Source organism: Triticum aestivum, chromosome 7A (assembly GCF_018294505.1).
Source record: "Triticum aestivum cultivar Chinese Spring chromosome 7A, IWGSC CS RefSeq v2.1, whole genome shotgun sequence".
Taxonomy (NCBI): domain Eukaryota; kingdom Viridiplantae; phylum Streptophyta; class Magnoliopsida; order Poales; family Poaceae; genus Triticum; species Triticum aestivum.
The window spans coordinates 441,238,627-441,310,715 of record NC_057812.1 but is presented as its reverse complement, the minus strand read 5'-3'; the positions used below and the strand labels follow the sequence as shown (position 1 = coordinate 441,310,715).

At 46.2% G+C, this 72,089-nt stretch overlaps 3 protein-coding genes across 3 annotated transcripts; 2 read left to right on the top strand and 1 right to left on the bottom strand.

The window, feature by feature from the left end:
* The first annotated feature begins 39,893 nt into the window (after positions 1-39,893).
* Positions 39,894-42,495, top strand: LOC123150935 (E3 ubiquitin-protein ligase RGLG4). Its single transcript, XM_044570733.1, has 9 exons — positions 39,894-40,467; positions 40,568-40,793; positions 40,879-40,992; positions 41,160-41,257; positions 41,331-41,410; positions 41,483-41,588; positions 41,714-41,962; positions 42,082-42,138; positions 42,254-42,495. The coding sequence occupies exons 1-9, from the start codon at positions 40,279-40,281 to the stop codon at positions 42,338-42,340; spliced, it is 1,206 nt and encodes a 401-aa protein (XP_044426668.1). The 5' UTR covers positions 39,894-40,278; the 3' UTR covers positions 42,341-42,495.
* A 6,507-nt stretch (positions 42,496-49,002) lies between these two features.
* On the top strand, positions 49,003-50,131 carry LOC123147443 (major pollen allergen Ole e 10). The gene is made up of 4 exons (XM_044566692.1): positions 49,003-49,246; positions 49,415-49,446; positions 49,542-49,791; positions 49,885-50,131. Exons 1-4 carry the CDS (start codon positions 49,171-49,173, stop codon positions 49,908-49,910), a joined length of 384 nt encoding a protein of 127 aa, XP_044422627.1. The 5' UTR covers positions 49,003-49,170; the 3' UTR covers positions 49,911-50,131.
* LOC123147442 (mediator of RNA polymerase II transcription subunit 21) lies at positions 50,132-52,812 on the bottom strand. Its single transcript, XM_044566691.1, has 5 exons — positions 52,405-52,812; positions 51,491-51,562; positions 50,739-50,790; positions 50,570-50,659; positions 50,132-50,420 (listed from the first exon to the last, which is right to left on the bottom strand). Exons 1-4 carry the CDS (start codon positions 52,711-52,713, stop codon positions 50,583-50,585), a joined length of 510 nt encoding a protein of 169 aa, XP_044422626.1. The 5' UTR covers positions 52,714-52,812; the 3' UTR covers positions 50,132-50,420; positions 50,570-50,582.
* Positions 52,813-72,089: the final 19,277 nt, after the last annotated feature.

The following is a 72,089-nucleotide window of genomic DNA, read 5'->3' as shown; positions in this document are numbered from 1 at the left end:
GAGGGGGTGGCTTATATAGAGTTCGCCGGCCCCCTCCTACCCTCAGTAATGCAGGGTTTAAGGTACATTTAAGATTGGGCGTTACTGGTAACGCCTCTAATAAAGTGCTATAATGACCATGAAGACTACTTAACAGCTGACCGTTTGCCTACGGAGTGACTGTAGGTCTCCTGGCAGTCGAGTGATTAGCTTCATGGTCGAGTGGTAGCTTCTTGGTCGAGTGCCTTGAACCTGTCGAGTGGGGTACCTTCAAGTTGATTGATAGGTGATTTCTTCTAGGGATGTCCTTGGGTAGGGCTCTTTGGATGGGTCCGTGCCCCTACCCTAGGTACATAGCTTCATCATTAGCCCCCGAATGGATCGAGGTTAGAGTGGGGAAAGAGTTGGGGATCCTTTCCGACTGGTTCTTTGGGGCCGTATGAGTGCCTCGTTTAGGGTCAATTGTCACGGATGACGCCATCAACCTCTTTCAGTCGCCTTGATCCATTCCAGGCCTTTCGTCGAGTGAATATCTTTGCTTGTGACATGCCGAGTGTTGGTGCGAGCGGGATACTCTGTTTTTGGCAAGTGGTTCTGCGGCCCGCGGATCTCACGGGATTCAGATTTTGGGAAGCGCGCGGGACGGGAGCAGCCGCAGTAATCGGAAGTGATAAAGCGGAAACTCCTCGATCCTCGCGTCGCCTTTTTCGCCACGTACTGCGCGCGCGTCTGCTGCGGGATTTGACTGGACTGCCTGGGCCTACCAGTCAGCCACTCGAGAGTGGCCCCTTATAAGTTGCCGGTTCGGGGTTTCCAAGCCGCGCGCTTCTCTTCTTCTTCCTTCTTCCTCTATCCCTTCGCCAGCCCTCCCGTGACCTTCGGCCATACCCTAGCGCCGTTAGCCCATGTGAGACCTCGCCGACGACGATGGTGAAGGGCAAGACCACTGCTTTGGAGTGCGCGAAGAAGGTGGCGGCGGCAGGGAAATGAAAGAGGTCTGCACGGGGCGGATCTTCCTCCCGGACCGCCCTTCCCAAGGGTTGGATTCAGGGCGACTGGATGCCGTCGGTGCTCCGGCAGGAAGATCTCGACAACATGGTTGAGGGAGGAGCCATTCCTCACGAGGCTGCGCGTCTCCCGGGGGGGGGAGATCGAACCTCGACCCCACGACGGTGAGTGCGTGCTCCTCGCCACCCACATCGACCGAGGGTTTTCTCTGCCTCCCCATCCATTCTTCCGGAGCTTCTTGAATTTCTTTGGAGCGCAGCTCCATCACTTTATCCCCAACTCCATAGTCTATCTTACCGCGTTCATTTCCATGTGCGAGGCCTTCCTGGGTTGCCGTCCGCATTGGGGGCTTTTCAAGCATATTTTTACTTGCCGCTCTCAGTCGGTGAAAAAGGCCAAGTCGAGTGATGAGAAGACGCAAGTGATCCAGCTGTGCGGGGGCCTGGCGATCCAGACGAGGGGGAAGAGTTGTTTCCCCTCTATCACCTTCCCGGAGTCGGTCCGCGGCTGGCAGTCGACCTGGTTCTACTGCCAGGACCAGGCGACCCTCGGACAGTCGACTGGTCTTCCTCCTTTTTCCCTCGACCGAGCCGAGAAGCCTGTCTCTCTAAAAGTCACGCTAGAGGAAAGGGCCCAAGTCAAGGTATTGGCGGGTCGAGTGGTTGAGCTTGTCCGTGAGGGGGTGACTGGGATGGACCTGTTAGAGGTCTTTCTCCAGAGGCGCATCCAACCGCTCCAGGCGCGAGACCACCCGATGTGGCTGTATTCTGGGCTTGACGACACCACTCGGGTCCACCCGGAGGAGGTCACCGACGAGATGCTGGAGGGGTGGCTGTCAAGCATCACGGGGAACAAAGACAACCCCCGAGGAGCCAGAAGGTAATTCCACTCGACAACTCATATGAAGTGGACCAGGTATGTCTTTGTGTCGGATATCTGGCCTTCTGTATTGGTCTTCTTTGGGTAAGTCGATTGACTTTCGTCCTGTCTGTTGTCTTCCAGGCGACCACTGAGATGTACTCGACACCCAACGGGGCACAAGGGTCGACTGAGGAAGGTGAGGGGAGCGGAGGCGAGAGCGGGGACGACCAGGGCGAGTGGGAGTCCGACGGTGAGGGAGAGGAAGGCGACGACATCTTCTCCAGCGAAGAGGAGGAGGAGGCTGAACCCTCCCGCCCGGAGGGGCGATCCAAGCTCACCCATGATCCAGCGCAGGAACGTGGCAGGGCGACTGCTCCTGTTGGGCAGTCGTCGAAACGTCCTCGGACTTCTTCTCCTCCGCCGACCGGGAAGGCTCCCAAGCACCCACGAGCGACGCCATCCAAGCCGCCCAAGGCCTTGCCCAAGATGAAGATAGCTGTTCCCACCATTTCCGGGTAACAATAACACTTGCTCTCCTTTGTCGACTGTGGACGGATCCTTGGTCGATTCACTGGGCCAACTGACTAGCTTTCGAGATTTGCAGTGGTGCAACTTCTGAGGTCTCCGCCAGGAACGACGACCAAGAGATGGAGGACGTTGTCACTGTTGGAAATATGCCCTAGAGGCAATAATAAAAGTATTATTATTATATTTCCTTGTTCATGATAATTGTCTTTTATTCATGCTATAACTGTATTATCCGGAAATCGTAATACACGTGTGAATACATAGACCACAATATGTCCCTAGTGAGCCTCTAGTTGACTAGCTCGTTGTGATCAACAGATAGTCATGGTTTCCTGGCTATGGACATTGGATGTCGTTGATAACGGGATCACATCATTAGGAGAATGATGTGATGGACAAGACCCAATCCTAAGACTAGCACAAAAGATCGTGTAGTTCGTTTGCTAGAGCTTTGCCAATGTCAAGTATCTCTTCCTTTGACCATGAGATCGTGTAACTCCTGGATACCGTAGGAGTGCTTTGGGTGTATCAAACGTCACAACGTAACTGGGTGACTATAAAGGTGCACTACAGGTATCTCCGAAAGTATCTATTGTTTTATGCGGATCGAGACTGGGATTTGTCACTCCGTGTAAACGGAGAGGTATCTCTGGGCCCACTCGGTAGGACATCATCATATGCGCAATGTGACCAAGGAGTTGATCACGGGATGATGTGTTACGGAACGAGTAAAGTGACTTGCCGGTAACGAGATTGAACAAGGTATCGGTATACCGACGATCGAATCTCGGGCAAGTAAAATACCGCTAGACAAAGGGAATTGAATACGGGATTGATTAAGTCCTTGACATCGTGGTTCATCCGATGAGATCATCGTGGAACATGTGGGAGCCAACATGGGTATCCAGATCCCGCTGTTGGTTATTGACCGGAGAACGTCTCGATCATGTCTGCATGTCTCCCGAACCCGTAGGGTCTACACACTTAAGGTTCGATGACACTAGGGTTATAAAGGAAGCTTGTATGTGGTTACCGAATGTTGTTCGGAGTCCCGGATGAGATCCCGGACGTCACGAGGAGTTCCGGAATGGTCCGGAGGTAAAGATTTATATATAGGAAGTCCTGTTTCGGCCATCGGGACAAGTTTCGGGGTCATCGGTATTGTACCGGGACCACCGGAAGGGTCCTGGGGGCCCACCGGGTGGGGCCACCTGCCCCGGGGGGCCACATGGGCTGTAGGGGGTGCGCCTTGGCCTACATGGGCCAAGGGCACCAGCCCCTAGAGGCCCATGCGCCAAGATAAAGGAAAAAGGGGAGAGTCCTAAAGGGGGAAGGCACCTCCGAGGTGCCTTGGGGAGGATGGACTCCTCCCCCCCTCCTTAGCCGCACCCCTTTCTTGGAGTAGGGGGCAAGGCTGCGCCTCCCCCTTCTCCCTTGACCCTATATATAGTGGAGGGGAGGGAGGGCATCCATACCTGAGCCCTTGGCGCCTCCCTCCCTCCCGTGACACCTCCTCCTCTCCCGTAGGTGCTTGGCGAAGCCCTGCAGGATTGCCACGCTCCTCCATCACCACCACGCCGTTGTGCTGCTGCTGGATGGAGTCTTCCTCAACCTCTCCCTCTCTCCTTGCTGGATCAAGGCGTGGGAGACGTCACCGGGCTGTACGTGTGTTGAACGCGGAGGTGCCGTCCGTTCGGCACTTGATCATCGGTGATCTGAATCACGACGAGTACGACTCCATCAACCCCGTTCACTTGAACGCTTCCGCTTAGCGATCTACAAGGGTATGTAGATGCAAACTCTCCTCTCCTTTCTACTCGTTGCTGGTCTCTCCATAGATAGATCTTGGTGTTACGTAGGAAATTTTTTGAATTTCTGCTACGTTCCCCAACAGTCACCTCCAACCCTGGTACGATCACTGACGTCCTGCTTTCGAGTCGACTGAAACTTTATTGCGACTCTGGTCGATTGAATGTTTTCCTTGCAGCTCCTCCTCATTTTATTGACCTCCCGGACGATGATGACAACGAACCACTGAGGGTGAAGAGGAAGAAGAAGGTGTTGGCTGGCAAGACTCCGCAATCCACTCCGGTGCCTGAGGCCGTAGTTCGGGACGATGGCGAACCCACTCGGGCTTCCGTGACTTTCGCTATTCCTCTGACGAGTGTGCGGCCTTCAGCGTCGACTGCGGATCCGTCTTCGCTTTTTGCTGCGTACCCTGTCCTTGAGGACCAAGCGGCTGCTGCGAAGGAAGCTGTACGCCAGGCTGGAATCATGATGGAACAGGTGAAAGTGGCTCGGGAGGCTTGCCAGGCGGCTTATGACGCAAGCTCGGCTCTTCAGAGCAATGTCCAGGTCAGTCGGCTTCAACACTTGGTATGTTTCGATATGTCCTTTGAAGAATCTCTTTTCCGAAGATCTTTAAGTTTGTACACCCAGTGGGTGTGTTTTCCAATTCTTGGACGAGTGGGGGCACGCTAAGTGCACCCACTGGGTGTAGTCCCCGAGACTACGGTGGACTGCTGGCAGTCGACTGTAGTCTTTAAATTGAGTCGTTGTAGTTGAGTTCCTTCGCTCTGTCTGATCGGGTCATGTCGAATGGAACGGTATCCTGTCGACTGCGGGCAGTTGACGTCTTTCTCTTTCTTTCTTTTTTACTATGGGGGCACGCTGAGTGCACCCACTGGGTGTAGTCCCCGAGGCTACTGTCGAATGTTTCGCTTCGGCTGTAGTCTTAGAAACTCCATTATTGTCTCTTAGCTTCTTGGAAGCAACTTGTCTTGGACTCGACTTCAGGGGTCGGTCGGGTGGGATAGGAACCGGTGGGGGCACGCTAAGTGCACCCACTGGGTGTAGTCCCTGAGACTATGGTGGACTGCTGGCAGTCGACCGTAGTCTTAGTATTTATTGCCTTTGTTGCTTCTTTTTTTTACTGAAATTGTAACTCCTCCCCTTTGACTTCAGAGATCTTGTGATCTTGGAACCCGCTTGGCTGACTTGGAGAAGCAGCAAATTCAAATGAAGCTTGATCTGGAGCTGGCCAGGACAGAGCTGCAGAAGGTCAGAGACGGCGCCGCAGGTAAGACGCCTTTATCGACTGGTTAGTTTTTAGGCTTGAGTATCTTTTCGCTTTCTCCGACTCAATCATCATTTTTTTTGCAGAAAAACTGAAAGAAGCTCTGGCGAAGAAGGATCAGGACTTGGCTGCTGCCCGTAAGGAGGCTGATGACAAGACTGCTCTGGCCACACAGAAGCTGGCTTCAGTCGACCAATTGGAAAAAGAGAATACCAGGATGTAGACCACTCTGAATGAAGCCAATAGGTTGACTGCAAATTGGAAGAAGCAGAACCTCCTCTTGGGCGAGAAGATGGAAGGCATCGCTCGTAGGAGGGACGACCTGGAGGGCTACTTGAGGAGTTTTGCCAAGAAGTTGTACATCAAGCTCGAAGGTGCACATTTAGTTCCGACTGTTTTTTTTTGTGTCGGCTCAGTTTTACGAAACTTGACTTATCCTTGGGTCGTGTATGCAGAACTTTGCCAGAACTTTGAAGAGGAGACTGGGCGGATCGAAATAGGTTTGGATCCAATCAACTCTTCGGTGAAAGATGAAGCTGCCATGAACCTGCTCCGACTGGAATCTCGTGTTGACGGCGTCGTGGATTACTTGGCTCGACTGAAGGTTGCCATGACGCGGATCAACCCGACGCTTTGGCCAGAGTCTACGCTCCAGAATGATCTCGAGTCTGATGACTCGACTCAACGGAATCCCTGACCGAGTGCAGGAGTGGAAGAAGTCTTCAGCTCGGTGTGGCGCTGACGTGGCTCTGTCTCTGGTCCGCGTCCATTGCAAGGAGGTGCGGGAGGAGAAGCTGGCCGCCATCCAAGTCGCCAATACGAGGAAGCACAACTTCCAGGACTTCATGGAGACATTTATTGCTGCTGCTACCCGTATCGCAGACGGGATCGACTTGGATGAGTTTGTCGCCCCTGCCAGTCCTCCTCCTCCTGAGGAATGAAAAAACTTGCCTCGGAATGCCGAGTGTATTTTGTAATCCGTTAAACTCTGCCTTAAATTTGCCTCGGAATGCCGAGTGGACTTGTAATAGTTGAACTTTGCCGAGCCACGGGCTCGAGTACTTTGAGGTCTGGGACCTTTTAGGCTTTATCCGAAATCGATTTCTCGTTGGGCATCTTCATGATTTGATTCATCGAGTGAAACTTGATCTTCACTCAGAATGAACTTAGGCGAGTGCTGGACTGCAGCTAAGCCCCCGAGTGGGAGGCTTGCTCTCCACTCGGTAGGATTTTTAAACACTTAGGCGAGCACTGGGCTGCAGCTAAGCCCCTGAGTGGGAGGTTTGCTCTTCACTCGGTAGGGTTTTTTCAAACTTAGGCGATTGCCGGACCGCAGCTAAGTCTCTAAGTGAGAGAACTTAGGCGAGTGCTGGACTACAGCTAAGCCCCCAAGTGGGAGGATCGCTCTCCACTCGGTAGGATTTTTAAACACTTAGGCGAGCACTGGGCTGCAGCTAAGCCCCCGAGTGGGAGGTTTGCTCTTCACTCGGTAGGATTTTTTCAAACTTAGGCGAGTGCCGGACCGCAGCTAAGTTTCTAAGTGAGAGAACTTAGGCGAGTGCTGGACTGCAGCTAAGCCCCCGAGTGGGAGGATCGCCCTCCACTCGGTAGGATTTTTCCAAACTTAGGCGAGTGCCGGACTGCAGCTAAGTCTCTAAGTGAGAGAACTTAGGCGAGTGCTGGACTGCAGCTAAGCCCCCGAGTGGGAGGATCGCTCTCCACTCGGTAGGATTTTTTCAAACTTAGGCGAGCGCCGGACTGTAGCTAAGTCTCTAAGTAAGAGGACTTAGGCGAGTGCTGGACTGCAGCTAAGCCTCCGAGTGGGAGGATCGCTCTCCATTCGGTAGGATTTTTTCAAACTTAGGCGAGTGCCGGACTGCAGCTAAGTCCCCGAGTGGGAGAACTTAGGCGAGTGCTGGACTGCAGCTAAGCCCCCGAGTGGGAGGATCGCTCTCCACTCGGTAGGATTTTTTCAAACTTAGGCGAGCACTGGGCTGCAGCTAAGCCCCCGAGTGGGAGGTTTGCTCTTCACTCGGTAGGATTTTTTCAAACTTAGGTGAAACGGATTCGCAGCTAAGTCACCCACTGGGGGATTTTGTATGTAAACAATAGTGACAACAATTAATGGAACACTCTTGCCTTTGATAAAAACGAACTGCAGGAACTTTTCTTATTACAACTCGTCCAAGGGAGAGCTCAAGTGTAAAAGGGGTGGAGTAGTTCCGCATTCCAAGCTCGAGGCTTGTCGATCTGGCGATCAACATTGTAGAGGTGATACGCTCCATTGTGGAGGACTCTAGTGATGATGAAGGGGCCTTCCCAAGTAGGAGCAAGCTTGTGTGGTTTCTGTTGATCCGCTCGGAGGACCAAATCTCCTTCTTGGAAGGCTCGACTCTTCACATTCCGGGCGTGGAATCGACGCAAGTCTTGCTGATAAATGGTCGATCTGATCATGGCCGTCTCCCTCTCTTCTTCTAGGAGGTCGACTGTGTCTTGCTGGGCCTGTTCTGCTTCATCTTCGGTGTAAAGCTCGACTCGGGGCGCGTTGTGAAGAAGATCACTTGGCAGAACCGCTTCGGCTCCATAAACCAGAAAGAATGGAGTTCTTCCAGTCGACCGGTTAGGGGTGGTCCTCAATCCCCATAGAACTGACGGAAGCTCGTCGACCCAAGCACCTGCCGCGTGCTTGAGATCACGCATCAACTGAGGCTTCAATCCTTTGAGAATCAAACCATTTGCTCTTTCAGCTTGTCCATTCGACTGAGGATGCGCGACCGACGCGTAGTCGACTCGTGTGCCTTGAGAGGCGCAAAAAGCTCTGAACTGGTCCGAATCGAAGTTTGACCCATTGTCAGTGATGATGCTATGAGGGACTCCATATCTGAATGTTAGTCCTCTGACGAAACTGACATCAGTGCCAGCGTCGAGGTTCTTGATAGGCTTGGCTTCAATCCATTTGGAATCTGCTCCTGCCTGCTCTCAGTGGACCAACCATGTCTAGTCCCCAGACAGCAAAGGGCCAGACGAGTGGAATGGTCTTCAGGGTTGATGCAGGCTTGTGTGACATGTTGGAGTAGAACTGGCAGCCTCCACACTTGTCGACTATTTCTTTCGCCATCTCATTTGCTCTAGGCCAGTAAAATCCCGCTCGGTATGCTTTAGCCATAATGGTCCGAGAGGACGCATGGTGGCCACAGGTCCCCGAGTGGATATCATCAAGGATCGTCCGACCTTCTTCTGGTGTTATGCATTTCTGACCGATTCCAGTCGCGCTTTCTCTATACAACTGCCCCTTTATGACTGTGAAGGCCTTGGATCGGCGGACGATCTGTCGAGCCTCTTCTTCGTCCTCTGGGAGCTCTTTCCTTAGGATATACGCGATGTACGGTATCGTCCAGTCGAGAGTGATTGCCAAGACTTCCATGATCAGGTCGACCACAGCAGGAACTTCGACTTCAGTCGGATCTGTAGCACTTTTCGGTTGTGGGGCTTCTTCTGTGAAAGGATCCTCCTGGACTGACGGTGAGCGGATGTGCTCCAGAAACACATTGCTGGGAATGGCTTCTCTCTTGGAGCCTATCTTTGCCAGATCATCAGCTGCTTGATTTTTCAGTCGGGGGATGTGATGAAGCTCTAACCCCTTGAATTTCTTTTCTAGCTTTCTCACCGCATTGCAATAACCAGTCATAGCCGGACTTCTGACGTCCCACTCCTTCATCACCTGATTAACCACCAAATCTGAGTCGCCATAGACCATGAGGCGACGAACGCCGAGTGAAATGGCCATGCGCAACCCATACAGAAGTGCTTCATACTCTGCTTCATTGTTGGAGGAATCAAAGTGAATCTGGAGAACGTATCTGAGCTTATCTCCTCGGGGGGAGACTAGAACTACCCCAGCACCGGAACCATTCAGCATCTTAGATCCATCGAAGAACATGGTCCAGTGCTCCGAGTGAACTTGAGTCGGAAGTTGTTGTTCAATCTAGTCGGCGACGAAATCTGCAATTGCTTGGGACTTGATAGCCTTCTTTGCTTCAAACTTGATATCTAAGGGAAGGAGTTCAATCGCCCACTTGGCCACTCGACCGGTTGCATCTCTGTTATGCAGAATCTCTGACAATGGGGCGTCGCTGACGACTATAATGGAGTGGTCACAGAAGTAATGCGCAACCTTCTTCGTGGTCATGTAAATCCCATATACAAGCTTCTGGTAGTGAGGGTATCTTTGTTTTGAAGGGGTCAAAACTTCAGACAGATAATAGACTGGGTGCTGAACTCTAAAGGCCTTTCCTTCTTCTTCCTGCTCGACAGTGAGTATTGTACTGACAACTTGTCCCATGGCCGCAATGTACGGCAGCAGAGGCTCTTTGCTGATTGGGGCAGCAAGCACCGGCTGGGTGGAGAGCAGAGCTTTGAGTTCTGCAAACGCTGCGTCAGCTTCTGGAGTCCACTCGAACTTGTCAGACTTCTTCATCAGTCGGTAAAGAGGCAACGCTTTCTCACCGAGTCGAGAAATGAATCGACTTAGAGCGGCCAAGCAACCTGTGAGCTTCTGGACATCGTGTATACGCACGGGGCGCTTCATCCGGAGTATGGTGCCAACTTTCTCGGGGTTAGCGTCGATTCCTCGTTCGGAAACGAGAAAACCGAGTAACTTTCCACCTGGAACTCCGAATGTGCATTTTGATGGATTGAGCTTGATATCATATCTCCTGAGGTTAGCAAAGGTTTCAGCAAGGTCAGTCAGTAGGTCGGAACCTTTCCGTGACTTAACCACAATATCATCCATGTATGCTTCTACGTTCCGACTGATCTGAGTGAGCAAACACTTCTGAATCATCCTCATGAACGTGGCTCCAGCATTCTTGAGGCCGAAGGGCATGGTGACATAACAGAAGCACCCAAATGGGGTGATGAAAGCCGTTTTGATCTCGTCAGGTCCATACAGACGGATCTGATGGTACCCTGAATAAGCATCTAGAAAAGACAAACGCTCACATCCCGCGGTCGAGTCCACTATCTAGTCGATGCGGGGGAGAGGGAAATGATCTTTCGGGCAGGCCCGATTGATATGTTTGAAATCAATGCACATGCGAAGTGACTTGTCCTTTTTGGGGACCATGACGACATTGGCGAGCCACTCGGAGTGGTAAATCTCTCGGATGAACTCCGCTGCTAAGAGCCGAGCCACCTCCTCGCCAATGGCTTTCCTCTTCTGGACGGCATACCGTCGAAGATGTTCTTTCACAGGCTTGAACTTCGGGTCAACTCGCAGACGGTGCTTAGCCAGCCCCCTGGGAACTCCAGGCATGTCAGAAGGCTTCCATGCGAAGACGTCCCAGTTCTCACGGAGGAACTGGATGAGCGCTTCTCCCTATTTGGAGTCAAGCGTCATCGAGATGTGAGTCGGAGCGGCGTCGGGGTCGGTCGGGTGAACGTGAGCCATCTTTGTTTCACCGGTCGACTGAAAAGCTGACTCTGAAGCAGGCTTCTTGGCCCGTAGCAATTCACTCGGATCGGCAGTCTTTTGGTACTCTTGCAGCTCGACCACTGCCATCTGAGCATCTGCAATCTTTGAGCCTTTCTGAAAGCACTCTTCTGCCTTCTTCCGATTGCCTGTAACAGTGATTACCCCTTTGGGGCCAGGCATCTTCAGTTTGAGATACACGTAACATGGTCGGGCCATGAAGCGTGCGTAAGCTGGCCTGCCCAAAATGGCGTGACAAGCACTTTGGAAGTCCACAGCCTCGAATGTCAACTTTTCCTTGCGGTAATTCTTTGAATCACCGAAAACCACATCAAGAGCGATCTGGCCGAGTGATTGGGCTTTCTTCCCAGGGATGACTCCATGGAAACTCATGTTACTGGTGCTGAGCCTGGACATCGGAATGTCCATTCCTTTCAATGTTTCAGCATACAGTATGTTCAGGCCACTGCCACCATCCATCAGGACTTTAGTCAGTCGAGTGCCTTTAACAATTGGGTCGACCACCAAAGTTTGCCTCCCAGGGGTGGCAATGTGCGTCGGGTGATCAGACTGGTCGAATGTGATGGCAGTCTGAGACCACTTCAGGTAACTGGGTGTTGCCGGGGCAACCATGTTCACCTCTCGGTTAATGACTTTCAGTCGACTTTTGCTCTCGACATCGGCAAAAATCATCAGGGTGGAATTGACTTGGGGATATCCATCGTCACTGTCTTCCTTGTCCTCGGCTCTGTCCGACTCTTTTTCCTTATCCTTGGGCTGCTTTCCTTGGAACTGCTGGATCAGGAGCCGGCACTGTTGAGTGGTATGCTTTGGGTAAATATAATTACCCTCTTCATCCTTGTTGGTGTGGATGTGGCATGGCAGATCCAAAACATCATTTCCATCTTGATCCTTGACTTTCTTGGGCTTCCAGAGGACTTTGGGTTTTCCCTTGAAGTTTCCCTGGGCTACGGCCAGGGCCTCCCCAGGAGCGGCTGGCTCGGCCTTCCGCTTCTGCTTCCGACTGGAATTGCCTCCGGTTTCCTGGGCGACCGCTTTCTGCTTGCCACTCCGGAGTCGATCTTCATCTTCTCCATTAGCGTACTTGGTGGCAATCTCCATCATCCGATTCAGAGACATCTCTCCAGTTCGACCGAACTTCAGATTCAACTCTCTGTATTTAACACCTTCCTTGAAGGCACAAACTGCTTGATGGTCTGGCACATTCTCAACCGAGTGATGCAGCGTGATCCACCTCTGGATGTATTCCCTCAGAGTTTCATTCTGCTTCTACACGCAAGACCGCAACTCTGTAAGGCCTGCAGGTCGCTTGCATGTTCCTTCAAAAGTCGTGATAAACACTCGGGAGAGGTCCTCCCAAGTGTAAATGTTGCTGGGTGCTAACTGATTTAGCCACGCTCTGGCCGAGCCCTCTAACATGAGAGGCAAATGCTTTATGGCCACCTCATCATTGCCACCGCCAATCTGTACAGCCACTCGGTAATCTTCGAGCCAGGTGTCGGGCTTAGATTCACCGGTGAACTTGCTGATTCCAGTCGCCAGCCTGAAATTGGGAGGAATCACTGCGGCTCTGATGGCTCGACTGAAACACTCTGGACCTGAAACACGCGCTCTGCTGCTGGCGGGCGCATCTCTGTTCTGGCCTTCCCGATGAGCCCTATTCCTGTCAACCAAGCCTTGAACGAGGACAGACCTCGCGTCAAAGCCTGGGTCCCTGGGGTCGACTGGAATCCTCTGCCCGACACTATGAGGGCGTCTGTCGTCTTGCCGTCGAGGCACATATGACCCACTCCTCGGGGGAGGGGTTGGCACTCGACATCGATCATCACGGTCGAATCGGTGATCATACTGCTCATTCCTCCTGAACTGGTCATGCCGGTCACCACGTCCCTCACGTCTCGGGGGTGATCTCGGGCTATGAGCCTACTCGACTGTATCTGTTGCGACAGATCGACTGTGGATCCTGTTCCGCGACTGAGAGATAGCAGAATTCTGGTTTCCCGCCGCCCGGAGCAGTGCTCTGATCTGCAACAAGCCTCTGCCCGCCTCCGATTGGGAGGGCTGAATTGATTCTGCTATACGGGCCGCAGCGGCCAAATTCTGAACTGGGGTTCGGTATACCTGCGGCGGCGGGAAGAGCTGACGCCGACTGGACTCGGGAGCTTGCTGACGTCGACTGGACTCGGGAGCCCGCTGACGCGCTTGCTCGTCGAGTATCCGCTGGAGATTCTCCAGTCGAGTGCGCTCGGCCAGGTTAGCCAAGCGCGCGTCCTCCAAGGCCCGGGCCTCGGGGGTTTCTCCGACAATAGGAGTGTGGAGCGCGTCCATGTTCCGACGGTGAAGCTCCTCTCGCTGTAATGACGTGAGAGGTTCGGGGAGATACTCATCGTGGGGATGCGACGGGTCGCCCCCACCCGCGCCTCCACCAGCGCGAGGGAAACCAGGAGGACTGTGCGTCCCATCGACCACCAGAACCTCAGCCGCTGGGTCACTGCTGTCGCACTCGGATGCGGTCTCTGCGGAGCCAGTTGACAGGTCGAACAGGCTGCAGAGGGATTCGTCGGGCTCGACCGCCGCGACCTGCGGGGTGGCCGACTGGCGAGCCACGGCATGTCTCACCCACCTCTGAAGTCTCGACCGACCGGAGCGCTTGTGCCGGTGGGAGGCAGAGCGGGGAGACGATACGGGGGCCGACCGATATTGGGTCGACGGTTGCCGCAGGAGGACGCCACGAATGCATGCGCGGAAATGCGTCGCACCGCGGATGGGGAGCGCGTCGATGTCGAGTGGCGCCTCCTGAAGCCAGGTGGAGTCGTCGGCGATGAACGTGAGCGCGCCGAGACGGATCTCGCGGCCCTCCACCAAAACTCCGCACGAAACCATGATCAAAGGGGATCGGAAAAATCGCAACTTCTCCAATCAGGTGCTAAGACTGCTGCCCCAAGGTGGGCGCCAACTGTCGTGGTTCTAACTCTGACAGTGATGTAGGGGGTGAATATGGAGAGGCTAGATCTTAGCTATTGGGAAGTTGTTACACGCGAGGTTTACGAGTTCAGGCCCTTCTCGGAGGAAGTAATAGCCCTACGTCTCGGAGCCCGGAGGCGGTCGACTGGATTATGCGTGTATGGATTACAGGGGTGCGAACCCTCCATACTGAGGAGGGGGTGGCTTATATAGAGTTCGCCGGCCCCCTCCTGCCCTCAGTAATGCAGGGTTTAAGGTACATTTAAGATTGAGCGTTACTGGTAACGCCTCTAATAAAGTGCTATAATGACCATGAAGACTACTTAACAGCTGACCGTTTGCCTACGGAGTGACTGTAGGTCTCCTGGCAGTCGAGTGATTAGCTTCATGGTCGAGTGGTAGCTTCTTGGTCGAGTGCCTTGAACCTGTCGAGTGGGGTACCTTCAAGTCGATTGATAGGTGATTTCTTCTAGGAATGTCCTTGGGTAGGGCTCTTTGGACGGGTCCGTGCCCCTACCCTAGGTACATAGCTTCATCACTGCTGGCGTGCGACGCTCCTCCACAATCACCACGCCATCGTGCTGCTGCTGGACGGAGTCTTCCCAACCTCTCCCTCTCTCCTTGCTGGATCAAGGCTCGGGAGACGTCACCGGGCTGTACGTGTGTTGAACGCGGAGGCGTCGTTGTTCGTCGCTTAGATCGGAATCGACCGTGATCTGAATTGCTGTGTGTACGACTCCACCAATTGCGTTCTTGTAACGCTTCCGCATTGCGATCTTCAAGGGTATGAAGATGCACTCCTCTCTCTTGTTGCTAGTCTCTCCATAGATTGATCTTGGTGACATGTAGGAATTTTTTTGAATTTCTGCTATGATCCCCAACAGTGGCATCATGAGCTAGGTCTATGCGTAGATTCTATGCACGAGTAGAACACAAAACAGTTGTGGGTGATGATTTGTTCAATTTGCTTACCGTTACTAGTCTTATCTTGATCCGATGGCATTGTGGGATGAAGCGGCCCAGACCGACCTTACACGTACACTTACGTGAGACTGGTTCCACCGACTGACATGCACTTGATGCATAAGGTGGCTGGCGGGTGTCTGTCTCTCCCACTTTAGTTGGATCGGATTCGATGAAAAGGTTCCTTATGAAGGGTAAATAGCAATTGGCATATCACCATTGTGGTTTTGCATAGGTAAGAAACGTTCTTGCTAGAAACCCATAGCAGCCACGTAAAACATGCAACAACAATTAGAGGACGTCTAACTTGTTTTTGCAGGGTTTGCTATGTGATGTGATATGGCCAAAAGGATGTGATGAATGATATATGTGATGTATGAGATTGATCATGTTCTTGTAATAGGAATCACGACTTGCATGTCAATGAGTATGACAACCGACAGGAGCCATAGGAGTTGTCTTAATTTATTTATGACCTGCGTGTCAATGAAAATGCCATGTAATTACTTTTACTTTATTGCTAACCGTTAGCCATAGTAGTAGAAGTAATAGTTGGTGAGGCAACTTCATGAATACACGATGATGGAGATCATGATGATGGAGATCATGGTGTCATGCGGGTGACGATGGTGTTCATGCCGCGCCTCGAAGATGGACATCAAAGGCGCAAGATGATATTGGCCATATCATGTCACTTTATGATTTGCATGTGATGTTTGTCATGTTTTTACATCTTATTTGCTTAGAATGACGGTAGCATAAATAAGATGATCCCTCATTAAAATATCAAGAATTGTGTTCCCCCTAACTGTGCACCGTTGCTAAGGTCCATTGTTCCGAAGCACCACGTGATGATTGGGTGTGATAGGTTCTAACGTTCACATACAACGGGTGTAAGCCAGATTTACACACGCAATACACTTAGGTTAACTTGACGAGCCTAGCATGTACAGACATGGCCTCGGAACACAGAAGACCGAAAGGTCGAACATGAGTCGTATAGTGGATACGATCAACATGAAGATGTTCACCAATGATGACTAGTCCGTCTCACGTGATGATCGGACACAGCCTAGTTGACTCGGATCATGTATCACTTAGGTGACTAGAGGGATGTCTATCTAAGTGGGAGTTCATTAAATAATTTGATTAGATGAACTTAATTATCATTAACATAGTCAAAAGGTCTTTGCAAATTATGTCGTAGCTCACGCTTTGGTTCTACTGTTTTAGATATGCTCCTAGAGAAAATTTAGTTGAGAGTTGACAGTAGAAATTATGCGGACTGGGTCCATAAACTGAGGATTGTCCTCATTGCTGCACAGAAGGATTATGTCCTTAGTGCACCACTCAGTGTGCTGAACCTCGAGCATCGGCTGTGGATGTTGCGTACATCTGACATACACGTTTTGATGACTACATGATAGTTCAGTGCGTAATGCTAGCTAAATGGTTTATAATTGAGGCACCAAAGACATTTTTGAAACATCGCAGAACATATGAGATGTTCCAGGACTGAAATTGGGATTTCAGGCTAGTGCCCACGTCAAGAGGCATGAGACCTCTAACAAGTTTCTTAAGCCTGCAAACTAAGGAGAAAAGCTCAATCGTTGAGCATGTGCTCAGATTGTATGAGTACTACAATCGCTTGAATCGAGTGGGAGTTAATCTTCCATATGAGATAGTGATGGTTCTCCAAAGTCACTGCCGCCAAGCTACTTGAGCTTTGTGATGAACTATAACATATCAGGGATAGATATGATGATCCTTGAGCTATTCGCGATGTTTGACAACACGAAGGTAGAAATCAAATAGGAGCATCAATTGTTGATGGTTAGTAAAACCACTAGTTTCAAGAAGGGCAAGGGAAAGAAGAGATACTTCATGGGACGGCAAATCAGTTGCTGCTCTAGTGAAGAAACCCAAGGTTGAACCAAACCTGAGACTAAGTGCTTCTGTAATGAGGGAACGGTCACTGAAGCAGAACTACCCTAGATACTTGGTAGATGAGAAGGCTGGCAAGGTCGACAGAAGTATTTTGGATATACATTATATTAATGTGTACTTTACTAGTACTCCTAGTAGCACCAGGGTATGAAAATACCGGTTCAGTTGCTAAGTGTTGGTAACTCGAAATAAAATCTACAGAATAAACAGAGACTAGCTAAAGGTGAGATGATGATGTGTGTTGGAAGTAATTTCGAGGTTGATGTGATCAAACATCGCATGCTCCCTCTACCATCGGGATTGGTGTTAAACCTAAATAATTGTTATTTGGTGTTTGCGTTGAGCATAGACATGATTGGATTATGTTTATCGCAATATGGTTATTCATTTAAGGAGAATAATGGTTGCTCTGTTTATTTGAATAATACTTTCAATGGTCTTGCACCTAAAATGAATGGTTTATTGAATCTCGATCGTAGTGATACACATGTTCATGCCAAAAGATATAAGATAGTAATGATAGTACCACATACTTGTGGCACTGCCATTTGAGTCATGTTGGTATAAAACGCATGAAGAAGCTCCATGTTGATGGATCTTTGGACTCACTCGTTTTTGAAAAGATTGAGACATGCGAACCATGTCTATTGGTAGATATGCATGAAGAAACTCCATGCAGATGGATTGTTTGGACTCACTTGATTTTGAATCACTTGAGACATGCAAATCATGCCACATGGGTAAGATGACTGAAAAGCCTCGTTTTCAGTAAGATGGAACAAGAAAGCAACTTGTTGGAAGTAATAAATTTTGATGTGTGCAGTCCAATAAATGCTGAGGCACACAATGGATATCGTTATGTTCTTACTTCACAGATGATTTGAGTAGATGCTGAGTATATTTACTTGATGAAACACAAGTCTGAATTATTGAAAGGTTTAAATAATTTCAGAGTGAAGTTGAAGATCGTCATGACAAGATGATAAAATGTCTATGATATGATCATAGAGATGAATATCTGAGTTACGAGTTTGGCACACAATTAAGACATTGTGGAAATTGTTTCACAACTAATACCGCCTGGACCACCATAGTGTGATGGTGTGTCCGAACATCATAACTGCACCCTATTGGATATGGTGCATACCATGATGTCTCTTATCGAATTACCACTATCGTTTATGGGTTAGGCATTAGAGACAACCGCATTCACTTTAAATAGGGCACCACACAATTCCGTTGAGACGACACCGTATGAACTATAGGTTTAGAGAAACCTAAGCTGTCGTTTCTTAAAAGTTTGGGGCTGCGATGCTTATGTGAAAAAGTTTCAGGCTGATAAGCTCGAACCTAAAGCGGATAAATGCATCTTCATAGAATACCCAAAAATAGTTGGGTATACCTCCTATTTCAGATCCAGAAGCAAAAGTGATTGTTTCTAGAAACGGGTCCTTTCTCGAGGAAAAGTTTCTCTCGAAAGAATTGAGTGGGAGGATGGTGGAGACTTGATGAGGTTATTGAACCGTCACTTCAACTAGTGTGTAGCAGGGCACAAGAAGTTGTTCTTGTGACGCCTACACCAATTGAAGTGGAATCTTATGATAGTGATCATGAAACTTCGGATCAAGTCACTACCAAACCTCTTAGGTCGACAAGGATGTGTACTACTTTAGAGTGGTACGTAATCCTGTCTTGGAAGTCATGTTGCTAGACAACAATGAACCTACGAGCTATGGAGAAGCGATGGTGGGCCCGGATTCCGACAAATGGCTCGAGGCCATAAAATCCGAGAGAGGATCCATGTATAAAATAAAGTATAGACTTTGAAAGAACCACTTGTTGGTCGTAAGGCTGTTGGGTGCAGATGGATTTTAAAAGGAAGACAGACAATGATGGTAAGTGTCACCATTAAGAAAGCTCGACTTGTCGTTAAGATGTTTCCCGACAAGTTCAAGGAGTTGACTACGATGAGACTTTCTCACTCGTAGCGATGCTAAGAGTCTGTTGGAATTATGTTAGCAGTTACTGCATTATTTATGAAATATTGCAGATAGGATGTAAAAAATATTGTTTCCTCGACATTTTTCTTGAGGAAAGGTTGTATGTGATACAACCAGAAGGTTTTGTCAATCCTGAAAGATGCTGACAAGTATGCAGAGCTCCAGCAATCCTTCTAAGGACTGGAGTAAGCATCTCGGAGTTGGAATGTATGCTTTGATGAGATGATCAAAGATTTTGGGTTTATACAAAGTTTATGAGAAACTTGTATTTCCAAAGAAGTGAGTGGGAGCACTATAGAATTTTTGATGAGTATATGTTGTTAACATATTGTTGATAAAAATGATGTAGAATTTATGGAAAGCATGCAGGGTTATTTGAAAAGTGTTTTTCGATGGAAAACCTGGATTAAGCTACTTGAACATTGAGCATCAAGATCTATAAGGATAGATCAAAACGCTTAATAATACTTTCAAATGAATACATACCGTGACAAGATTTTGAAGGAGTTCAAAATAGATCAGCAAAGAAGGAGTTCTTGGCTGTGTTACAAGGTGTGAGTATTGAGTAAGACTCAAGACCTGACCACGGCAGAAGAGAGAGAAAGGACGAAGGTCGTCCCCTATGCTTTAGACGTAGGCTCTATAGTATGTTATGCGGTGTACCGCACCTGAAGTGTGCCTTGCCATGAGTCAGTCAAGGGGTACAAGAGTGATCCAGGAATGGATCACAAGGCAGCAGTCGAACTTATCCTTAGTAACTAATGGACTAAGGAATTTTATCGATTATGGAGGTGGTAAAAGAGCTCGTCGTAAAGGGTTACGTCGATGCAAACTTTGACACTAATCCGGATGACTCTGAGGAGTAAACCGGATTTGTATAGTAGAGCAGTTATTTGGAATAGCTCCAAGTAGCGCGTGGTAGCTGCATCTACAAGATGACATAGAGATTTGTAAAGCACACATGGATCTGAAAGGTTCAGACCCATTGACTGATAAACCTCTCTCACAAGCAAGATATGAACAAACCCCATGGGTGTAGGATTCATTACAATCACATAGTGATGTGAACTAGATTATTGACTCTAGTGCAAGTGGGACACTATTGGAAATATGCCCTATAGGCAATAATAAAATGGTTATTATTGTATTTCCTTGTTCATGATAATTGTCTATTATTCATGCTATAATTGTATTAACCGGAAACCGTAATACATGTGTGAATACATAGACCACAACATGTCCCTAGTAAGCCTCTAGTTGACTAGCTCGTTGATCAATAGATGGTCATGGTTTCCTGACCATGGACATTGGATGTCGTTGATAACGGGATCACATCATTAGGAGAATGATGTGATGGACAAGACCCAATCCTAAACCTAGCACAAGATCATATAGTTCGTCTGCTAAAGTTTTTCTAATGTCAAGTATCATTTCCTTAGACCATGAGATTGTGCAACTCCCGGATACCGTAGGAATGCTTTGGGTGTACCAAACGTCACAACGTAACTGGGTGGCTATAAATGTGCACTACGGATATCTCCGAAAGTGTCTGTTGGGTTGGCACGAATCGAGACTGGGATTTGTCACTCCGTGTAAACGGAGAGGTATCTCCGGGCCCACTCGGTAGGACATCATCATAATGTGCACAATGTGACCAAGGAGTTGATCACGGGATGATGTGTTATGGAACGAGTAAAAGATACTTGCCGGTAATGATATTGAACAAGGTATCGGGATACCAACGATCGAATCTCGGGCAAGTACTATACCGGTAGACAAAGGGAATTGTATACGGGATTGACTGAATCCTTGACATCGTGGTTCATCCGATGAGATCATCGTGGAACATGTGGGAGACAACATGGGTATCCAGATCCCGCTGTTGGTTATTGACCAGAGAGATGTCTCGGTCATGTCTGCATGATTCCTGAGCCCGTAGGGTCTACACACTTAAGGTTTGATGATGCTAGGGTTATAGGGAAGGTATGTACGCGGTTACCGAATGTTTTTCGGAGTCCCAGATGAGATCCCGTACGTCATGAGGAGTTCCAGAATGGTCTGGAGGTAAAGATTGATATATAGGAAGTGTGGATTTGGCCACCGGAAGTGTTCCGGGCATCATCGGTAATGTACCGGGACCACCGGAAGGGTTCCAGGGGTCCACCAGGAGGTGCCACGAGCCCCAGAGGCTTGCGTGGGCCAAGAGTGGGAAGGGACCAGCCCCTAGATGGGCTGGGGCGCCTCCCACCAAGGCCCAAGGTGCCCTCAAGAGGAGAGGGGGCAAACCCTAGGGGCAAATGGGCCCTAAGGCCCACCCTAGGTGCGCCCCCTCTCTCTCCCCTTGGCCGCCACCCAGATGGGATCTGGGGCTGTCGCTGATACGTCTCCGTCGTATCTACTTTTCCTAACACTTTTGCCCTTGTTTTGGACTCTAATTTGTATGATTTGAATGGAACTAACCCGGACTGACGTTGTTTTCAGCAGAATTACCATGGTGTTGTTTTATGTGCAGAAAACACATATTCTCGAAATGACCTGAAACTCCACGGGAGGTCTTAGAAAAAATAATAAAAAATCCTCGCCAAATATGAAGACTAGGGGGCCCACACCCTTCTCACGAGGGTGGGGGCGCCCCCCCTAGGGCGCACCCCCCTACCTCGTGGGCCCCCTGTTGCGTCTTCGACTCCAACTCCACCTTCATATATTGAGTTTCGATGAGAAAAAATCGGAGAGAAGAATTCATCGCGTTTTACGATACGGAGCCGCCGCCAAGCCCTAAAACCTCTCGGCAGGGCTGATCTGGAGTCTGTTCGGGGCTCCGGAGAGGGGGATTCGTCGCCGTCGTCATCATCAACCATCCTCCATCACCAATTTCATGATGCTCACAGCCGTGCGTGAGTAATTCCATCGTAGGCTTGCTGGACGGTGATGGGTTGGATGAGATTTATCATGTAATCGAGTTAGTTTTGTTAGGGTTTGATCCCTAGTATCCATTATGTTCTGAGATTGATGTTGCTATGATTTGCTATGCTTAATGCTTGTCACTAGGGCCCGAGTGCCATGATTTCAGATCTGAACCTATTATGTTTTCATCAATATATGAGAGTTCTAGATCATATCTTGCAAGTCTATAGTCACCTACTATGTGTTATGATCCGGCAACCCCGAAGTGACAATAGTCGGGACCACTCCCGGTGATGATCGTGGTTTGAGGAGTTCATGTATTCACTATGTGCTAATGCTTTGTTTCAGTTCTCTATTAAAAGGAGGCCTTAATATCCCTAAGTTTCCAATAGGACTCCGCTGCCATGGGAGGGTAGGACAAAAGATGTCATGCAAGTTCTTTTCCATAAGCACGTATGACTATATACGGAATACATGCCTACATTACATTGACGAACTGGAGCTAGTTCTGTGTCACCCTATGTTATGACTGTTACATGATGAACCGCATCCGGCATAATTATCCATCACTGATCCGATGCCTACGAGTTTTCCATATACTGGTTTACACTTATTTACTTTCCCGCTGCTACTTTTACAATCACTACAAAATACCAAAAACATTACTTTTGCTGTCTTTACTTTTGTTGCCGCTACCACCACTATCATATTACTTTGCTACTAAATACTTTGCTGCAGATACTAAGTTTCTAGGTGTGGTTGAATTGACAACTCAACTGCTAATACTTGAGAATATTCTTTGGCTCCCCTTGTGTCGAATCAATAAATTTGGGTTGAATACTCTACCCTCGAAAGCTGTTGCGATCCCCTATACTTGTGGGTTATCAAGACTAATTTCTGGCGCCGTTGCCGGGGAGCATAGCTCTATTCTTTGAGTCACTTGGGATTTATATCTGCTTATCATTATGAAGAAGTTGAGAGATCCAAAAACCAAGATTTACCCCTCAACTACGAGGGGAGGTAAGGAACTGCCATCTAGCTCTGCACTTAATTCACCTTCTGTTATGAGTAAGTTTGCGACACCTACACCTGCTTCTGTTATTCGTTCCGATATGTCGCATGTTATTGATGATGCCACTTCTGCTATGCATGATACTTATGATGAAACTGCTTCTATGTCTGATACTACTGTGCCCCTTAGCGAATTTCTTGATGAACAAATTGCTAGGGCTAGAGAAAAAGAAATTATTGAATCTGAATACAATGATGATAGTGATGATGAAAACATGCCTGTTATTCCTGAAAGTTATCTTTTTGATAGGGAATCTTCTGCCGCTATTTTCGCTAGCAAGGATAGATATGAGCTTAAGAGGTTATTAATTAAATGGAACAAAGAATCACTTAGAGATAGAATGAAACCCGACCCTGCTTTTGCTACTTCACCTATATGTGTTCCTGATAAAGATTATGAATTCTCTGTTGATCCTGATATAATTACTTTGGTTGAATCTGATCCGTTTTATGGCTATGAATCTGAAACTGTTGTGGCACATCTTACTAAGTTAAATGATATAGCTGCCCTGTTCACTAATAATGAGAGATCACGTTACCTCTATTTACTCAAAATATTTCCGTTCTCATTAAAGCGTGATGCTAAGATATGGTTTAATTCTCTTGATCCTGGTTGTGTGCGTAGTCCCCAGGATATGATTTATTACTTCTCTGCTAAATATTTCCCTGCTCATAAGAAACAAGCTGCTTTGAGGGAAATATACAACTTCGTGCAAATTAAAGAAGAGAGTCTCCCACAAGCTTGGGGGAGGCTTCTCAAGTTACTTAATGCTTTGCCTGATCATCCTCTTAAGAAACCAGAAATACTTGATATCTTTTATAATGGACTAACCGATGCTTCCAGAGATTACCTGGATAGTTGTGCTGGTACTCTTTTCAAGGAAAGAACACCAGATGAAGTTGAAATTCTATTGAATAATATGTTGACAAATGAAAATAATTGGGCACCTCCTGAGCCAGCTCTGAACCAGCTCCTGCTCCAATTGCTGAGTCTATTCCTAAACCAACTCCAAAGAAGAGAGGTGTTCTATTTCTCAGTCCCGAAGATATGCAAGAGGCAAAGAAATCTATGAAAGAGAAAGGTATTAAAGCTGAAGACATTAAGAATTTACCTCCTATTAAAGAAATACATGGTCTTAATATACCGCCTGTTGAAGAAATATATGATCTCAATTATTTATTTGTTGAAGAACCTCCTGATCCCAATATCTCGACACAGGTAGTAAAGGTAAATTCTCTCTATAGATATGATAAAGCTGAAGTTCCTCCCACTAAAATTGCTGGTCAGTGCTTGGATGAGTTTGATAACTTTATGTATAAGCAAGATGACTTCAATCCTTATTTTGGTAGACAATTAAAAGAAAATGCTTATATGATTAGACACTTGGGTGACTATATGGCTAATATTAAAGGTGAACTTAAACTTGTTAGCAAACATGCTTCTATGGTTACCACGCAATTAGAACAATTACTTAAGGCTCAAAAAGAAGTGCTTGATGAAATGAAAAGTAAGAAAAATGATTATGATGTTAGAGTCGCTACTAGAACTGGTAGAATGACTCAGGAACCTTTGTGTCCTGAAGGCCACCCTAGGAGAATCGAGCAAGATTCTCAGAGAAATAATATTGATGTTCCTAGTTCTTCTAAAAAGAAGAAGAAGAAAAATGATAGAACTGTGCAAACTTCTAGTGAACGTATTTCTGAACCACCCGATAATCCAAATGATATATCTATATCTGATGCTGAAACACAATCTGGTAATGAACATGAACCTAGTGAAAATGTTAATAATGATGTTCATGATGATGCTCAACCTAGTAATGACAATGATGTAGAAATTGAACCTGTTGTTGATCTTGATAACCCACAATCAAAGAATCAACGTTATGATAAGAAAGACTTTGTTGCTAGGAAACATCGTAAGGAAAGAGAACCTTGGGTTCAGAAACCCATGCCTTTTCCTCCAAAACCATCCAAGAAAAAGGATGATGAGGATTTTGAGCGCTTTGCTGAAATGATTAGGCCTATCTTTTTGCGTATGCGATTAACTGATGTGCTCAAAACAAATCCTTATGCTAAATATATGAAGGATATCATTACTAATAAAAGAAAGATACCGGAAGCTGAGATTTCCACCATGCTTGCTAATTATAATTTTAAGGGTGGAATACCAAAGAAACTTGGAGATCCCGGAGTACCTACTATACCTTGCTCCATTAAAAGAAATTATATTAAAACTGCTTTATGTGATCTTGGAGCCGGTGTTAGTGTTATGCCTCTCTCTTTATATCGTAGACTTGACTTGAATAAGCTGACACCTACCGAAATATCTTTGCAAATGGCTGATAAATCAACTGCTATACCTGTCGGTATTTGTGAGGATGTGCCTGTTGTGGTTGCAAACGTTACTATTTTAACGGACTTTGTTATTCTTGATATTCCTGAGGATGATAGTATGTCTATTATTCTTGGAAGACCTTTTCTTAATACTGCCGGGGCTGTTATTGATTGCAACAAAGGCAATGTCACTTTTCATGTTAATGGTAATGAGCATACGGTACACTTTCCGAGGAAACAACCTCAAGTTCATAGTATCAACTCCATTGGAAAAATTCCATCGATTATAATTGGAGGTTTTGAATTTCCTCTTCCTACTGTCAAGAAGAAATATGATATACTTATTATTGGGGATGTGCATATCCCCGTTGAGGTAACTTAGTGTTATTCGAAATTTCTCCGGTTCCATGGTTATCGGAATGAGTTTGTTAACAAGACTTGATCAACCTTGTTAGTGGATTCTTTTTGATGAGCACGAGATGGATGAAACTAGAAGCACAAACTTCTGTACCCTCTCTATACTTTCTGTTATTTAGTAGAAATAAAGTAAAAATAGTATTTGTCTGTCTATTATCTGATTATCCGTGCAATATAAAAATATCCCGAAAATAAAAGTCCTCAGAATGACATGCCAATTTAATATGATTTTTTCGGGAATATTTGAGGATTTACTGTGCAAAAATTACCGCGGGAGGAGCTGCCACCTGGCCACGAGGGTGGTGGGCGCCCCCCCCTATGGCGCGCCCCCTGCCTCGTGGGCCCACGGTGGCCCTCCTCCACTTATCCCAGCACCCATCTTCTTCCTCTGTCTCACACAAACCCGAAAAACCAACTCAAGCACGAGTTCCAGCCACTTTTGCTGTGATTTTCGATCTCCTTGCTCAAAGCACCTCTCGCAAAACTGCTTGGGGAGATTGTTCCTTGGTATGTGACTCCTCCATTGGTCCAATTAGTTTTTGTTCTAGTGCTTTATTCTTTGCAAATTTGTGCTGCATAGGTGACCATGTTCTTGAGCTTGCATGTCAAATTTATATGGTTCCAAGTAGTTCCAATGCTTGATATATGCTCTAGGCACTTGTAGGAGTAGTTACTATCAGTTTTATTGAGTTTGGTTTACTTTTATTTTGAAGTTACTAAAAATTTCAGATTGTTTCAGAAAAATGATGAGGAGATTATGGGCTCATCAAGCCAAAGCTCAAAGGAAAAGGCACCGAAGCCTAAGTATAATTTGCCACGCACCGCGGAGATTCGGGCGTGTGAATGGCCTTCTGAAGATTTCTTGAGAGCAGCCGGTATCTATGAAGATTTTCATGAATTGGCTCACAATGCAGGCCTCACCACTTTCCTCCACGACCAATGCGATCATTATCTCTTACTCACAAATACCTTTGTGAAAAACTTTTATTTTTATCCTAAGAACTCACCACCTATGGTGGAGTTTCATTTATATGACGAGCCTAAGGAGATGTCACTTTATGATTTCTGTCGGATTTGTTTAGTCCCTTTTGAGGGCAAGACAGAAGAACCACATCATGATGATGTGGCTGGGTTTATTGATAATATCACTGTAGGAGAAACCAGGAAGGTCTCCGATGCACGAATCACTGGCATACATTTTCCTGTTTTACGTTACTTTGCATTATTTGCTAGTCGTTGTTTAATTGGACGCGGAAACAGTGGAAATCTCAGTATCCCTGATTTAATTATTCTATTCCAAGGGTTATATAGTGATAACACTTTTAGTTTGGGCGGTATTATTGCCAGACGATTAAATATGAACCGTACTAAGGGCCCCATCTTTGGAGGCATTTATGCTACACGCCTTGCTGCACATTTTAACATCCCTATTAGGCATGCTGAGAAGGAAGAAAAGGTGCTACCCCGTGTTTATCTAGATCACAAAAGTATGGTAGCACATGATTTTATTCTTAAGAATAGGGCAGGGAAGCTTAAATATCAATTGTTCTTTAATAAACATCATCCTGAGACTATTACCTTGCCTGCTCCTTCTTTGTTTGATTTGACTGCAGGCACGTACCTTGTTCCGTTGGCAGCTATTCACGCCTACCGGAACCCTGCACCAGTTGAGGAGCCAGAACCGGCACCACAATTTGATCCTTCACGACAGTCTAACTATCAGTGGGATCCGGAGATGATTGCCAGCCAGTGGCAATCAGAGCCTTCTTCTTCCTCATCACAGTACGACCCCAACAACTATTATTATGGATATCCGCCAGGCCAGCCGTGGCCATAGACCAACTTAGGCCAAAAGCCTAAGCTTGGGGGAGTACGTATTTCTCACCGACATTTCATTTATGCTCACACACACTCATTGCTAGATGTCGGTGCTCATACTTTTTCATTGTATTATCCATGCTAGTTTATTTTCTTTTTCCTGCTTTCTTCTTGTGTGCTTGTTAAACCTTAAGAAAAACCAAAAAAATTAGTAATAGTTTATTTTTCTGCTATAGTAGTAATAATTAAAAAGAAAACCCAAAAATATTTCCCGTTCTTCTTTTGCTTGTTGGGAGCTTTCCCGTGTAAATAGTTTTATTTCTTTTCTTTTCTTCGGGGGTCAGTAGGACAAGACCATAATTAAATTGTTGAAGTGGCTCTTATATGCATTATTGTTGAATTAACCCAAGAGCCCATATTGCCTTGTCTTCTCCTGTTTATTGAATGCTTGCAGATTCCAGCTTAGTCCAATGCACATGCACTCTTATCATTATTCACACCATTCGGTCGTGCAAGTGAAAGGCAATTATGATGATATATGATGGACTGACTGAGATGAGAAAAGCTGGTATGAACTCGACCTCTTTTGTTTTTGTAAATATGATGAGTCCCGCGTTCTTGATTCAGCTTATTATGAATAAACATGTTTGCAATGACAATTAGAGATCGTAGTTGCTTGTGCCATGCTTGATTAGCTATGAGTTATAATGATTTACCTTGTGTGCCAACATGCTATTGAGATGGTTATGATGTGGTATGATGGGGTGGTATCCTCCTTTGAATGATTTAAGTGACTTGACTTGGCACATGTTCACGCATGTAGTTGAAACAAATCAACATAGCCTTCACGATATTTATGTTCATGGTGGATTATATCCTACTCATGCTTGCATCCAATGTTTATTAATTTTAATGCATGTACATGGCTGTTGTCGCTCTCTAGTTGGTCGCTTCCCAGTCTTTTGCTAGCCTTCACCTGTACTAAGCGGGAATACTGCTTGTGCATCCAATCCCTTAAACCCCAAAGTTATTCCAGATGAGTCCACTATACCTTCCTATATGCGGTATCTACCTGCCGTTCCAAGTAAATTTGTATGTGCCAAACTCTAAACCTTCAAATAAACATTCTGTTTTGTATGCTCGAATAGCTCATGTATCAACAAAGGCTGTCCTTATCTTCCGTGTTAGGCGGGTTATTCTCAAGAGGAGTGGACTCCGCTCCTCACTCACGAGAAAATGGCTGGTCACCGGGATGCCCAGTCCCATGCTTTATGCAAACTAAATCAAAATTAATTGCAAACAAAACTCCCCCTGGGACCTGATGTATGTTGGAGGCACTCGTTGTTTCGAGCAAGCCATGGATTGATGTTTGTTGGTGGAGGGGGAGTATAAACTTTACCATTCTGTTTGGGAACCGCCTATAATGTGTTTAGCATGGAAGATATCGCCATCTCTTAGTTGTTACGTTGACAATGAAAGTATACCGCTCAAAATACAATTTATCTCTATTTCAAAACCGAGCTCTGGCACCTCTACAAATCCCTGCTTCCCTCTGCGAAGGGCCTATCCATTTACTTTTATGTTGAGTCATCACCCTCTTATTAAAAAGCACTAGCTGCAGAGCACAGCTGTCATTTGCATTCATCACTATTAATTTATGTTGGGTGTGACTATGATTGGATCTCTTTTACCATGAATTACAATGTCTAGTCAGTCCTTGATCTTTAAAGGTGCTCTGCATTTATGTTTTGCGGTCTCAGAAAGGGCTAGCGAGATACCATCTTGTTATATCATATTATGATTGTTTTGAGAAAGTGTTGTCATTCGAGATTTATTATTATGACTTGTTAGTTGATTATGCTATTGACACGAGTAATTATGAGACCTGAGAATTATTGCAAATGTGGTTAGTTATGATCTATGCTGAAAACTTGAATGCTGGCTTGACATAGTTACAACAACAAGAGCAAACAGAGTTTGTAAAAGTTTTTCTTTCTTTCTTTCAGTTTGTCAACTGAATTGCTTGAGGACAAGCAAGGGTTTAAGCTTGGGGGAGTTGATACGTCTCCGTCGTATCTACTTTTCCAAACACTTATGCCCTTGTTTTGGACTCTAATTTGTATGATTTGAATGGAACTAACCCGGACTGACGCTGTTTTCAGCAGAATTACCATGGTGTTGTTTTATGTGCAGAAAACAAATATTCTCGGAATGACTTGAAACTCCACTGGAGGTCTTAGAAAAAATAAAAAAAATCCTCGCCAAATATGAAGACCAGGGGCCCACACACTTCTCACGAGGGTGGGGGACGCCCCCCCTAGGGCGCGCCCCCCTACCTCGTGGGCCCCCTGTTGCGTCTCCGACTCCAACTCCACCTCCATATATTGGGTTTCGATGAGAGAAAATCGGAAAGAAGAATTCATCGCGTTTTACAATACGGAGCCGCCGCCAAGCCCTAAAACCTCTCGGTAGGGATGATCTGGAGTCCGTTCGGGGCTCCGAAGAGGGGGATTCGTCGCCGTCGTCATCATCAACCATCCTCCATCACCAATTTCATGATGCTCACCACTGTGCGTGAGTAATTCCATTGTAGGCTTACTGGACGGTGATGGGTTGGACGAGATTTATCATGTAATCGAGTTATTTTTGTTAGGGTTTGATCCCCTAGTATCCATTATGTTCTGAGATTGATGTTGCTATGACTTTGCTATGCTTAATGCTTGTCACTAGGGCCCGAGTGCCATGATTTCAGATCTGAACCTATTATGTTTTCATCAATATATGAGAGTTCTAGATCCTATCTTGCAAGTCTATAGTCACCTACTATGTGTTATGATCCGGCAACCCCGAAGTGACAATAATCGGGACCACTCCCGGTGATGACCGTGGTTTGAGGAGTTCATGTATTCACTATGTGCTAATGCTTTGTTCCGGTTCTCTATTAAAAGGAGGCCTTAATATCCCTAAGTTTCCAATAGGACCCCGCTGCCACGGGAGGGTAGGACAAAAGATGTCATGCAAGTTCTTTTCCATAAGCACGTATGACTATATACGGAATACATGCCTACATTACATTGACGAATTGGAGCTAGTTCTGTGTCACCCTATGTTATGACTGTTACATGATGAACCGCATCCGGCATAATTATCCATCACTGATCCGGTGCCTACGAGTTTTCCATATACTGGTTTACGCTTATTTACTTTCCCGCTGCTACTGTTACAATCACTATAAAATACCAAAAACATTACTTTTGCTGTCTTTACTTTTGTTGCCGCTACCACCACTATCATATTACTTTGCTACTAAATACTTTGCTGCAGATACTAAGTTTCCAGGTGTGGTTGAATTGACAACTCAGCTGCTAATACTTGAGAATATTCTTTGGCTCCCCTTGTGTCGAATCAATAAATTTGGGTTGAATACTCTACCCTCGAAAGCTGTTGCGATCCCCTATACTTGTGGGTTATCAGCCGCCGCCCCTAGGGAGGGAACCATAGGTGGGGGCTCAGCCCCTCCCCTCCCCCTATATATAGTGGAGGTTTTGTGGCTGCCCAACACGCGAGTTTCTCTCCCTCTTGGCGCAGCCCTACCCCTCTCCCTCCTCGTCTCTTGCAGTACTTGGCGAAGCCCTGCTGGCGTGCGACGCTCCTCCACCATCACCACGCCGTCGTGCTACTGTTGGACGGAGTCTTCCCAACCTCTCCCTCTCTCCTTGCTGGATCAAGGCTCGGGAGACGTCACCGGGCTGTATGTGTGTTGAACACGGAGGCGCCGTTGTTCGGCGCTTAGATCGGAATCGACCGCGACCTGAATCGCTGCGTGTACGACTCCACCAACCACGTTCTTGTAACGCTTCCGCATTGCGATCTTCAAGGATATGAAGATGCACTCCTCTCTCTCATTGCTAGTCTCTCCATAGATTGATCTTGGTGACACGTAGGAAATTTTTTGAATTTCTGCTACGATCCCCAACAGGTACCTCATCTCGTTGATGGAGGTGTATCCATCCTTCAGTACGCTGATGATACAATCATCTTTATGGAGCATGACTTGGCCAAGGCGAGAAATATGAAGCTGGTGTTATGCCTTTTTGAACAATTGACCGGGTTAAAGATTAACTTTCATAAGAGCGAGTTGTTCTGCTTTGGTAGAGCCAAAGAAGAATAGGAGGCTTATAGGCAATTGTTTGGGTGCGAGTTGGGGGATTTACCTTTCTCTTACCTAGGTATTCCAATCCACCATTATAGGCTGACAAACAGAGAATGGAAGTGCATCGAGGACCGATTTGAGAAGAAACTGAGTTGCTGGAAGGGTAAGCTCATGTCATACGGAGGCCGATTAATTCTGATAAATTCGGTGCTCACGAGTATGCCTATGTTTCTCTTATCGTTCTTTGAGGTCCCAGTTGGTGTTAGGAAAAGACTGGACTTCTATCGATCGCGTTTCTTTTGGCAGGGTAATGAACTTAAAAGAAAATACCGGCTTGCTAAATGGGATATAATCTATAGACCGAAAGACCAAGGGGGTCTTGGTATTGAGAATCTTGAGGTTAAGAATAGATGCCTTCTTAGTAAGTGGCTGTGGAAGCTCTCATCTGAGATTGATGCCACGTGGGCGCAAATCCTTCGCAGCAAGTACCTCCAGACAAAAACTTTGTCCCAGGTCACAGTCAGGCTGACTGACTCACCTTTTTGGAAAGGACTGGTGAAAGTCAAACAATCCTTATTTAATAGAACAAAGTTTGTTATTGGAAACGGCGCTAGTACGCGCTTCTGGGAGGATACTTGTAACGCCCTCGATGCGACTATAGCTCCCACGTGTCGAGGCACGACTTAGAGACATAATCGCATTGAAGGCATATGTCACAAGTTAGGCAATCTTCACAAACATCCCATGTAATGTAATAATAAAAGGGGAGAGAACATAGTTGGCTTACACTCGCCACGTCAATCAAGTACATAAATAACATTACATCAACCAAACACTCATGGCCCGACTACGGTGCCAAAATAAAAGAGAACCCAACATGCGACACGGTCCCAATCACCCCCAACTGGGCACCACTACTGATCATCGGGAAAGGAAACATAGTATCGCTGAGAGTCTTCGTTGAACTCCCACTTGAGCTCATACGCGTCACCTGGAGCGGAATCACCTGGACCTGCATCTGGTGTAATGGTAATCTGTGAGCCACAGGGACTCAGCAATCTCGCACCCTCGCGATCAAGACTATTTAAGCTTATAGGTATGGCAAGGTAAAATATGAGTGGAGCTGCAGCAAGCGACTAGCAAGTATGGTAGCTAACTTATTCGCAAAAGAGAGCGAGAAGAGGAGGCAAAGCACGAGCAAGAAACTAGAGAACAACCTGCGCAAACATTACTCCAACACCGTGTCCACTTCCCGGACTCCGCCGAGAAGAGGCCATCACGGTAACACACTCAGTTGATTCATTTTAATTAATTAAGATTCAAGTTATCTACAACCGGACATTAACAAATTCCCATCTGCCCATAACCGCGGGCACGGCTTTCGAAAGTTCAATCCCTGCAGGGGAGTCCCAACTTAGCCCATGACAAGCTCTCACGGTCAATGAAGGAATAGACCTCCACCCGAGACGTTCCGGTCAGACTCGGTATCCCGGTACAACAATACATTTCGACAGGGTAAAACTAAACCAGCAACACCGGCCGAATGTGCCGACAAATCCCGATAGGAGCTGCACATATCTCTTTCTCAGGGCACACTCAGATGAGACATCCTACGAGTAAAACCAACCCTCAAGTTGCCCCGAGGTGACCCCGCAGTCTACTCGGTCGGACCAACACTCATAGGAGCACTGGCCCGGGGGGGTTAAAAATAAAGATGACCCTTGAGTCTGCAGAACCCAAGGGAAAGAAAAGCCTAGGTGGCGAATGGTAAAACCAATGTTGGGCATTGCTGGAAGAGCTTTACTTAAGGCGAACTGTCAAGGGGTTCCAATTATAGCCCAACCGCGTAAGGGACGCAAAATCCATGAACATAACACAGATATGACGGAAACTAGGGCGGCAAGAGTGGAACAAAACACCAGGCATAAGGCCGAGCCTTCCACCCTTTACCAAGTATATAGATGCATTAATTAAATAAGATAATATAATGATATCCCAACAAGTAAAAAAAAGATGTTCCAACAAGGAACGGCCTCCAATCTTCACCTGTAACTAGCAACGCTATAAGAGGGGGCTGAGCAAAGCGGTAACATAGCCAATCAATGGTTTGCTAGGACATGGTGGGTTAGAGGTTTGACATGGCAATTTGGGAGGCTTGCAAGCAAGTGGTAGGCATCGCAGCAATGGCATAGCAAAAGAGCGAGCAAACTAGCATAGCAAAGATAGTAGTGATTTCGAGGGTATGATCATCTTGCCTGCACAGTTGTCAGAGTTGACTGGATCCTCGAAAGCAAACTCAACGGGCTCCTCGTTAGCGAACTCGTCTCCCGTCTCTAACCAAACAAGACAATCAAGCAACAAGGATACAATCAACCACGTGCAAGACCAAGCAATATGATGAAATGATGATATGCTATGCGGGATGCGATGCGGGATGCAAAAATGCAAGATATGACAAGAAATGCATGAACCTGGCCTCAACTTGGAAAACCAAATGTGCCACTGGAAAGATGAGATGAAATCGCTTGAAAACGATATAAAGAACGCCGGAATCGGAGTTACGGTTTGGAAATGGCAAGCGATTCAAAAAATGACACCGGTCTGCGATTTACAGCAAGTAGGCATCTAAATGCAATGAAATGAACATGCTACAGCACCCAAACATGACAACAAAATACATGGCAGGGATGCACACAAGATGCTTAACAAAAGTCTAGCACTAAGCTACGGCCAAATCATCCATTATGAGGTTCAAACAAGCATGGCAAAAACGCAAATGCAAAACAGATTTCAGACTTAGTGAAATTAACACTTGTCTGAAATTTCAGATCATATAGCCCTCTTCGGAGCAACAAAACAACATGCTACAGGACCTGAACATGATAAATAAAAACATAGCATGGAGCTACTCAACAAGCTTAACAAAAGTCCCTTAGTGACCTTGAGCTAAAAGGGATCACAAAATATACTAACAAGCACACGAACATAGCAAAAACATAATCAGTTTCAGACTTAGTGAAAAACTGGGACATGCTGAAACATAACTCACGAAGGCGAGTTTACGAGCTCGATACACTCACTACGGTGCAAGTCATTGCAAGACAAGCATACATCCATAAAGAAGGCACAAAATACAATCTAGACATGGCAAGAACAATGGCATAGTATGCACGGATCAACTACAATAACATCGGCAAAATCGCAAACAAGTTGACGATCTGCCCAGATTCACAACGAAGCAAAAGTAGAGCTCGATTGACTCAAGCTAGGGTGCTCCATAATTGCAAACAAAGACATGGATGGATAGAGCACTACAATATTAACAAAACTCCCTTACTGATCATCCTCAAAAGAGACACAGATCACTAGGAAACAATATGAACATATGGCATCATGAACTAAACAATCCCAGACTTAGTGAAAACTACTAAGTCCCTGAAAACAGAATTAGCAAGTGCACCACTTTGCAAGCTTGCAAAAGTCACCACACACATCCTAAAAATACATGGGTTGTACCTTTGGAGAGATGACAAAACCCTTAACAAAACGTAAGAAGAACTCACAGGCATAGCATGCACACATTAATCATGGCAAAAATGACAAAAGTGCTAAACGGAGTAACAGATCTGACAATTAACTCAAGTAGCCTTCTTCTAACAGCATTTCGGGCATCAAGATGAGCTCAAATGAAAATTATGCAATGGAATGAAATGATTTACTCTCTGAGATGAACATTTTGATATGCTATATGCATGAATCGGAGCTACGGATGCAAAGTTACAGGGCTCCGAACAGAGGCACTTGGATCTGCGAATTTTGAGGACTTAGAGAAAAAAACACCTCGCGGGATCTAGGGTTACTGTAGCTGCGAACCGGATCCAGATCGGGCGCGCGGAGCCCGAGGATCGCCGGATCCTCACCGGAGCTCGCCGGCGGCCCGGTCGGCGACGATGGACGGAGAGGAGGCGCGGGCTCGCCGGAGCAACGAAGAGGCGGCGGGCGGCGGCGGTCCGGCGGGCGCGGACGCGGCAGCGGCGGCGGTCCGGCGGGCGCGGACGCGGCAGCGGCGGCGGTCCGGCGGGCGCGGACGCGGCAGCGGCGGCGACGTCGGCGGGCGGAGGCGGCGGGGTCGGTGAGGAGCTTCGGCACCGGCCGGCAAGGGCGCGCGCGGCGGCGCGGCGGATGGCGGCGGCGGCGCGCGGTGCCGGAGGAGGGAGGAGGCGGCGCGGGGCGGCTGGGCCCGGAGGGCCGGTTGCGGGCTCGCTGGGCCGCGGTGGCGGCTGGCGGCGGAGACGCCACGTGGCGCATGCTGAGAGGGCGCGGGCGGCGGCGGATGTTGTCCAGCCCGCTCCGGACACGTCCGGCGGCGCGAGGAGGAGCGAATCTAGGGTTAGGGGGGAGAGGATCCGCGAATTTGGAATGGGGGGTGTATATATAGGCCTAGGGGGAGCTAGGAGAGTCCAAATGAGGTGTGGTTTTCGGCCACGCGATTGTGATCAAACGCTCTAGGACATGGAGCAGAGTTTGGTGAGTTTTGGGCCAAATTGGAGGGGTGTTGGGCTGCAACACACACGAGGCCTTTTCGGTCCCTCGGTTAACCGTTGGAGTATCAAACAAAGTCCAAAAGGTACGAAACTTGACAGGCGGTCTACCGGTAGTAAACCAAGGCCGCTTGGCAAGTCTCGGTCCAATCCGGAAATGTTTAACCCCCACACACGAAAGAAAGCTAGAAATGACCACCGGAGGAGAATGAAGCGCCGGAATGCAAAACGGACAACGGGGAAAATGCTCGGATGCATGAGACGAGCACGTATGCGAATGAAATGCACATGATGACATGATATGCAATGCATGACACGCAAGCAATGACAAGGCAACAACAGCGAATAACTGGACGACACCTGGCACATCGGTCTCGGGGCGTTACAATACTTGGCTCGGCGAGACAACCTTGGCCATTCAATATCCATCTTTGTATTGTATTGTTCAACGACGTGAGGTGTTCATTGCAACGGTATTTCAATATATCCCCCTTAATATTCAGTTTACACGGTCGCTAGTGGGCAATCATTGGGAAGAATGGCTCCGTCTAGTTAGGAGACTGATGGAGGTTCAGCTTTCTCAACAACCCGATGAATTACGCTGGAAACTGACTAGGTCGGGAGTATTCATAGTTAAATCAATGTACATTGATGTTATTAATTCGAACTCCATTCCTACCTCCAAGAATGTTTGGGATGTCAAAATTCCTTTGAAAATAAAAGTGCTTTTGTGGTTTGTCCATAAACAAGTTATTTTAACCAAGGACAACTTGATAAAGCGTAATTGGACATGACCTACTAGGTGTAGTTTCTGTGATCGGGATGAGACGATCAAACACCTCTTTCTTGATTGCCCATTGGCCAAAGTCCTTTGGCGGACGGTCCACATTGCTTTTAATATTACTCCACCAAATTCTGTCAACGCGTTATTTGGGACATGGCTTAATGGGATTGAGCCTGACTTAGCGAGACACATTCGGGTTGGAGTTTGCGCTTTGATGTGGACTATCTGGAATTGCAGAAATGATTTGGTTTTTAACAGAACATCACGTATTCATTTTTTGCAGGTTATTTTCCGAGCCACGACATTGATCTGTTCGTGGTCGCTACTCACTCCGATGGGGGCCAGGGAGCATTTGGTTACTAGATCTATCCGCTGGAAGATGGTAGTTCGGGATATCTTCAACCGGTTTGGATGGCAGTCATGTAATAGGATAGGCAATTAGTTCACCTACCTATCTTTAGCCAGCCGGTTGTGGCGTCTTTTCTTGGCTAGTTTGTGTTTCTAGCCCTATTTGGCTCTGTGTGAGCTTGTTGTCCTTTTTTCCTACAGTTCGAGACTTCGGAACCTTGTTGGAACCTTTTTATTTGGTTAATAAAATGGCCGTATGTATCATTCTGATGCAGAGGCCGGAGAGATCCCCTTTTCGAAAAAAATAGCTTCCACAACCTAAATTCAGAGGCGGGGATGATAAGTAAGGAGTGGACACATCCGCACGTGCATAAAATTCCATAACTCCTCTCCCTATGTTTAGTGATATAATTCTCATGAAACATGTATAGCCCAATACCATTTTATTAACAAAAAATCCATATGAATCTCCGAGTAAAATCAAATGATGTAAGAGCTAGATTAGACTTAGTTAATTCTCATCCACAAACTCCATCTTATTAGTCCCCGTCGTATTTTGAATCAATCTTTGATCACATATCTGATTAGCAAAATGTTGATGTATGACATCAAAAGATATATAGATTCACACCCGCAAAAGAAAATATATATAGATTCATATTTGATTGTAGTTTACAATGATATATTTTTGCTACACATAATCTGTATTTTATTAGTTAACATCGTGGTTAAAATACGAAGGAACTAGTAAACCAGAACGGTGGTAGTAGATATTAAGAGCTAGTCGGACCTAGATGAGAAAACAAGATTCTAACTTTACTGCAATAGACTTTCATCTGAGCAATCTGAAATACCATTTGAAATTTATCCGAGCAATGATTTTTGTGGGAAACAAGATACTAACTTAGGGTATCTCCAATGACACCGGACACCGTATCTGTCCGCGGATAGGGGTCCAGTTGATGGACATTGATGCGGGAGTTGGTGATCCAATCGTAGCCACATACATTTCAAACCGGATTTCAACAAACCGGACGAAATACATGCAAACATGACAATTTTATTTAAAACCAGTGAACATTCATTACATTTTTGATATTTTTCAATAAAAATTACCAGACATAAACCTAGCCTATGACGGTGCCCGTGCCCTATGTCCTTGTTTTTCCCTTTCGTCGGGTCCATCTCGCCGTCTACATGAGCGGCGGCGATAAGACCCGCAAAGTGAAGGTTCGCTAGTAAGGAAGAGTAGAACATGGAAGATGGATCGGCCTATTTGGGACTCGAGGCCCGGCCGCCTCCCATGCTCTACTCCTCCTTGTTGGAGCCCGCGACCTATCCATTGCCGATGGATGTGAGGTCCACGATGGACGTGGATGGGATGGCATGCTCATCATCCCACAAGTGCGGCCAATCGTTGTTTGGCGGTGGGTAGGACACGCAGCTGGCGGCGTTCTCGGCCGTGATCGCCTGCTGCGCCAACTCCAACTCCTCGTCCGGGTACGCCGCCTCTATGTTGCAAGTGGCGGTGTGAGTGTGGGCGGCCTCGTAGAGCGCCTGCTTCTCGGAGATGAAATTAGGGTTTGTCGCGGCCATGGCCACCACGACTTCCCCGTTCGTTGTAGATTTGGCCCTCTATCAGCCGGTGCTGCTCGATAAGGAACAAGTTGTACCGCTACCCTCTCCCCCTCCCCCCCTACGCCTGCCGGAACATCGACATCAGCACCTGCGCCGGCTGCTCCTCCATCCTGGCGGAATTGAAGTGTGTCTGCGCCTGCTCCATCGCCAAGTTGGCATGCACCGACGCGGGTTGCGGCACGGAGTCGTCGTAGGAGCCCGTCTCCATCTTGGGGTCGTTGTCGGAGACCCTCGGAGAGCTGGCCGGCATGTCGGCCTTTATCCGGTTGGCATGGCGGCTCTGCCAAGCAGCCGCAAGGGCGGCTACCTTGTGCTTCTGCTCCATCGAGAGACTCTCCCACAACGCGTTTCCGATCGCTGTCATGGCGGATGTGGTGCACGGGATAACGATGTGGATCGGATGGGTTGTGGTGTGGTGTGCGCCGGGTGTGATCACCTTTAAATAGTGGATGCTGGTGAGGCCAAGCGTTCGGGTGCGTCAATGCCCTAACTATAATGACGATGAGTTTTGAACAAGCGCATTCAACATAGACGTGGCGCGGGCTGACACCCTCGGCCGGGGAGCCGCTTCAGTACCGGTGCCAGTGAGAGGTCATGTCCGCCGGCGTCAACGCGGAGCACTTGCTCTAGAGCGGTATGATTGCGGGCAGCTGGCTTCGGGGGAGAAAAGGCAGGCAAGGGAGCGTCGGACGCTCGCGTGGCAACGGTCCAGACCCCTGGCTTGCTTTTGATTTACGAGAAAATGGACGTCCGGACCGCTAAGTGGACCGATACAGGACCACATTGCATGGCAAAATACGTACGGACCGCGCGCCCGGTCGGTTGCGAGTAGTTTGAGAGTTCATGTTGGAGATGCCCTGACTATAATAGATTTTCATTTTCCTTGAGGTTGCAAGAAAGAAAGCAAGAAAATCCGACTAGCGCTTCAGCGACACATAACGGACATGGTATAAACCCATCCTTAGAATGACGATGAGCTTGTCTGCACTATTTTCGGACCACAAAGATTCGCGCCGTCTACCAGGTTGTCTTCCTTCCTGACTAGACATCGCAGAAAGAAACACGCTGACACGCAGGAATCCGCTACTTTAGCACTCACTCACTCGCAAAGCATAGCAGCGAATTACCGGAAAGAAACCGAACATTTAGCGACAAGTTCCTTAAAGATCACGGCCGTTTCTGTGACACGGAATAAAGAGCGGAAATTCGATGGACGAAGGTCTCAAGAAGCTTCGCTGCAAAATCCTTGCCTTGCTTGACGCATCATCGTCCATGATACAACAACCTTGGTCCAGTTCCATGGTCGTGCCTTGCTTCTCCGTGTGATCTTTGCTGCGACTTCCGAGAAAGAACGAGAGGAGGAGGAGGAGGAGGAGGAGGCCGTGTCCTCCTCGCATGGTATTTCTAGCGGCCGTCCCCTGCCGTCGATCGCGATCGCTTCCGAGAAAGAATGGGCGGGGTGTTGAGCGCGCTGTTGGGCGGCCACCGGCGGAGAGCGGCCGAGGCGAGGAGGATGACGATGTCGAGGAGCGGTGAGCCGTCGGGACACGGCCGTGGCGGAGGCGGCGAGCAGCGGCGGAGGGCGATGCTGTCCAAGAAGTACTCGTACATACCGGACACCTTCACCTCCCTCGACCAGGTGATTGATGATGATGGGTCATCTTCATCTCACGCGATTGCTCCTCGCTTCATCTCCTTCCTGCCTGCGTGACTCGTTGGGTTAACTTTTGATTTCTCAGGTGGCTTCGGCGCTGCGAGATCAGGGCCTCGAGTCGTCCAACCTCATCCTCGGGGTGGACTTCACCAAGAGCAACGAATGGACGGGGAAGCGGTCGTTCAACGGGCAGAGCCTGCACAAGCTGGGCGACGCGCCCAACCCTTACGAGGCGGCCATCAGCATCATCGGCAAGACGCTCGCCCCCTTCGACGAGGACAACCTCATCCCCTGCTTCGGCTTCGGCGACGGTGAGCCCCCGTTTTTACTCCTTGCACCCAACGACGACAAGGACGAGTCCGTTCCATTTACAACTTGTGCTCTTCTTGTTTGCAGCGACCACGCACGACTACAACGTCTTCAGCTTCCACCCCGACAACTCGCCGTGCCACGGCTTCGAGGAGGTCCTGGCATGCTACCGGAACGTCGTGCCGCACCTCAGGCTATCAGGTGACCTCCGACGACCAAACCCCATCAACCCGTCCCGAGCTCCGGAAATCTTCCTTCGTTGGTCATTCTATAAAGTGGGGCAGGGGGGCAATCCCCTTTCGTTCAAAAAAAAAATTCTTCCTTCGTTGGCACCGGTGAATGAACGATGCGCGATTGTCTGTGCTCAGGGCCGACGTCCTTCGCACCGATCGTGGAAGCCGCCGTCGACATCGTGGACAGGACCGGAGGCCAGTACCATGTCCTCGTCATCGTCGCCGACGGCCAGGTCCCTCACCTGAATCAAAAAGCCTATGCTATGCAGCTTGATTCGTCTTAACAACCTCATCACGGCGTTCCAGGTCACTAGGAGTGTTGATACAAGTGAGGGCGATCTAAGCCCGCAGGAGCGAAGAACCGTCGACTCCATTGTCATGGCCAGGTGATCATCGACAGTTTGGCGCGCACGCTTGCCAGGTTCACGAATTGAGGATAATAAAGTTTGACTCTGCAGTTCGTATCCCTTGTCCATCGTGCTGGTCGGGGTCGGGGATGGCCCATGGGAGGACATGCAGAAGTTCGACGACAAGCTCCCCGCGCGCGCCTTCGACAACTTCCAGGTCATCACTCAAATTCGAAAACAGAGACCGAGGGAGTTGTAGCCCTCTTCGTTGATCCAATCTCCCAAGACGAATTGCAATGCAGCTTTACTCACACGTTATTATGTAACAACAATTGTGCGCAGTTTGTCAACTTCACGTCCATCATGTCGAGGAACGCGACGCTGCAGCAGAAGGAGTCGGCGTTCGCGCTGGCGGCGCTCATGGAGGTGCCCATCCAGTACAAGGCCACCATGGAGCTCGGCATCCTAGGCCGGTCCACGGGGAAGGCCAAGAGGGTCGTCCCGGCCCCGCCCCCGCTGCCGGCGTCGTCGTCGTTGAGGCGGGAAGCTAGCAGCGCGAACGCCGCCGCGGCGGAGCCAAGAGAGGATCAGGTTCAGCCAACTGCCCGGAATTACCAAGTCTTGTTTGTCTTGTGATGATCATGCATGGAGGATCGATCATTCGCGCCACCTTCTTGAACAAACTGACTGATAAATCAATGTCCATGCAGGTGTGCCCAATCTGCTTGACCAATGCCAAAGATCTAGCGTTTGGCTGCGGCCACATGGTAAGACATTGGAATTCATTTATCTAAGCAAATGTTGAGATGCATTTTCTTTCTATCAAACATGGAAATGTACGTATTTTTACACATTTTTTATTGTTTTGTGTGCGAACGACAGTGTTGCAGGGAGTGTGGGGAGAACCTCGACAGATGCCCGATATGCCGAGAGACAATACGCTCCAAGCTGAGGCTGTACACGGGATGATTAATTCAAACCAAACTATGTCATTGTATTTGTTTCAGTTTCAAACGCGAAGCATTTCGCAGATAAAATGCAGCGTCTGAATTATTCTGATTGCATGGTTCTACGCTTGTTTTTCTGTAAATAAGTGTAAGGTATTGAGGGGGTATTTGTTTGCAGAGACTTTTTTGTGTAGGGACTAGAAAAAGTCCCTCTTAAAGACTTTTTTACCAAACGGGAGGGATTTTTTAGGGACTAAACTAGGCATTTGGGACTAAATGAAGAAGACTCTCAAGGAGAGTCTTTTGGGACTTTTTCAACAATACCCCTCCATGCACTCATTGGCCCGCCATCCTGTGGTGTTATTTGATTGTTATTTTTCTATATACTAGGGGTAACATGGTCATTTAATAACCTCTAGAAAGGGACTAGGGACTTTTTAGTCTCTGAAAACAAACAGGGAAGGACTTTTTAGGGATTAGAGATTTTTTAGTTGGAATTTAAAAGAAGTCCTAAAACTAGAGAACCAAACACCACCTGAAGCTCCATATCATCATGCGCGTAAGAATTTCTCTTCTCTAGCTTATCATGGACACTACACAAAGCTAAGGAAATAGTACTAAATGAGATCCATCTATCTGAACCTCACACACACTCGTCGACGTAAAAATTATATAAGAACAGGTCTTACGGGATAGCAGGTGAGACCCACCCTGATGGATGACACGTTTGTGAATGCCACATGTCATCCATCAGGGTGGGTCTCACATGCGGGTAGGTGAGAAAGTGAGGGAGAGAAAGAGGGGGCTTAATTTGTACTCCTACAAAAGAAGACATGCACCCGGTATTAAATTAGCAAGGCCTAAACAGCCGAAGTGATACAATATATTGGGAAGAACAATTCAAAAATACCGCCGACAAGAACAAGGACAACAAATAATGAAAGAACCGCAACTAAAAACACCAAAGTCTATAACCACCAAGAATTTGTTGGCATAAGTTCAAGCGAATTTAGTGCCTAGGCGGAAGTAGGTAAATACTAGAGGAAGTGGCCTTCACCTTCTTCGAAAAAAGGACATGACTTTTTCATAATGCCATCCCTTTATTGTCCAAGGTGACTCCCCACCAGTGGCGGCGCCAGGGGTCTTCTCAGGACTTCCATGCAATACTAAAAAATTGTTGATCCATTTGTATGCTGCTACTAGTTTGTTGTATATTTGTTGTCATATTTGTTGGAAATATTAGCACTTTTCCGATTAGATTTATCCACGAGTAAACAGTAAGCATGGCATAAAAGGTATGCATCTCATAGCAATACCTAAGCATGCTAGCATGTATAGAACATAGAATCAAACCTTCTATGAGCAGCACATATACGGCTAGCATAAGTACGAGTAAACGAGGGATGAACAGATCATACCATCTGGTTGGCCAGGCCAACGCGGCGGCTGCAGCAGCAGCCTCGGCGTCGTCCGTGGCTTCTTCTTAGCGGCGGCGGCGTCGGCCATGGTGTCGATGCAGAAGAAGTAGTGGAAGCAGAGGCGAACGGAGTTGGGGACGGATCGGGAGCAGTCGCGTCTGAGACGCTCCCCAAAAACCTTATTGCCGTTCTCCCGGGCAGGATCTCGAACGACAGGGTTCCGGAGGCACCTGCTCTCCCGACCGGCCGTGCACGCGGTCGTCAGGATGGGATCGCCGGAGGCAGCACAGAGCGAGGAACAGTAGATGACGGCTAGGTCACGCGAGAGGGGTTCACTCACTAGGTTACTTCACTGGCAAGAGCCTTCTTATATAGTCCGTAAGGGAGAAAGTCGTGGGCCTTGCCGAGGCCCACGACCGAGTCGACCCACTCCCGGCAAGGGAGTCAACGAATCCTGGCAACGCGGGTCCCGGCAAGGGAGTCGACGAATCCCGACAACGCAAGTCAGCCCACAGTCCAACGTCTTGGACAGTGGCCCACATGCTGAGCGGCAGAAATAAGCTTCGGGTCGGCTCATACCCGCGACGCGCGTGGCGAGGCGGGCGGCGGAGGAGGAGAAGCGCGCGTGTACCACTTCTCTTCCCAAGCTCCCAAAGCAAGCGGTAGAGTAGCCCTTATAAAGGGGTCCCAACTCTCCTCAACTAGCAAGGTGGGACTAAACTTCCCATCACCTGCCATCTTATACATAGGCCTCAAGATTAACCAGGTACTAGTGTCTTATATGGGCCTAAGCTCATCCATAATCCAATAATATTGCTATAAAAATGCACAAATGAAGAAATTTTTGGCTCCGCCACTGCTCCCCACCCGCTTGCCTTGGTCCAAATAGAATCGACTTATCAAACGACAGGACACTCACACTATAGCTCAAATGGCAACTGAGGAAAATGGACCGCCAAGAAAAAAAATAGGACTCTCAGCATGACCATCACCGTAAGCACACCAAAAGCAATTCATGGTTGTCCACAAACCACACCCACGATGACTAGCTGAGAGCGATCGAAGGTCTGGTGACGACCCCTCCAAGAAGAGGGAATGATGCTAAAGTGTTGTTGTCGCTTCACCCGGTAATCTTTCTCGTACCACAAAGCAAAAGTTTAATCATCCAACACGCCGCTTACTAATTCGAACCCAATTCACGCGACGCGAGTAGTCAATGAGCTTGCACATTGTCGTTCTCTTTTCTCATGCTATAAGAACTAGTTAGGTGCCCGTGCGTTGCCACGGGGAACAAACTGAGACTTTAAGAACAAATTTTGACATCAGGATAGTGATCAAAACATCATATAATTTGCTGACATAGAGATATTGAACAAAACATCATCTAATTCGCAATGTGTACGCCACACACGGCTCATGAATGTGTTGTGATAGGTATCATCTTATATACCTAAAAATTAAACAAAATCGAGTCGACTCATACTCAAAATTCAGGGTAACATATTTATCGTCACGATTCATTCTAAAACATGGGTATCATTAGTTATGTTCATGACCACATAACTAATATTTCCACTTATGAAGATAAATAATTGCGCAACTCCATTAAAATGCTCACACTCACGATACCCTCAGGCCGAGAATCCTACTGTGATAAATAATGGACATGACCCAGAAGATAAATAAACTTGAAAAAATTCACCAGTGACCCTGGAAGGGGTTGTGTTGTCAGGGTTGTGCTCTTCGCCCCGCTATGAGAGAATGCAACACCTTTGCCTCAGAGAATGGCAACACCTTCGCCTCAAGCTGAACCTAAAATGCAGCACCAGACCGGAATTTATGATGTAATATAAATTGTGTTACTTCCATCCTAAACGGCTGCCAACTAACATGATCAACACTGCAGCTCACAACTTGTGGAAAAATTAATCGAAATACAACAAGCTAGGTTCAGGTATAGAAACCTGCAGACTAACCTGATCATTTGCGTTTTCCCGATTGAGAGATGCATGTATTACCACCACTTGTGGCAATGAAGCAATGGCTCTAATTGTAACCACAAGTAAAAGGAAGAAATTTTTATACATAACTCTCAGTTCGAATTCTCGTACCACAAGTGTATTTTGTTCCCATTTTCTGAAAATCTACAATTTTTGGTACATATATGAGTACACGGTACAGTCCTTGGCTTGAAATTATTAGGTCAGTTTGGTAAGATACACCCAAAAAGAGTTTCTACTGAATTGTGTGATCAAAAGAGGGAAATGAGGGGCAACATAAAATGGATGGCGGAATGAAGATTATTCGGTACATGTGAACAAAGAGTCAAGGTCGAGCCAGACAACTTGTAAATTTGTATATGAACAATTACAATCATAAGAAAAGAAAAATAGTACCTCCTTTTGCTGAAGTCCTTTTTCCAGCTCCATATCCAGTTTTTCATGTATGGATGAGTGTTCTCTTTCCTCTTCTCCTTAGTCAACTTCATCTAAAAAAGAAGAGTGCTTATTAGAGAAAGTGTCACGAACACATGATATTGTTTGAGTAACTTACTTGACACTTTGAGTGTTCCTACTTCACAACCTGAACCTAGTTCGTCTATAAGCATGCCCTTATCCAGTGCAAGTTGATCACGCAAACAATTTCTGCAGGCAGCAGAGAACTTCTGCAGTTTTAGTTCAGCTTCCAACTGTTGAATCTTCCATAAATATATATAGGTCTTAATAAGGTCCGCATTCTGCTCAGAAAAAAATATAACAGTTCAAGTAGGGTGGCATGACAATGTGCATACAAAACCATGCATCTACTAATTGTTGGGTTGTAACCTTCCTTAGGCAAAACTTGTACAGGGAGAACTCAATCTGCTACTGAAGATTGCTCACATCTCGCAGAGTCAGCAAACTCAGGTCCTCACCCACGTACTGCTTCATGATGATCTTAATCCCATTGCTCTCATTCTTCATCTTTCACATCTCATTGATAATTTTCTTCGTGGAAAAGAAAAGGAAGATTATTAGGAAAAGGCCAACAAAGTTATTAGGTTTAAACTAAATTGGTGCACCTGCTGGACGTCCATCTCATCAAAGCAAATGATGCAGGCTTTCATATATCTGTCAAAGATGCTTGCAATCCTGCGAGGCGGATAGAATTAAAACCGGGGAGGATGAAGAGAAGATGTGTACGTGCCTTATATCTGTACATCGCATCAACCACGAAAATTAACTCTGATTCTCTGAATACCGAATCTTGAAATCAAACCATCCCAGCCCAGTGAACGAAAGAAGCGATCAGTAGTAACGGCGATCACCGAAGCAGCGCCGCCGGTCATTATTGCAGAGGGCGTAGAGGTGCGCGAGAGTGGCGGCGTTGGCCTGGACTGCGGCCCTCCAGTTTCTCTTGGCGGTCGCCACCATGTCCAGGTTGGCACGCCTTGCCCCGGAAGCACGTCAAGGTCGGGGCCGTTGCTCCACGCCTGGCAGTCCGCCGTCGTGTCCGGGCCGCTCTGGACCCTCAGTACGCTCTGGACCCTCAGTACGCCGGTGGCTTGCAGCAGAGCAGGGCTCCGGTGGGCACCTGTGACCTTGGCGGACGCGAGGTCGAGTAACGGGTGGTGCTGGACAGCTCGAGGCTTGAACCAATATGTAAGCCTGGCCGACACAAGATGGCGGCGCGCCGACGACCTGAGCGGGCGCGAGCTCGAAGCACCCCACCTTCCCTTCCTCAAGAACATGCATGCGCGCCTCGTCGCAAACTGATGCGTCGTCGTCATCTCAGCGGCCGAGGTTCCTGGGTTGCATACGTGTGTGTGTCCCGCGCGTCCCTTCTCAAGGTGGGCCTAGCTTCCACGCAGCCGGCCACCACCGCAACGCGCGATCTGGATCGACCCGCCGCCGAAGCCGAGGCCCGAGGGTGCTGTCGTGTTGATGAGTCGGATGATTGAGATCTAGTAACCGACCCCGTCGAGACGGACGGAGCCACCAAGGCAGGTGAGCGAAATGTTTGGGTCTTGGGTGGAGGGACTCGTCGACCTCGATGAAGCGGCTGACGCCGTCGGCTAGTAGCATGAGGGACGGCGGTGGTGCATTTTCTGAGGAGCGATATGGGGATTGGGAGGAGCGAGGGGGTTGCAGGTTGCTGGACGTGGGATGTGTCCCTGTTCCGGGTCGTGGCTACTTTTTTTTTATCGTGGCTTTTTTTTTCTTTAATCGTTGGGGAGAGAGGGGTCGTAGGAGGGGAGCGAGGTGATCGTGGGTGGATCTCATGAGGTCGAACCATCACGATGATGACTGCAGATCCCCCTTTAATAGTAGAGATTAGTGTAAAAGACAACCTTATAAATTGGTGTCTCCTCTTTACTGTCAATGTGGGCTAAACTACATACACATCCCATATGCAAGTGAAATTTCTTTGAAATTTCAGTGGGCCAAGACCTGTTAGATGTAGCAAACATTGAGAAATGTGTCCATTGCTTGCAAAGTTTAATCAGAAAATGACATTCGTGGAAGACATGGCCGGAAAAAAAATGATGCTCCAAAAGGCTCGGAAATAACACGTTTGGAGCATCGATTTTGTTTTTTTTCTTTTTGCCACGTTTTCAATGAATATCATCCGATGCTGAAACTTTGGAAGATATCAAAACATTTGTTAATACTCCCTCCGTTATAGTATAAGTTTTGTTAGAGATTTCAATAGAAACTACATACGGATGTATATAGACATATTTTAGAGTGTAGATTCACTCATTTTGCTCTGCATGTAGTCCGTATTGAAATTTTTAAAAAAAATGCTTATATTTAGAAACGGAGGGAGTATTTGCTAAAAAAAATCAGATTTTTTTTTTACATTTTTACAGTCAAGCTCACATGAGCTCGAGCTCGGTTTTACCGAATCCTAACTATGGCAGTCTTGTTGGAAGTGTAGCATATACCTGATGATAGGTAGAAGCAAGCCTGCTAGCGGTATATTGATACTTAGAACCGAGTTTACCTCGCGTGTCGTGTCGTGTCGTAGAGATACCACGCGCACAAAGCATGACAGTGCTTGTGTCGTTTTTATTTTCGCGTCATTTCCTGGTCACTTGTCTCGTAAAACCATGGTCATAACTGACCCGTCCCCGATCCGGCTTGCCTGCTCCTTCTTCATGCTCAGAAGAAACGGAGGCGTTTTGGCGAGATATAAATGCGGCAACCCCGCAATGAATGCTGGGCATAAATTGGATTTGCTATTTCCTTCTTTTTGCGGTGAACCGCTTCTGCAGCACACCCTTTCTGCTTCGGCTTCCCCCCTCTTCTTCTTCGTCTGCATATATACACGCACACACCGCCACGCCGCGAGCATGAACTGAAACGGCGGCACACACCTTCTCCTCTGCATCCTCACATATAACATAGAGAAAACAGTTTCTTGCGTCCTCTCTCTTGGTCACAAGAAAGAGATGGGTTCGGGTTCAACCACCGTCAGGCTCATGGCCTTCGCCTCCGCTCTCGTGCTGCTGACGCACTGCACTCACGGTACCATCACTCCTCAATCTCATCTGCATCCTCAACTTGCTCGAGATTCTCCGAATTCCGTGGCAAAATCTCTCTGCAGATGTACTACTTTACTGCTTGGTCTCTGATCTATTTATACTGTAGTTTCTAACATCGATCGATTGTTCTCTCTGTGGCGAATTCTTTCAGCGGCAGCGGCACCAAGCTTTCAGCAGAAACAGGTGAGAGTCATTCTCCTGACAGACAGCTTATCTTCATCTTGCTCCAGGTGCCATGTTCTTCAGCTCTTGATTTACTCATAGTTTTGCTGCTGCAGGCTGCGGCCAAGACGTGGTGCGTGGCCAAGCCATCGACGGGCGAGGCGGCGCTGAGGGCCAACCTGGAGTTCGCCTGCTCCGAGAGCGACTGTAGCGCGATCCAGGGCACGGGGGGCTGCTCCGCGCAGAACGGCGGCGTGCTGCTGTCGCGGGCCTCGGTGGCCATGAACGCCTACTACCAGGCCAGGGGGAGGAACACCTGGAACTGCTTCTTCAACGCCACCGGCATCATCAGCATCACCGACCCCAGTAAGCATCACACATCTCATCTCATGCCGCCGTTTCTCAAATCTCTCTCTTGTGCTCATCTGACCGCTTCTTTCTCACTTAACTTCATTGCAGGTCTAGGCACTTGCAAGTATGCCTGAGACCAGGGGGGGTCACTGAAGCCGAGAAAATAAGATGTTTCTAGGATATATGTGTCTGTCCCCTAGAAAGTTTAGTGTGTTTGTTTTCACCATCAGAACTGCCATTGTTCGAATCAGGCATAGCTTCAGTGTTTTGAGTGATCATGAGATGTCCATCCTATGCTCTTTCTTTGACAGTGAAATATCATTTCAGTTACCCTGGTGAACTTTTACCAGACCAATCCACGCAAAGGATTCTTTAAACTATTTCAGGGTATAGGTGTTACAACACTGAACTTTAATAACTCATCCAGCAAGTGCTCATGGAATATCAATGCACGCAAGTTAAAACAAGACAACATTACTGTCGACAAATCTAGCTTGGAAGCTGTAAGACATTAGGAACTACTCCCTCTGTAAACAAATATAAGACATTTTAGAGGCTTGCACAAGACATTTTAGAGACTTGTACAAGAAAGTAAACACCAGAATGCTGGAAATTCATGTCTCCACCAACACAGGTGCGGCTACCTGAAATGGCACAAATTTGAATGGGAGTTAACTCAAGGCCTACTTCACTATTTTAGGCTATGCAAAAACATCCCGTGCTGAAAACACAATAACCAATTGATGGTTGATAGTTTACTAATATACCGGGGAAGGATGCCATTCAAACTTACATGCATAATATTACTAATCTGGCTTCTTCAAATTTATACAGTTATCTGTAGCTTCATTAAACAACACTTCAACCCGTTCCAATTCCAGTTCTGTGGAAGGAACAATATATATACATTAGCTGTTAGTCAGCTATACCATGATAAGAAGTGCAAAATTCAAAAATGTTACCAGCAGCTTCAAGTTGTTTCTGAAGCTCCAATCCAACAACTTCGTTCTCTGCCTGCAAATTTCAAGTTTACATGATTTGATTGCAGGATAAAAACAAGGTAAATGTGGATCTTAGACGATGCACTGTTAAGCATTTGCCAAGACAACCCATAAAACAAGAATTCGCTGATGGGTAATCGGGTACTGAAAAATGGTGGCCATTTTCTGGAAAATATCAGGAGGAACTAATTTTGTCCTAAAAATAATTACCATGAAACGTTATAAACTTGTAACATCAAGCATCTGCTTTTCTTCGGTTTAACTTTAAGAACACAAACGTTCATTACTAGTCTTCAGAGATAAATCTTTCAGGAGGACAGGTCTAACATGAAATGCTACGCACAAGCAGAACAAACAGGAGAAAGCATAACATTTGCACAATAGTATAATATACTAAAACATGTTAAACTGCCAGTAGCAGATACAATGAGACCACATCCAAGTGAAAATAGCAGATGTATAGTTGCAAATTACATGTTGCCGTCTTGTAAGTACTTTTCCTATAAATGAGGTGCTGCTGCATCCTTCTATAGCTTTCTCTTATGTTATGTGTAACAGATGCTTTAGTTTTCAAGTTTTTCATAATAAAGGGTGTTAGTGCCCTTTGATTCAGAAATGCCTGCTGCATAATTCCTTGTGTAACTATTTTGGTAAGTTAGCCTATGTTCGCTGATCATATACTCTGATACTGACACCGTGAAGCTGAAACATACCTGAAGTTCTTGAATTCTTTTCAACTGATCCTCTTCAGATGACAGTGGTAATGCAGCAACAAGAGCATCAAACTGCATGGAAGGGACAATGTTTTTTTTTACTATTGTCAGAACAATACTGAAAGTAGTAACTAGAGGCACATTTCAGCACAAGTTTGGTCTCTTTCGAGATTAGCAAAATTGTGCTTCATGTTTGTGTACTACAGATGAAATATGGCATGACACTATCACATGATATAATCATAATCGCAGAAGGCGTGGAAGACAAAGAGAGTATAATTATCACGATTACAACCTAAGAGAGGAGAAGTATGCTGATCATAATGTCCATGTAAGACAAAACATGGGCACTTTCGCTATACTATGTGCTCTAGCTGTATGACACAAATGATAAAACAGACAAATTTCCACTCTACCAGCAACGGTCTTGTAAGCATTGCAGGTAAAACAGAAGAACAGTAAAAGAAACAGGAGCACGGATCATCTAACAGCTAGGTCAGCTAACCCAATATATCGATATCACGGACCTGACACAACATGCCCTGCTAGTACTCAGGAACTATACCCTCATTCTTTTATTAATCACAGCATATTCTGGGTCTAATAATGCCTTATTGTTTTATATTGACCGAATTTAGGATAATGGATTGCAACATGTTAGCTAGCAGCTTTGTCAAAAATTTGAGAGTGCAATTTAGGAGGGAAATCGGTTTAAATTCATTCACAGAAGAGAGGCGACATCTGTGTTTGGAATCAGGATGATGAATTAGTTGCTAATGCCTTGCAGGTTTTGAATCAGGGTCATATATAAGTGCTCGTTTTATCAAAATAAGTTGTAGGAACTGGGAATTCCTCGAGCAGGTGTCGAACAGAGAATAAAAGGGGGGAGATGCGAGAGGGCACGGGATGCGCACCTTCTTTGCGGCGAGGACGAGCGCGTGGCTCATGGCCTTGGGTTGCTCGGCGAGGTCGAGGGCCGGCTGGGGCGGCGCTTGCGGTGGCTGCGGCGGTACAGGTGCCGGCGGCGGCGCGCCGGGCGCGGGCGGGGCCTGGGGCTGGGGCTGGGAGGCGGGGCCGTCGGGGTTAGGGTTCGGGTTGAGCGGGTCGGGGTAGCTGTTGGAGAGGCGGACGGGCGGCGCGTCGCGCTGCAGCGTGCCGAAGGTGTTGACGGCCACCATGGCCATCTCGTTGAGCTGCTCCTGCAGCTGCGAGATGATGTCCATGCCTGATCCCTCTTCTTCCTCCGATCTTCTGCCTCGGAACCCCTGTTTCTTCCGGGACTCTGGAGGTCCGAGGTCGAACTAGCAACTCAGGTCTACACCGTTTATGTGGGCTGGGTGGGTTTCTTCTCCGTAATCACATTCCAGCCTCATGGCCCATCTGCCCGGTAATTTTTTCTCTTTTTTTTCATGGAACTTCTGAGCTTTATTCAAACAAAAGTGTTCGCTGGGCGGTCAGCCAATAGGCTGCTAACCAGGAAACTCGGAATCTCAGAGAGCCAACTCTTGGTTATAGATACATTACATGCACGCTGGGCACACAAGTGTGCTGGACCGTTTGCAGATCTACTAACATGCTGAAATACAAAAGAATGAAAACTATCCGCTAGCTCATCAATTTCAAAGAAAACTAGTGCCACAACAGAGCGACTGTTGCGGCGAGTGTTCCATAGATTCACAATCTCCAGACTGTCGGTCTCCATAATCACATTGGCATAGCCTCTCAGATTTGCGAAAATTACTCCATCCCGTAGGGCTAGCGCCTCGGCGATCATAGGATCAGTGACCCCAAGATGGGGCTTGCACCAGGCGCCCATCGGTGTTGTCTGGGAGCGGGCAACACCCCCCGCTCCGCTTTTTTCCTCTGTGAACCGCACAGCTGCATCGGTGTTGATCTTTACTTGATCTGATTCAGGTGGTCGCCAACCATGTCTCGATAGCGTTGTAGCTTGCTGTTTAGGTACATCAAGTAAGGCCAAGGCCTCTCTAGTGAGTTTGATGGAGTTCACCGGATCGTACTTCATACCGTCATGCGTCCATCTATTGTGAGAACTCCAGATGGACCACATTATAGTGATTATCGTTGCTCGCTCCTTGTCGGTGAACATAGACCCACATAAGATATCGCCAGCCCATGAGGACGGATGCAGTCGCGGTAGCTTGATGTCCAGAACAAGGTGCGCTTTGTCCCAGAACTGTCTCGCGTGCGAACAGTAAATTAACGCATGTTCAAGGTCTTCCTCATGTGCTTGACAGAGTTTGCATAAACTGACATCTCGAATATGTCTATAATGTAGCGTCTTCTTGTCAGGTAGAATGCCACGCATGACACGCCACCAGAAGACACGTACCTTGGGGACAACTTTGAGAGACCAAAGTGATTTCCACATATGTGTTTGATCCACTGAAGTTCCGGTGCCGGGCCCTTCGCCTAGAGCTTGTTGCTCATTGTGGTTCATCAAAGCTCGGTACGCTGATTTCACACTGTAGTTACCAGATTTCTCATGTGCCCACGCAAGAAAGTCCTCTCCTCCATCGTGCCATAGTGGTATATTCAGTATTGCATCAGCATCAGGTGTGGCAAATGTACCTCGAACTAAGTCTCGTCTCCAAGTCCAATTAGTGTTATCAATCAGATTGCTCACCTGTTCAACACTTGTGTTCGCTGGCTTGAGGATCGGTGACCGGGAGACAGTAGTTGGGGTCCATTTATCGGTCCAGGCATTGATGGTAGAGCCATCGCCCACACGCTGAACCACTCCCGCCTCAAGAGCTTCCCGCCCGGCAATGATGGCACGCCATACAGCCGATGCAGAGTGTGGCACTTGGGCCTGCATAAAATCACTGTCGGGGAAATACCTCCCCTTCAAAACTCTGGCACATAGTGAGTTGGGATTGGTCATAAACCTCCACCCATGTTTCCCCAATAGTGTCAAGTTAAACAGATGATAATCACGAAATCCCATACCTCCTTTGCATTTTGGTACCGTGAGATTTTTCCATGATATCCAGTGAAGAGATCTTCTATCAATCGAACTGCTCCACCAGTATTTAGCCATACTGGAAGTCAAGCTTTTGCACACCTTCTTTGTAAGTAGGAAACAGCTCATACTGAATGTTGGGATTGCTTGTATTATGGATTTCAAAAGTGTTTCCCTCCCCGCGCACGCAAAGAGCCTTTCAGACCAGCCTTGCATCTTGCCTCTTGATCGATCACCTATGTGATCAAAGGTCCCACTAGTGATTCTGCCCACCGCCGTGGGGAGACCGAGGTATCTCTCGCTGAAAGCTTCAACGTTCACCCCCAGGATATTTTTTAGAGCTTGCCTGATGGTATGTGGAGTTTTCGGGCTGAAGTAGATGGCACTTTTGTCACGATTCACACACTGCCCGGATGCTTCCCCATATATCCGCAATATGGCATTTAGTTGCTGTGCACTGGTTGCATCTGCACTGAGAAAAATCAAGCAATCATCTGCAAAAAGAAGATGGCTGATCCATGGTGATCGAAAGCTTACTCTAACGCCTCTGCCAATGTTGCCACCATAATATTTCAAGAGAGAGGAAAAACCTTCAGCGCACAATAGAAATAAGAATGGTGAAACTGGACATCCTTGCCTGAGGCCTCTCGAAGGAGTGAAATATGGTTGTAACTCTCCATTTACTCGTACCGAGAAGCGCACAGACGTAACACATTTCATTATCAACCTGACAAGTGCATTGCTAAAGCCGAGCCTGAGAAGAATGGCCTTGAGATAGTGCCACTCCACACGATGATAAGCTTTCATCATATCCAGCTTTAATGCACATGCAGTATTTCTTCCCTTCTTCCTTCTTCGCAAAGTGTGAACACTTTCGAAAGCAACCAAAACGTTGTTAGTGATCAAGCGCCCAGGAACAAAGGCGCTTTGTTCCTCGCTGATGATATCGTCCATATAGCATCTTAAGCGGTTCGCAATTGCCTTGGCTGCTATCTTGTACAAAACTGGGCATAATGCAATAGGACGAAATTGAGATATCATATGTGGGTGTCGTACCTTTGGTATAAGAGTTATAGACGTGTCATTCAACCCCAAAGGAAGATCCCCACCATTCAAAAAACCAAGCACTGCATCTGTCACATCGTTCTTCAGAAGCTGCCAATGCCTTTGGAAGAATCCCGCTGTGTATCCATCAACTCCAGGAGCCTTGGATGGGGCCATTTGAAAAAGCGTTGTATGTACCTCCTTTGCATCGAATGGCTGATCGAACAGCTGGTTCATCTCCGGTGTCACCTTCTCGGGGACATGGTCCAACAGCTCACTCATATCAAAAGCCCCTTGCGAGGTGTAAAGATTCGGATAGAATTACTGTATTTCTGCTTTGTCTTCCTCGGGATCAGCACACACCAAACCGTCAGCTCGTATAAGCCCACATATTCTATTCATGCGCTGATGTTGTTTGGCTTGTGCTTGAAAATACCCTGTATTGCAATCTCCCTCTCGCAGCCAACTTACTCTCGACCGCTGCCTCAACTAGATTTCTTCTTGTTTCAGCGCTTCTCGAAGCTTTGCAGCGGTCTTTTTCTCCTCCTCGGACATGCCTCGCCCAATGGACTGTTCCCGTATCTTCTCCAACTTCTTCTAAAGTTGTCTCACATTGCGTGAAAGGCAGCCAAACTCGCGCACCCCCCACGGCTCCAACGTGCGTTGGAGTGCTCCCAGCGAATCTGCGATGCCTTGTAAGCCCGGGGTACGAGTTTGTTTCAGCCAAGTTCCCGTGACAAGATCCTCATAATCCCTATGGGTCTGCCATACATTTTCATATCTGAACTGTTTGTGTCAACGTGCACCATGATCATGCGGCTTGTCTCGGATCTCAGCAACAACAAAACAATGGTCGAATTCAACCGCACTGATGTGACACACTCGAATTGATTCATAACGCTGCCTGAAAGCTTCGTTTGCAAAAGCCCGATCAAGCCTTGCCTTCACGTTATCACCTCCGGCTTGTCTGTTATCCCAAGTACAAGGTAGTCCAGACCAACCCAAATCTTGGAAACCTATTTCTTCAACAACGTCTCTGAAGGCGCGCATTTGCCATTCCGGTCTAGCCGCTCGACTGAAATGCTCATCGCCATACAGAGTCTCGTTGAAATCGCCCATGCACAACCACCCAGCATGTGGCAATGAATACAAAGTTCTGAGGAAACGCCAGCTATGATGTCTGTGTTGGGTAACGTAGTAATTTCAAATAAATTCCTACGCACACGCAAGATCATGGTGATGCATAGCAACGAGAGGGGAGAGTGTTGTCTACATACCCTCGTAGACCAGCAACAGAAGCGTTGACACAACGTAGAGGAAGTAGTCGTACGTCTTCCCGATCCGACTGATCCAAGTACCGAATGTACGGCACCTCCGAGTTCTACACACGTTCAACTCGGTGACGTCCCTCGAGCTCTGATCCAGCCGAGTGTTGAGGGAGAGTTTCGTCAGCACGACGGCGTGATGACGGTGATGATGTTCTACCGACGCAGGGCTTCGCCTAAGCACCGCTATGATATGAACGAGGTGGAATATGGTGGAAGGGGGCACCGCACACGGCTAAGGAACGATCAAGAAGATCAACTTGTGTGTCATGGGGTGCCCCCTGCCCCCGTATATAAAGAAGGGAGGGGGGAGGTGCGGCCGGCCCGTAGGGGTGCGCCTGGAGGAGTTCTACTCCCACCGGGAGTAGGACTCCCCCCTCTTGCCTTGTTGGAGAAGGAAAGGGGAAGGGGGAAAGAGGAAAGGGGGGCGCCGCCCCCCTTCCTTGTCCTATTCGGACTAGGGGGGAGGGGGCGCGCGGCCTGCCCTGGCCGGCCCTCCTCTTTTCGCTTAGGGCCCATGTGGGCCCATTAACCCCCGGGGGGGTTTCGGTAACCCCCTGGTACTCTGGTAAAATCCCGATTTCACCCGGAACGATTCCGATATCCAAATATAGGCTTCCAATATATCAATCTTTATGTCTCGACCATTTCGAGACTCCTCGTCATGTCCCTGATCTCATCCAGGACTCCGAACTCCTTCGGTACATCAAAACACATAAACTCATAGTATAACCGTCATCAAACTTTAAGCGTGCGGACCCTATGGGTTCGAGAACTATGTAGACATGACTGAGACACGTCTCCGGTCAATAACCAATAGCGGAACCTGGATGCTCATATTGGCTCCCATATATTCTATGAAGATCTTTATCGGTCAAACCGCATAACAACATACGTTGTTCCCTTTGTCATCGGTATGTTACTTGCCCGAGATTCGATCGTCGGTATCTCAATACCTAGTTCAATCTCGTTACCGGCAAGTCTCTTTACTCGTTTTGTAATACATCATCCCGCAACTAGATCATTAGTTGCAATGCTTGCAAGGCTTAAGTGATGTGCATTACCGAGAGGGCCCAGAGATACCTCTCCGACAATCGGAGTGACAAATCCTAATCTCGAAATACGCCAACCCAACAAGTACCTTCGGAGACACTTGTAGAGCACCTTTATAATCACCCAGTTACGTTGTGACGTTTGGTAGCACACAAAGTGTTCCTCCGGTAAACGGGAGTTGCATAATCTCATAGTCATAGGAACATGTATAAGTCATGAATAAAGCAATAGCAACAGACTAAACGATCAAGTTGTAAGCTAACAGAATGGGTCAAGTCAATCACATCATTCTCTAATGATGTGACCCCGTTAATCAAATGACAACTCATGTCTATGGCTAGGAAACTTAACCATCTTTGATTCAACGAGCTAGTCAAGTAGAGGCATACTAGTGACATATTGTTTGTCGATGTATTCACACATGTATTATGTTTCCGGTTAATACAATTCTAGAATGAATAATAAACATTTATCATGATATAAGGAAATAAATAATAACTTTATTATTGCCTCTAGGGCATATTTCCTTCAGTCTCCCACTTGCACTAGAATCAATAATCTAGTTCACATCGCCATGTGATTTAATACCAATAGTTCACATCACCATGTGATTAATACCCATAGTTCACATCGACATGTGATCAACACTCAAAGGGTTTACTAGAGTCAATAATCTAGTTCACATCGCTATGTGATTAACACCCAAAGAGTACTGAGGTGTGATCATGTTTTGCTTGTGAGAGAAGTTTAGTCAACGGGTCTGCCACATTCAGATCCGTAAGTATTTTGCAAATTTGTATGTCAACAATGCTCTGCACGGAGCTACTCTAGCTAATTTCTCCCACTTTCAATATGTATCCAGATTAAGACTTTGAGTCATCTGGATCAGTGTCAAAACTTGCATCGATGTAACCCTTTACGACGAACCTTTTGTCACCTCCATAATCGAGAAACATATCCTTATTCCACTAAGGATAATTTTGACCAATGTCCAGTGATCTACTCCTAGATCACTATTGTACTCCCTTGCCAAACTCAGGGCAGGGTATACAATAGATCTGGTACACATCATGGCATACTTTATAGAACCTATGGCTGAGGCATAGGGAATGACTTTCATTCTCTCTCTATCTTCTGCCGTGGTCGGGTTTTGAGTCTTACTCAACTTCACACCTGGTAACACAGGCAAGAACTCCTTATTTGATTGTTCCATTTTGAACTACTTCAAAATCTTGTCAAGGTATGTATTCATTGAAAAAACGTATCAAGCGTCTTGATCTATCTCTATAGATCTTGATGCTCAATATGTAAGCAGCTTCACCGAGGTCTTTCTTTGAAAAACTCCTTTCAAACATTCCTTTATGCTTTGCAGAATAATCTACATTATCTCCAATCAATAATATGTCATTCACATATACTTATTAGAAATGTTGTAGTGCTCCCACTCACTTTCTTGTAAATACAGGCTTCACCGCAAGTCTGTATAAAACTATATGCTTTGATCAACTTATCAAAGCGTATATTCCAACTCCGAGATGCTTGCACCAGTCCATAGATGGATCGCTGGAGCTTACATATTTTTTAGCACTTTAGGATTGACAAAACTTTCTTGTTGCATCATATACAACTCTTCTTTAATAAATCCATTAAGGAATGTAGTTTTGTTTATCCATTTGCGAGATTTCATAAAATGTGGCAATTGCTAACATGATTCGGACAGACTTAAGCATGGACATGAGTGAGAAACTCTCACCGTAGTCAAAACCTTGAACTTGTCGAAAACCTTTTGCGACAATTCTAGCTATGTAGATAGTAACACTACTATCAGCATCTGTCTTCCTCTTGAAGATCCATTTATTCTCAATGGCTCGCCGATCTTTGGGCAAGTCAATCAAAGTCCATACTTTATTCTTATACATGGATCTCATCTCAGATTTCATGGCCTTAAGCCATTTCACGGAATCTGGGCTCATCATCGCTTCCTCATAGTTTGTAGGTTCATCATGGTCAAGTAACATGACCTCCAGAATAGGATTACCGTACCACTCTGGTGCGGATCTCACTCTGGTTTACCTACGAGGTTCGGTAGTAACTTGATCTGAAGTTACATGATCATCATCATTAGCTTCCTCACTAATAGGTGCAGTAGTCACAGGAATAGATTTCTGTGATGAACTACTTTCCAATAAGGGAGCAGGTACATTTACCTCATCAAGTTCTACTTTCCTCCCACTCACTTCTTTCGAGAGAAACTCCTTCTCTAGAAAGGATCCATTCTCAGCAATGAATATCTTGCCTTAGGATCTGTGATAGAAGGTGTACCCAACATTTTCTTTTGGGTATCCTATGAAGACGCACTTCTCTGATTTGGGTTTGAGCTTATCAGGTCAAAACTTTTTCACATAAGCATTGCAACCTCAAACTTTAAGAAACGACAGCTTAGGTTTCTTACCAAACCATAGTTCATACGGTGTCGTCTCAACGGATTTAGATGGTGCCCTATTTAACGTGAATGTAGCTGTCTCTAATGCATAACCCCAAAACGATAGTGGTAAATTGGTAAGAGACATCATAGATCGCACCATATCTAATAAAGTACGGTTACGATGTTCGGGCACACCATTACACTGTGGTGTTCCAGGTGGCATGAGTAGTGAAACCATTTCACATTGTTTTAACTGAAGGCCAAACTCGTAACTCAAATATTTTACTTCTGCGATCATATCGTAGAAACTTTATTTTTGTTACGATGATTCTCCACTTCACTCTGAAATCCTTTGAACTTTTCAAATGTTTCAGACTTGTGTTTCATGAAGTAGATATACTCATATCTGCTCAAATCATCTGTGAAGATCAGAAAATAATGATACCTGTAGTGAGCCTCAATATTCATCGAACCACATACATCAGTATGTATGATTTCCAACAAATATGTTGCTCGCTCCATTGTTCCGGAGAACGGAGTGTTAGTCATCTTGCCCATGAGGCATGGTTCGCAAGCATCAACTGATTCATAATCAAGTGATTCCAAAAGCCCATCAGCATGGATTTTCCTCATGCGCTTTACACCAATATGACCTAAACGGCAGTGCCACAAATAAGTTGCACTATCATTATTAACTTTGCATCTTTTGGTTTCAATATTATGAATATGTGTATCACTACGATCGAGATCCAACGAACCATTTTCATTGGGTGTGTAACCATATAAGGTTTTATTCATGTAAACAGAACAACAATTTATACTCTTACTTAAATGAATAACCGTATTGCAATAAACATGATCAAATCATATTCATGCTCAACGCAAACACCAAATAACACTTATTTAGGTTCAACACTAATCCCGAAAGTATAGGGAGTGTGCGATGATGATCATATCAATCTTGGAACCACTTCCAACACACATTGTCACTTCACCCTTAACTAGTCTCTGTTCATTCTGCAACTCCTGTTTCGAGTTACTACTCTTAGCAACTGAACCAGTATCAAATACCGAGGGGTTGCTACGAACACTAGTAAAATACACATCAATAATCTGTATATCAAATATACCTTTGTTCACTTTGCCATCCTTCTTATCCGCCAAATACTTGGGGTAGTTCCGCTTCCAATGACTAGTCCCTTTGCAATAGAAGCACTCAGTTTCAGGCTTAGGTCCAGACTTGGGCTTCTTCACTTGAGTAGCAACTTGCTTGCTGTTCTTCTTGAAGTTCCCCTTCTATCCCTTTGCCCTTTTCTTGAAAGTAGTGATCTTGTTAACCATCAACACTTGATGCTCTTTCTTGATTTCTACCTCTGTCGATTTCAGCATCACGAAGAGCTTGGGAATTGTTTCCGTTATCCCTTGCATATTATAGTTCATCACGAAGTTCTACTAACTTGGTGATGGTGACTAGAGAATTATGTCAATCACTATTTTATCTGGAAGATTAATTCCCACTTGATTCAAGCGATTGTACTACCTAGACAATCTGAGCACATGCTCACTACTTGAGCTATTCACCTCCATCTTTTAGCTATAGAACTTGTTGGAGATTTCATATCTCTCAACTCGGGTATTTGCTTGAAATATTAACTTCAACTCCTGGAACATCTCATATGGTCCATGGCATTCAAAACGTCTTTGAAGTCCCGATTCTAAGCCGTTAAGCATGGTGCACTAAACTATCAAGTAGTCATCATATTGAGCTAGCCAAACATTCATAATGTCTGCATCTACTCCTGCAATAGGTCGCTATCTAGCGGTGCATCAAGGACATAATTCTTCTGTGCAGCAATGAGGATAATCCTCAGATCACGGATCCAATCCGTATCATTGCTACTAACATCTTTCAACTTAGTTTTCTCTAGGAACATATCAAAAATAAAACAGGAGAGCTAACGCGAGCAATTGATCTACAACATAGATATGCTAATACTACCAGGACTAAGTTCATGATAAATTACAGTTCAATTAATCATATTACTTAAGAACTCTCACTTAGATAGACATCCCTCTAATCATCTAAGTGATCACGTGATCCAAATCAACTAAACCATAACCAATCATCACGTGAAATGGAATAGCTTTCAATGGTGAACATCATTATGTTGATCATATCTACTATATGATTCACGCTCGACCTTTCGGTCTCTGTGTTCCGAGGCCATATTTGCATATGCTAGGCCCGTCAAGTTTAACCTGAGTATTCTGCGTGTGCAAAACTGGCTTGCACCCGTTGTAGATGGACGTAGAGCTTATCACACCCGATCATTACGTGGTGTCTGGGCACGACGAACTTTGGCAACGGTGCATACTCAGGGAGAACACTTTTATCTTGAAATTTAGTGAGAGATCATCTTATAATGCTACCGTCAATCAAAGCAAGATAAGATGCATAAAAGATCAATATCACATGCAATCAAAATGTGTGACATGATATGGCCATCATCATCTTGTGCCTTTGATCTCTATCTCCAAAGCATCGTCATGATCTCCATCGTCACCAGCATGACACCATGATCTCCATCATCTTGATCTATATCAATGTGTCGTCACATGGTCGTCTCGCCAACTATTGCTCTTGCAACTATTGCTATCGCATAGCGATAAAGTATAGCAATTATTTGGCTCTTGCATCTTATGCAATAAAGAGACAACCATAAGGCTTCTGCCAGTTGCCGATAACTTCAATAAAACATGATCATCTTATACAACAACTTATATCTCATTACGTCTTGACCATATCACATCACAACATGCCCTGCAAAAACAAGTTAGACGTCCTCTACTTTGTTGTTGCAAGTTTTACGTGGCTACTACGGGTTGAGCAAGAACCGTTCTTACCTACGCATCAAAACCACAACGATAGTTTGTCAAGTTAGTGATGTTTTAACCTTCTCAAGGACCAGGCGTAGCCACACTCGGTTCAACTAAAGTTGGAGAAACTAACACCCGGTAGTCACTTGTGTGCATAGCACGGCGGTAAAACCAGTCTCGCGTAAGCGTACGCGTAATGTTGGTCCGGGCCGCTTCATCCAACAATACCGTCGAACCAAAGTATGACATGCTGGTAAGTGAAGGAAATATGCCCTAGAGACAATAATAAAGTTATTATTTATTTCCTTATTTCATGATAAATGTTTATTATTCATGCTAGAATTGTATTAACCGGAAACATAATACATGTGTGAATACATAGACAAACATAGTGTCACTAGTATGCCTCTACTTGACTGGCTCGTTAATTAAAGATGGTTATATTTCCTAACCATAGACATGAGTTGTCATTTGATTAACGGGATCACATCATTAGGAGAATGATGTGATTAACTTGACCCATTCCGTTAGCTTAGCACACGATCGTTTAGTATGTTGCTATTGCTTTCTTCATGACTTATACATGTTCCTATGACTATGAGATTATGCAACTCCCGTTTGCCGGAGGAACACTTTGTGTGCTACCAAACGTCACAACGTAACTGGGTGATTATAAAGGAGCTCTACAGGTGTCTCCAAAGGTATATGTTGGGTTGGCGTATTTAGAGATTAGGATTTGTCACTCCGATTGTCGGAGAGGTATCTCTGGGCCCTCTCGGTAATGCACATCACATAAGCCTTGCAAGCATTGCAACTAATGAGTTAGTTGCGAGATGATGTATTACGGAACAAGTAAAGAGACTTGCTGGTAATGAGATTGAACTAGGTATTGAGATACCGACGATCGAATCTCGGGCAAGTAACATACCGATGATAAAGAGAACAACGTATGTTGTTATGCGGTCTGACCGATAAAGATCTTCGTAGAATATGTAGGAGCCAATATGAGCATCCAGGTTCCTCTATTGGTTATTGACCGGAGACGTGTCTCGGTCATGTCTACATTGTTCTCGAACCCGTAGGGTCCACACGCTTAAGGTTTCGATGACAGTTATATTATGAGTTTATGAGTTTTGATGTACCGAAGGAGTTCAGAGTCCCGTATGAGATCGGGGAAATGACGAGGAGTCTCGAAATGGTCGAGACGTAAAGATTGATATATTGGACGACTATATTCGGACATCGAAAAGGTTCCGAGTGGTTCGGGTATTTTTCGGAGTACCAGGGAGTTACGGGAATACGGGGGAAGAAGTATATGGGCCTTATTGGGCTTTAGGGGAGAGGGAGAGGCAGGCCGCGCGCCCCCCCATTGACTAATCCGAATTGGACTAGGGGGAGGGGCGGCGCCCCCTCCTTCCTTCTCTTCCCTCTTCCCCTTCTTTGTCTCCTACTCCTACTACTTGGAAGGACTCCTAGTTGGACTAGGAAAGGGGGAATCCTACTCCCGGTGGGAGTAGGACTCCCCTAGGGCGCGCCATAGAGAGGGCCGGCCCTCCCCTCCTCCACTCCTTTATATACGGGGGTAGGGGGCATCCCATAGACACACAAGTTGATCTTCAAGATCATTCTCTTAGCCGTGTGCGGTGCCCCCCTCCACCATAGTCCTCAATAATACTGTAGCGGTGCTTAGGCGAAGCCCTACGATGGTAGAACATCAAGATCGTCACCACGCCGTCGTTCTGACGGAACTCTTCCCTGACACTTTGCTGGATCGGAGTCCGGGGATCGTCATCGAGCTGAACGTGTGCAGAACTCAAAGGTGCCGTACGTTCGGTACTTGGATCGGTCGGATCGGGAAGACGTACAACTACTTCCTCTACGTTGTGTCAACACTTCCGTTGCCGGTCTACGAGGGTACATAGACAACACTCTCCCCTCTCGTTGCTATGCATCACCATAATCTTGCTTATGCGTAGGAAAATTTTGAAATTACTACGTTCCCCAATAGTGGCATCCGAGCCTAGGTTTTATGTGTTGATGTTATATGCACGAGTAGAACACAAGTGAGTTGTGGGCGATATAAGTCATACTGCTTACCAGCATGTCATACTTTGGTTTGGCGGTATTGTTGGATGAAGCGGCCCGGACCGACATTACGCGTACGCTTACGCGAGACTGGTTCTACCGACGTGCTTTGCACACAGGTGGCTGGCGGGTGTCAGTTTCTCCAACTTTAGTTGAACCGAGTGTGGCTACGCCCGGTCCTTGCGAAGGTTAAAACAGCACCAACTTGACAAACTATCGTTGTGGTTTTTGATGCGTACGTAAGAACGGTTCTTGCTAAGCCCGTAGCAGCCACGTAAAACTTGCAACAACAAAGTAGAGGACATCTAACTTGTTTTTGCAGGGCATGTTGTGATGTGATATGGTTAAGATGTGATGAGATATAAGTTGTTGTATGAGATGATCATGTTTTGTTGAAGTTATCGGCAACTGGCAAAATCCTTATGGTTGTCTCTCTATTGCATAAGATGCAAGCGCCCAATAATTGCTTTACTTTATCGCTATGCGATAGCAATAGTTGCAAGAGCAATTGTTGGCGAGACGACCACGTGACGACACATTGATATAGATCAAGATGATGGAGATCATGGTGTCATGCCGGTGACGATAGAGATCATGACAGTACTTTGGAGATGGAAATCAAAGGCACAAGATGATGATGTCCATATCATATCACATATTTTGATTGCATATGATGTTTATCTTTTATACATTTTATTTTGCTTAGTTTGACGGTAGCATTTTAAGATGATCTCTCACTAATTATCAAGAAGTGTTCTCCCTGAGTATGCACCGTTGCGAAAGTTCTTCGTGCTGAGACACCACGTGATGATCGGGTGTGATAGGCTCTACGTTCAAATACAACTGGTGCAAAACAGTTGCACATGTGGAATACTCAGGTTATACTTGACGAGCCAAGCATATACAGATATGGCCTCGGAACACGGAGACCGAAAGGTCGAGCATGAATCATATAGTAGATATGATCAACATAGTGATGTTCACCATTGAAAGTACTCCATCTCACGTGATGATCGGACATGGTTTAGTTGATTTGGATCATGTGATCACTTAGAATATTAGAGGGATGTCTTTCTAAGTGGTAGTTCTTAAGCAATATGATTAATTGAACTTTAATTTATCATGAACTTAGTCCTGGTAGTATTAGCATATCTATGTTGTAGATAAATAGCTCGTGTTGTTGCTTTCATATGTTTATTTTAATATGTTCCTAGAGAAAATTGTATTGAAAAATATTAGTAGCAATGATGCGGATTGGATCCGTGATCTGAGGTTTATCCTCATTGCTGCACAGAAGAATTATGTCCTTGATGCACCGCTAGGTGACAGACCTATTGCAGGAGCAGATGCATACGTTATGAACGTTTGGCTAGCTCGATATGATGACTACTTGATAGTTTAGTGCACCATGCTTAACGGCTTAGAATCCGGACTTGAAAGACGTTTTAAACGTCATGGACCATATGAGATGTTCCAGGAGTTGAAGTTAATATTTCAAGCAAATACCTGAGTTAAGAGACATGAAGTCTCCAACAAGTTCTATAGCTAAAAGATGGAGGAGAATCGCTCAACTAGTGAGCATGTGCTCAGATTGTCTGGGATCGCTTGAATCAAGTGGGAGTTAATCTTCCAGATAAGATAGTGATTGACAGAATTCTCTAGTCACCGTCACCAAGTTAGTAGAACTTCGTGATGAACTATAATATGCAAGGGATAACAGAAACGATTCCCAAGCTTTTCGTGATGCTGAAATCGACGAAGGTAGAAATCAAGAAAAACATCAAGTGTTGATGGTTGACGAAACCACTAGTTTGAAGAAAAGGGCAAAGGGAAGAAGGGGAACTTCAAGAATAACGACAAGCAAGTTGCTGCTCAAGTGAAGAAACCCAAGTCTGGTCCTAAGCCTAAGACTAAGTGCTTGTACTGCAAAGGGACTGGTCACTGGAAGCAGAACTACCCCAAGTGATTGGCGGATAAGAAGGATGGCAAAGTGAACATAAGTATATTTGATATACATGTTATTGATGTGTGCTTTACTAGTGTTTATAGCAACCCATCAATATTAGATACTAGTTCAGTTGCTAAGGTTAGTAACTCGAAACGGGAGTTCAGAATAAATAGAGACTTGTTAAGGGTGAAGTGACGATGTGTGTTGGAAGTGGTTCCAAGATTGATATGATCATCATCGCACACTCCCCATACTTTCGGGATTAGTGTTGAACCTAAATAAGTGTTATTTGGTGTTTGTGTTGAGCATGAATATGATTTGATCATGTTTATTGTAATACGGTTATTCATTTAAGTAAGAGAATAAATTGTTGTTCTGTTTACATGAATAAAACCTTATATGGTTACACACCCAATGAAAATAGTTCGTTGGATCTCGATCGTAGTGATACACATATTCATAATATTGAAGACAAAAGATGCAAAGTTAATAATGATAGTGCAACTTATTTGTGGCACTGCCGTTTAGGTCATATTGGTGTAAAGCGCATGAAGAAACTCCATGCTGATGGGATTTTGGAATCACTTGATTATGAATCACTTGATGCTTGCAAACCATGCCTTATGGGCAAGATGACTAAGACTCCGTTCTCCAGAACAATGGAACGAGCAACTGACTTATTGGAAATAATACATACTGATGTATGTGATCCGATGAGTGTTGAGGCTCGCGGCGGGTATCGTTATTTTCTGACCTTCACAGATGATTTGAGCAGATATGGGTATATCTACTTGATGAAACACAAGTCTGAAACATTTGAAAAGTTTAAAGAATTTCAGAGAGAAGTGGAGAATCATCGTAACAAGAAAATAATAGTTTCTACGATATGATCGCAGAGGTAAATATTTGAGTTGCGAGTTTGGCCTTCAGTTAAAACAATGTGAAATAGTTTCACTACTCACGCCACCTGAAACACCACTGCATAATGGTGTGTCCGAACGTCATAACCGCACTTTATTGGATATAGTGCAATCTATGATGTTTCTTACCGATTTACCACTATCGTTTTTGGGGTTATGCATTAGAGACAGCTACATTCACGTTAAAAAAGGGCACCATCTAAATCCGTTGAGACGACACTGTATGAACTGTGGTTTGGCAAGAAACCAAAGTTGTCGTTTCTTAAAATTTGGGGTTGTGATGCTTATATGAAAAAGTTTCATCCTGATAAGCTCAAACCCAAATCGGAGAAACGTGTCTTCATAGGATACCCAAAAGAAAATGTTGGGTACACCTTCTATCACAGATCCGAAGGCAAGATATTCGTTGCTTTGAATGGATCCTTTCTAGAGAAGGAGTTTCTCTCGAAAGAAGTAAGTGGGAGGAAAGTAGAACTTGATGAGGTAACTGTACCTGCTCCCTTATTGGAAAGTAGTTCATCACAAAAATCTGTTCCTGTGACTACTACACCAATTAGTGAGGAAGCTAATGATGATGATCATGTAACTTTAGATCAAGTTACTACCGAACCTCGTAGGTAAACCAGAGTGAGATCCGCACCAGAGTGGTACGGTAATCCTGTTCTAGAGGTCATGTTACTTAACCATGACGAGCCTACGAACTACGAGGAAGCGATGATGAGCCCAGATTCCGCAAAATGGTTTAAGGTCATGAAATCTGATATGGGATCCATGTATAAAGAACAAAGTATGGACTTTGGTTGACTTGCCATTTGATCGGCAAGAAATTGAGAATAAATGGATCTTCAAGAGGAAGACGGACGCAGATAGTAGTGTTACTATCTACAAAGCTAGAATTGTCGCAAAAAGGTTTTCGACAAGTTCAAGGTGTTGACTATGATGAAAGTTACTCACTCGTATCTATGCTTAAGTCTATCTGAATCATGTTAGCAATTGCCGCATTTTATGAAATCTGGCAAATGGATAAACAAAACTACATTCCTTAATGGATTTATTAAAGAAGATTTGTATATGATGCAACCAGAAGGGTTTGTCAATCCTAAAGGTGCTAACAAAATATGCAAGCTCCAGCGATCCATCTATGGACTGGTGCAAGCATCTCGGAGTTGGAATATACGCTTTGATAAGTTGATCAAAGCATATAGTTTTATACAGACTTGCGGTGAAGCCTGTATTTACAAGAAAGTGAGTGGGAGCACTACAACATTTCTGATAAATATATGTGTATGACATATTGTTGATCGGAAATAATGTAGAATTATTCTGAAAGCATAAAGGAGTATTTGAAAGGAGTTTTTCGAAGAAGGACCTCGGTGAATCTGCTTACATATTGAGCATCAAGATCTATAGAGATAGATCAAGACGCTTGAGAAGTTTTTTCAATGAGTACATACCTTGACAAGATTTTGAAGTAGTTCAAAACGGAACAGTCAAAGAAAGAGTTTCTTGCCTGTGTTACAAGGTGTGAGATTGAGTAAGACTCAAAAACCCAACCACGGCAGAAGATAGAAATAGAATGAAAGTCATTTCCTATGCCTCGGCCATAGGTTCTATAAAGTATGCCATGCTGTGTGCCAGATCTATTGTATACCCTACACCGTGTTTAGCAAGGAAGTACAATAGTGATCTAGGAGTGGATCACTGGACAACGGTCAAAATTATCCTTAGTGGATTAAGGATATGTTTCTCGATTATGGAGGTGACAAAATGTTCGTCGTAAAAGGTTACGTTGATGCAAGTTTTTACACTGATCCAAATGACTCTAAGTCTCAATCCGGATACATATTGAAAGTGGGAGAAATTAGCTAGAGTAGCTCCGTGCAGAGCATTGTTGACATAGAAACTTGCAAAATACATACGGATCTGAATGTGACAGACCCGTTGACTCAAATTATCTCACAAGCAAAACATGATCACACCTTAGTACTCTTTGGGTGTTAATCACATAGAGATGTGAACTAGATTACTGACTCTAGTTAACCCTTTGGGTGTTGGTCACATGTCGATGTGAACTATGGGTGTTAATCACATGGTGATGTGAAATATTGATGTTAATTCACGTGGCGATGTTATCTAGATTATTGACTCTAGTGCAAGTGGGAGACTGAAGGAAATATGCCCTAGAGGCAATAATAAAGTTATTATTTATTTCCTTATTTCATGATAAATGTTTATTATTCATGCTAGAATTGTATTAACCGGAAACATAATACATGTGTGAATACATAGACAAACATAGTGTCACTAGTATGCCTCTACTTGACTAGCTTGTTAATTAAAGATGGTTATGTTTCCTAACCATAGACATGAGTTGTCATTTGATTAACGGGATCACATCATTAGGAGAATGATGTGATTGACTTGACCCATTCCGTTAGCTTAGCACACGATCGTTTAGTATGTTGCTATTGCTTTCTTCATGACTTATACATGTTCCTATGACTATGAGATTATGCAACTCCCATTTGCCGGAGGAACACTTTGTGTGCTACCAAACGTCACAACGTAACTGGGTGACTATAAAGGAGCTCTACAGGTGTCTCCAAAGGTACATGTTGGGTTGGCGTATTTTGAGATTAGGATTTGTCACTCCGATTGTCGGAGAGGTATCTCTGGGCCCTCTCGGTAATGCACATCACATAAGCCTTGCAAGCATTGCAACTAATGAGTTAGTTGCGAGGTGATGTATTACGGAACAAGTAAAGAGACTTGTCGGTAACGAGATTGAACTAGGTATTGAGATACCGACGATCGAATCTCGGGCAAGTAACATACCGATGATAAAGAGAATAACGTATGTTGTTATGCGGTCTGACCGATAAAGATCTTCGTAGAATATGTAGGAGCCAATATGAGCATCCAGGTTCCGCTATTGGTTATTGATCGTAGACGTGTCTCGGTCATGTCTACATTGTTCTCGAACCCGTAGGGTCCGCACGCTTAAGGTTTCGATGACAGTTATATTATGAGTTTATGATTTTTGATGTACCGAAGGAGTTCGGAGTCCCGGATGAGATCGGGGACATGACGAGGAGTCTCGAAATGGTCGAGACGTAAAGATCGATATATTGGACGACTATATTCGGACATCAGAAAGGTTCCGAGTGGTTCGGGTATTTTTCGGAGTACCGAGGAGTTACGGGAATATGGGGGAAGAAGTATATGGGCCTTATTGGGCTTTAGGGGAGAGGGAGAGGCAGGCCACGCGCCCCCCATTGACTAGTCTGAACTGGACTAGGGGGAGGGGCGGCGCCCCCTCCTTCCTTCTCTTCCCTCTTCCCCTTCCTTGTCTCCTACTCCTACTACTTGGAAGGACTCCTAGTTGGACTAGGAAAGGGGGAATCCTACTCCCGGTGGGAGTAGGACTCCCCTAGGGCGCGCCATAGAGAGGGCCGGCCCTCCCCTCCTCCACTCCTTTATATACGGGGGCAGGGGGCACTCCATAGACACACAAGTTGATCTTCAAGATCGTTCTCTTAGCCGTGTGCGGTGCCCCCCTCCACCATAGTCCTCGATAATATTGTAGCGGTGCTTAGGCGAAGCCCTACGACGGTAGAACATCAAGATCGTCACCACGCCGTCGTGCTGACGGAACTCTTCCCCGACACTTTGCTGGATTGGAGTCCGGGGATCGTCATCGAGCTGAACGTGTGCAGAACTCGGAGGTGCCGTACGTTCGGTACTTGGATCGGTCGGATCGGGAAGACGTGCGACTACTTCCTCTATGTTGTGTCAACATTTCCATTGCCGGTCTACGAGGGTACGTAGACAACACTCTCCCCTCTCGTTTCTATGCATCATCATGATCTTGCGTGTGCGTAGGAAAATTTTGAAATTACTACGTTCCCCAACAGTAAGCAGTATGACTTATATCGCCCACAA

Excerpts from the sequence above, each read along its gene's own strand:
- LOC123150935 (XM_044570733.1), top strand. The coding sequence starts at position 40,279 with ATGGGCGGGGTGTTGAGCGCGCTGTTGGGCGGCCACCGGCGGAGAGCG. Across the intron at positions 41,258-41,330 it reads TCATCGTCGCCGACGGCCAG|GTCACTAGGAGTGTTGATAC; the intron begins GTCCCTCACCTG and ends ACGGCGTTCCAG. Across the intron at positions 42,139-42,253 it reads CGTTTGGCTGCGGCCACATG|TGTTGCAGGGAGTGTGGGGA; the intron begins GTAAGACATTGG and ends TGCGAACGACAG.
- LOC123147443 (XM_044566692.1), top strand. The coding sequence starts at position 49,171 with ATGGGTTCGGGTTCAACCACCGTCAGGCTCATGGCCTTCGCCTCCGCT. Across the intron at positions 49,247-49,414 it reads GCTGACGCACTGCACTCACG|CGGCAGCGGCACCAAGCTTT; the intron begins GTACCATCACTC and ends GAATTCTTTCAG. Across the intron at positions 49,447-49,541 it reads CAAGCTTTCAGCAGAAACAG|GCTGCGGCCAAGACGTGGTG; the intron begins GTGAGAGTCATT and ends TTGCTGCTGCAG.
- LOC123147442 (XM_044566691.1), bottom strand. The coding sequence starts at position 52,713 with ATGGACATCATCTCGCAGCTGCAGGAGCAGCTCAACGAGATGGCCATG. Across the intron at positions 50,791-51,490 it reads AAAGAATTCAAGAACTTCAG|GCAGAGAACGAAGTTGTTGG; the intron begins GTATGTTTCAGC and ends TGAAATTTGCAG. Across the intron at positions 50,660-50,738 it reads GAAACAACTTGAAGCTGCTG|AACTGGAATTGGAACGGGTT; the intron begins GTAACATTTTTG and ends TTCCTTCCACAG.